The following is a 69,785-nucleotide window of genomic DNA, read 5'->3' on the forward strand; positions in this document are numbered from 1 at the left end:
TGCGCTTGGGAGGCTGAGACAGGAGGATCACACAGGTTCGAAGCCAGCCTCAGCTACTTAGTGAGGCTCTCAGCAACTTAGTGAGACCCTGTTTCCAAATAAAAAATATAAAATGGGTCTGGGAGTATAGCCCGGAAGTAGAAAGCCTCTGGGTTCCACAAAAAAAAAAAAAAAATATATATATATATATATATATATATATATATATATGATAATAGGGATGGGGGTGTAGCTCGGAGGTAGAATGCCCTTGGATTCAATCCTCAGCACTGAAAAAAAAAAGTAGGGCTGGGGGTGTTGCTCAGCAGTAGAATGTCCCTGAGTTCAATCCCCAGTTGAAAACACACACACACACACACACACACACACACACACACACACAGTATCCCCCCAAAAAATTCTATGGAGAAAAACTTAGCAACCTTGGAGAAAAAATTGTAAGAAAAAGTTAGGAATGTAGGGCAAGATGGAGAAGTCAAGTCAGAGGAAGCTTTATTTCAAGGAAGGTGACATTTTAGCAAGGATTCAAAGGAGGTATGGGAAGGAATGAGCCCTGTGGATCACTGAAGAACAAGCATTGTAGGCAACGGGAACAGCAGGGCAGAGGCCCTGAGACAGGAGCTTGCTCAGTCAGAGAAAGGCCAGGAGGCCAGTGCGCTGGCGCAGAGCCTGAGAGGGGTGCTGTGGATGGGATGAGAGGGGCTCTTAGGACCAAGGCGGGGACAAGGTCAGAGCTTGGGATATTTTGAAGGTGCAGGTAGCCAAGACGAAGATGCTGACCACTGGACGTGAGAAAGAAAGAAAGAAGCCAGGCCTGGTGGCACACAATTGTGATCCCAGTACTTGAGAGGCTGAGTGAGACAGGAGGATCGCAGGCTTGAGGCCAGACTCAGTAACTGAGCAAGGCCCTGCACAACTTAGTGAGACCCTGTTTCAAAATAAAAGATTGAAAAATATGGCTGGGAGCTGGGCATGGTGGTGCATACTTGTAATCTCAGCATTTGGGAGGCTGAGACAGGAAGATTGCAGTTCAAGGACAGCCTCAGCTACTTAGTGAGGCCCTTTGCAACAGTTCATTGAGACCCTGTTTCAAAATAAAGAATTAAAAAAGGACTGGTGGTATAGCTCAGAGGTAGAGGAATTATTATTATTCTTTTTTTTTTTTTTTGGTACTGGGGATGGCTATATATATATATATATATATATATATATATATATTTTTTTTTTTTTTTTTTTTTTTTTTTTGCGGGTCTGGGGCTGGAAACTTCGAGCTACAACCCCTGCCCAATTTTTTATTCTTTATTTTGAAACAGGGTCTCACTGAGTTGAGAAGGGCCTAAGTAGCTGAGGCTGTCCATGAACCGTGATCCTCTGGTCTCAGCCTCCCGAATGCTGGGATTATAAGGGTGCGCCACCACGTCTGGCACTTATATTTTATTTGGAAAGAAGGTCTCACTAAGTTGCTGAGAGCCTCACTCAGTAGCTGAGGCTGGCTTCAAACCTGTGCGAGCCTCCTGTCTCAGCCTCCCAAGCGTGTTCCACCACGCCTGGCCTAGTTCAGAGGTAAATATGGCTGGGGATGTAGTTCAAAGGTAAAATGCCCCAGTAATGCCCCCATACACACACACACACACACACACACACACACACACACACACACACACGAGAGAGAGAGAGAGAGAGAGAGAGAGAGAGAGAGAGAGAGAGAGTGCAGAGCCTCTGCCAGGCATGATGGCACATGTCTGTAACGGCAGCAGATATAGCTCTGGAGGTAGAGGGCTCCTAAATTCAGTCTCCAGTACAGAAAGAAGAAAGAAATAAGGGAAAGAAAGAAAGAAAAGGAAAGGAAAGGAAAAAAAGAAAGAAGGAAGGAAGGAAAGAAAGAAAGCTGAGACAAAAGGATCCAGGTTTTCGTGGCCAGCCTCAGCTACTCAGTGAGGCTTTCCACAACTTGAGCCTCTGTTTCAAAATAAAGAATAAAAAATTGAGCTGGTAGCCGGGCGTGGTGGCGCACGCTTGTAATCCCTGCTCTTGGGAGGCAGAGACAGGAGGATCGCGCAGGTTCAAAGCCAGCCGAGCGCGCTGGCTTAGGAGACCCTGTTTCCAAATAAAAATGTAAAAATAGGTCTGGGAGTGTAGCCCGGAGGTAGAAGGGCTTCCAGGAACCCCAGTACCACAAAAAAAAAAAAAAAAAAAATTGAGCTGGGGATGTAACACAGAGATAGAATGCCCCTGGGTTTAATCCCCAGAATCATACCAAAATAAAAAATTTAAAAAAACGAAAGGAAGGGTTATGGTTTAAGTGGTGCAGAAGGCTCTTTTTCTTGTTCAACTAGAGTTTGTTGAATAGAAAAAATAAAACTAATAGGCAGCTCCGTGCAGCTTTAATAAATCTTGATTACAGAATCAGTAGGAAGTAGAGAAGGGAAGAAGCAGCCTGCTGACCCGCATGCTGGAGAGCCCGAAAACGGAACTCTGGCCCCTTTTAGGGACCCCAGCCTTTAAATAGATTTTGTATTGGTATCTTCTGATCAGCGTTACCAAGGCAATGGGCTAGGAACTTATTCCTTAGGCAGGTGGTGCCTCTTTGTCTCCCGACAGTGTACTTACTAAGTGCAGGGGTCAAGAGCCAGGGGCCTTTGCCTCTATTGTACTGGGCAGTATTGGCTGCTCATCAACTATGGGTGTTCAAAGCAGCACATGGAGTTTACCTTTCCTGCACCCAGGCCAGGTCACAGAGGAGAGGAGGTAAACAGAGGCACTGACTGCCTCTATACATTTTTAGGGCTAAAGGCTTTTACTATAGGTTAATCCTTAGAACAAAGGGCAAAGAGAGAGAGGGGGACTCTGCTTTGTAACACCTGCCTCCCCTCCCTGCCTGAGCGCCTGCGAAGCACCCAGGCACTGACTACTTTTTACATTTTTGAAATTAATATTAAAGCAATTTTTCAATACTGGCACAGAAGGAAGGAGGGTAGAAAGATAGACAGATAGACAGACAGATGCCAGGCATGGTTGCACATACTTGAAATCTCAGTATTTGGGAGGCTGAGACAGGATCACAGGTTTGGCCAACCTCAGCTACTTTGCGAGACCCTTTTGAACTCAGTGAAACCCTGTTTCAAAATAAAGAATAAAAAATAGGGCTGAGGGTATTCCAACCCCAGTACTGAAAAAAAAAGGGGGGGTGGCTGAGGGTATATCTTGGAGATAGAATGCCCTGCTTTCAATCTCCAGGACTGAAGAAAAAAAAAAGAGAAAAGAAGAAGAGGAGGAGGAGGAGGAGGAGGAGGAGGAGGAGGAGGAGGAGGAGGAGGAGGAAGAGGAGAAGGAATGAAGGCCCCAGCATTAGGATAAATTGCCCTCCACAAGGAGTTCTCTGGCTCAGTGAGGAAGTCAAATTCCTTTCTTTCTTTTTTTTTTTTTTTTTTTTTTTGTACTGGGGATTGAACCTAGGGGTATTCATTCTACCTCTGAATTCTACCTCCAGACCTTTTTAATTTTGATAGGTTGATAAGAGTCTCTCACTATTACTAAGACTGGCCATGAACCTGTAATCCTCCTGCCTCAGCCTCACAAGTACTAAGATTACAAGGCTGTGCCACCACGCCACCACGCCCAGCTAAGAAGCCAAACTTCTTTCTCTCCCTCCCTTCCTTCCTTCCTTCCTTCCTTCCTTCCTTCCTTCCTTCCTTCCTTCCTTCCTTCCTCTTTCTTTTCCGTATTGGAGATTGAACCCAGGGGCATTCTACCTCTGAGATACACCCAGCCCTATTTATTTTTTTAAACAGGGTTTCACTAAATGGCAGAGGTCCTTACTGAGGCTGTCTGTGAACCCATAATCCTCCTGTCTCAGCCTCCCAAATACTGGGATTACGAGAGTGTGCACCATGCCTGGCTAGGAAGGAAGATTTCAACATCTCCAACTCAGGCTCCTCACTGGTTGAGCCTCCATGTGGCTCTTTTCAGGAAAGGAAGAAGCTAGGGCTGAGCCCTTGCCCTGGCTGCCGCTTCCAGCGGGTCCAGCCTCCCCCTCATCCTCGGGAGTTGGTCAACTTGCCTAGGTTAGTCTCTAGACCCTGGGAACCCTGAATTCAGCCCATGCTCCCCCTTCCCACGCCCATGCCCACATCTGCTGCCAGGACTCCAAAGGGCAGCTCTTTCCATGCAAGTGTGAACTTCAAACAAATCAGTCTGGATACAAACTTCCTCACAGGAGCCTCAGTTCCGTGCTGAACAAACAGCCAGCCAGAGCCCCCACCCCACTCTTGGACCCCCAGAGGGTGGGCAGCCAAGCCCAGTTCCTGCACCTGGCCTGGGAGATGAGGTTTCCCAGGACTTCCGGTGCCCTTCCCCCACTGACACTCTTCTAACCTGCTCCTGGTGGACTCCCCAGGCCCAAGCCTTAGGGGTGATGGCAAAGGCTTAGGGACAGCTCCCAAAGCCCACTTGTAGAAGTGCCCCCAAAGGAACTGGGAGTGGTGGCACCTGTATTCCCAGTACTTGGGAGGAGGCAGGAGCTCCACAGGTTCGAGACCAGCCTCAGACCCTGTTTCAAACTAAAAAAATAAAATAAAATAGGGCTGGGAGTGTAGCTCAGAGGTAGAATGCCCCTAGATTCCATCCTCAGTAACTAACACACACACACACACACACACACACACACACACACACACACAGAGCCCCAGAAGGTTACAAGGATAGCTGGGTGCAGTGGCACACACCTGTAATCTTAGTACTTGAGAGGCTGAGACAGGAGGATCACAGGTTCAAGGACAGCCTCAGTGAGTAGCGAGAGTCTCATTAACCTAGGAAGACCTTGTTCCAAAATAAAAATAAAATAGGGCTGGGGTGTAGCTTGGAGGTAGAATGCCTCTGGATTCAATTTAAAAAAGTCACAGGGGCCATGACAAGTCTGTGAGTCCATCCTATTCCTCTGCCTGGCCCCACCTGCTATCTAGGCACACTTAGTACCATCTCCCCACCAGCACCAGCATCTCTGCTTCTCTCCTCTGAGCAGACACTTCTGTCCACTCCTCTCTCTGACCTCATCTGCTTACAAAACACTTGGAGCGTCACACATATCCTAACCCAGCTTTCTCTGTGTCTGTCCATTTCAACACTGCCCCTGACCCACAGGTTTGAATGGTAAAGCTACGATAGGCGACCTATCATATGATAGGCTGGGGATGTGTCAGCGGTAGGATGCTTGCCCAGCAGGCACAGGCCCATGGGAAGACAGGTGGTGACAAAGAGCTCAAGGACTGAAGGACTTTGCAGCACAGGGTGAACAAAATTAAGAAAATAAAAATTAAAAAGAAAGCCAGTGTGTGCCTGCAATCCAATGCTTGGGAGGCTGAGAGAGGAAGACCACAGATTCCAGACCAGCCTCAACAACTTAGTGAAACTCTCAGCAACCTAGTGAGAACCTGCTTAAAAAAAAAAAAAAAAGCCAGGTGTGGTGGCACACACTTGTAATCCCAGTACCTGGGAGGCTGAGACAGGAGGATTGCAGGTTTGAGGACAGCCTCAGCAAGTAGCGAAACTCTCATCAACTTAGTGAGAATTAGTTTCAAAATAAAAATAAACCAGGAAATCAGGTGTAGTGGCGCACCGCTTGTAATCCCAGCATTCGGGAGGCTGACACTGGAGGATCACGGTTCGAGGACAGCCTTAGCTACTTAGTGAGGCTCCTTGGACCTCAGTGAGATCCTGTTTCAAAATAAACACTAAAAAATAGGGCAGGGGGTGTAGCTCGGAGGTAGGATGCCCCTGGGTTCCATCCCCAGACCCGCAAAAAATTAAAATAAAATAAACCAGGAGCCAGGCATGGTGGTATATGTTTGTGATCCCAGTACTTGGAAGGCTGAGACAGGAGGATCTTGGGCTCACAGACAGCCTCAGCTACTTGCTGAGGTCTCTGCAACTTAATGAGACCTTGTTTAAAAAAAAAAAAAAAGATAAAAAATATGGTTGGGGATGTAGCTCAGAGGCAGAATGTTCCTGGGTTCCATCCTTAGCACTGCAATAAATAAATAAATAAATAAATAGCCGGACGTGGTGGTGCATGCTTGTAATCCCAGCATTTGGGAGGCTGAGACAGGAAGATCGCAGTTTGCAGACAGCCTCAGTTAGTAAGACCTTTTGCAACTCAGTGAAACCCTGTTTCAAAATAAAGGATCAAAAACAGGGCTGGGTAGCTGGGCATGGTGGCTCAAGCTTATAATCCCTGTGCTTGGGAGGCTGAGACAGAAGCCAGCCTCAGCTACTTAGGCTCTCAGCAACTTAGTGATACCCTGTTTCCAAATAAATTATTAAAAAAAAAAAAATAGGGCTGGGGCTGTAGCCCGGAGGTAGAAAGCTCCTGGGTTCCACCCACAAGTACCACAAAATAAATAAATAAATAAATAAATATATAAATAAATAAATAAATAAATAAATAAATAAATAGGGCTGGGAGCCGGGCATGGAGGTGCAAGCTTGTAATCCCAGCATTCAAGAGACAGAGACCGAAGGATTGTGGTTCGTGGCCAGCCTCAGCTATACAGTGAGGCCCTCTGCAACTCAGTGAGACCCTGTTTCAAAATAAATAATAATAAATAGAGCCGGGCGTGGTGGCGCACACTTGTAATCCCTGCGCTTGGGAGGCTGAGACAGGAGGATCGCACAGGTTCAAAGCCAGCCTCAGCTACTTAGTGAGGCTCTCAGCAACTTAGTGAGACCCTGTTTCCAAATAAAATATAAAATAGGTCTGGGAGTGTAGCCCGGAAGTAGAAAGCCTCTGGGCTCCACCCCCAGTACCATAAATAAATAAATAAATAAATAAATAAATAATAGGGCAGAGGGTGTAGCTCAGAGGTAGAATGCTCCTGGGCTCCATTTCTAGTACCACAAAAACATAAATAAATAAAAATAGGCTGGGGGTGTAGGTCAGAGGTAGAATGCTCCTGGGCTCAATCCTTAGTACCAATAAATAAACAAACAAACAGTAAGGATGGGGGTGTAGCTTGGAGGTAGAATGCCTTTGGGTTCAATCCCCAGTAACAAAAAAAAGAGGTCAGGTGGCGTAGGTCAGAGGTAGAATTCCACCCATAGAGTCTGTCCCTTTGGGCACTTGCATTGGTTTGTTGTGGGTGCGTCTCTCTGTCCTTTTCCACACCTCTGCCATGAAACTGTGAGCTCCATTTGGCAGGAGTTGTATTCTTCATTACTCTTTGCACCCCTCATAAAACCCAACACAGAGAATAGGCTTCAAACAAATACATGTTTGTTGACTTCGGTCTAATTAAAGAGCACAGGGTTTCAGAAAGAGAGTCTTAAAAGCAGCATACATGAGAAAAAGTACGAAAACACTAGGTAACTGCAAAGTGCAATGTGTGTTAGCACACACAGCGCCTCCTCTGTCACTGTGCATTCCGGGAGGGAGGAACAAACAAGCTTGTTTGCTCTTGGCCTGGCAGGTGCAGGGCCTGCTAGAGGGCTGGGCAGGAGGAGTAGTGGGCTGCAGCAGAGACAGCCTTGGGCAGGAGGAGCAGGTGCCGGGCTTCACCAAGGTAGCCCGGTCAAGGCTTGACTTGAGGCTTGATGTGTGGGTCCTCCATCTCGGCCCCAAAGAACCTCTCTCATCCGGATGGAAAAGACTCCCCTCGGGGAGATGGAGAGGCATGGAGGGCGGGGATACTTGGCAAAAAAGACAGTAAAAGAGAGAAGGAATAAGGATCCATGGAGTTGTTGGGAGAGAGAATGGCAAAGGTCCCAGTGCATTTGCCCCAACTTCCTAGTTCTCTGTGATCTCACCTAGGGCTGAAATGTCTACATCTGGCTTTATCCCTCTACCCAGAAGAAACTCCTGCTGTACTTGCGTGAGATGCCCAGTGCAAAGCTCAGGTGGTCTTAAATATTATCAGTTATTATTATGACTTTCCCCTCCTCCTTTCTACCCACTTCACCTGCATATTAGGGTGTTCAGACAGCCTTAGTGTGGAAAGAGGATTGGAGAGGAGGGGGGGATTAAGGACAGCTAGAAAGCTCCTACACAAGTCCTTCCTTCCTCCCTTCCTTCCTTCCTTCCTTCCTTCCTTCCTTCCTTTCTTTTCTTTCTTTTTTTCTGATCTACACTCAGACACCCCCACCTTTTTTTGGCACTGGAGATTGAGCCCAGGGAGGGGCTTTCTACCTCTAAGCTACACCCCTATCTCTCTTATTTATTTATTTGTTTGTTTATTTTTGTGGTACTGGGGATGAAACCCAGGGGCATTCTATCTCTGAGCTACACCCCAGCCCTATTTTTTATTTTGAAACAGGGTCTCACTGAGTTGCAAAGGGCGTAAGTAGTATCTGAGGCTGTGAATCATGATCCTCCTGTCTCAGCCCCCTGAATGCTGGGGTTATAAGCGGATGTCACCATGCCTGGCGGCTACACCCCTATCTCTATTTTATTTATTTCTTTTTTTTTTTTTTTTTCAGTACTGGGGATTGAACCCAAGGGTATTCTACCTCTGAGCTATACCCCCAGTCCTATTTTTATTCTTTCTTTCTTTCTTTCTTTCTTTTTTGTAGTATTGGGGATGGAACCAAGGGGCACTCTATCTCAGAGGTACACCCCCAGATCTATTTTTATTCTTTATTTTGAAACAGGATCTCACTGAGTTGCAAGAGCCTCACTAAGTAGCTGAGGCTGTCCTTGAACCATGATCCTCCTGTCTCAGCCTCCCAAATGCTGGGATTACAAGCGTGCACCACCATGTCCCGCTTTTGATTCTTTATTTTTGGAACAAGGTTTCACTAAGTTGGGGAGAGCTTCACTAAGTAGCTGAGGCTGGCTGCGAGCCTGCAATCCTCCTGTCTCAGTTCCCCAAGTACTGGAATTACAAGCATGTGCCACCATGCCCCGCTTTATTTTTATTTATTTATTTATTTGTGTGTGGTACTGGGGATGGAATCCAGGGGCCTTCTACCTCCAAGCTATACTCCCAGACTTGTTTTATATTTTATTTGGAAACAGGGTCTCACTAAGTTGCTGAGAGCCTCACTAGTAGTTGAGGCTGGCTTTGAACCTGTGCGATCCTCCTGTCTCAGCCTCCCAGGTACTGGGATTACAAGCCTGCGCCACCACGCCCAGCTAGTTTTTATTTTGGAACAGTGTCTGACTAGGTTGATGAGAATCTCACTACTTGTCGAGGCTGTCCTAGAACTTGTGATCTTTTTGTCTCAGACTTTCAATTACTGGAATTGCATATTCCACCATATTTGGCCTATTTATTTGTCTGTCTATCTATTTATTTATTTTCCAGTACTGAGGATTGAGCCCAAGGGCATTCTATCTCCAAGCTACACCACAGCCCTATTATTTATTTATTTTTTATTTATTTATTTTTATTTATTTATTTATTTTTTGCAGTACTGGGGATTGAACCCAGGGGCATTGTACCTTCAAACTATACTACACCCCCAGCCCTATTTTTTTTCTTTTTTAGTCTTTTAAATTTTGAAACAGGGTCTCAATGAGTTGCAAAGGACCTCACTAAGTAGCTGAGGCTATCTGCAAACTGTGATCCTCCTCTGGCCTCAGCCTCCCGAATGCTGGGATTACAAGCGTGTGCCACCATGCCTAGCTTTATTATTTTTTTTCTCTTTATTTTAAAACAAAGTCTCACGCTGGGCGTGGTGGCACAAGCTTTTAATCCCAGCATTCGGGAGGCTGAAACCAGAGGATCGTGGTTCGCGGACGGCCTCAGCTACTTAATGAGGCCCTCTTTAACTCAGTGAGACCCTGTTTCAAAATAAAGAATAAAAATAGGGCAAGGTATGTGGCTCGGAGGTCAAATGCCCCTGGGTTCCATCCCCAGACCCACAATAAATAAATAAATAAATAAATAAATAAATAAATATTATAAAACAAAGTCTCAGTAAGTTGCCAAGGGCCTCACTAAGTAGCTGAAGCTGGCCATGATTGTGTGATCCTCCTGTCTCAGCCTCCCAAGTACTGGAATTACAAGTGTGCGCCATTACGCCCGGCTTGGCATAGTTCAAACTGTGGTTCCATCCCCAGACCCGCAAAAATAAATATAAATAAATAAATACTTATCCTATAACTGGGCGTGGAAGCTGAACATGGTGGCCCACACTTATGATCCCAGTACTTGGAAGGCTGAGACAGGAAGATGGCGCAGGTTCAAAGCCAGCCTCAGCTACTTAGTGAGGCTCTTAGCAACTTTGTGAGACCCTATTTCCAAATAAAATATAAAAATAGGCCTGGGAGAGCCATGCGTGGTGGTGCACACTTGTAATCTTAGCATTCAGGAGGCTGAGACCAAGAAATTGAAGTTCATAGACAGCCTCAGCTACTAAGCAAGGACCTTCGCAACTGAGTGAGACCCGTTTCAAAATTAGAAAGAATAAAAAAGTAGGGGCTGGGGGTGTCGCTCGAAGGTAGAATGCCCCTGGGTTCCATCCCCAGCACCACAAAACAAAACAAAACAAAACTGGGCGTGGAGATGCACACCTGTAATTCCAGTACTTGGGAGGCTGAAGACAGGTGGATTGTAGGTTCAAGACCAGCCTCATCAGCCAGATGTGGTGGCACACAATTATAATTCTTTTACTTGGGAGGCTGAGACAAGAAGATCATATATTTTTTTTATTTTGTGATACAGGGCATTCTATTTCCATGCTATACATCCAGTCCTATTTTTACATCCAGTACTATTTTTTTTTTTTTTTTTTTGCAGGTCTGGGGATGGAACTCAGGGGAATTTGACCTCCAAGCTACATCCCCAGCCCTATTTTTTTATTTTTTATTTTGAAACTGGGTCTCACTGAGTTGCAGAGAGCCTCACTAAGTAACTGAGGCTGTCAGCAAATTGCGATCCTCCTGTCTCAGCCTCCCAAATACTGGGATTACAAGAGTGAGCCACCACACCCAGCTATTTATTATTTATTCATTTGTGTGTGAGTGTTACTGGGGATGGAACCCAGAGACATTCTACCTCTGAGCTATATCCCAATCCCTATTTTATTTTTTATTTTGAAATAGGTTCTCAATAAATTGCTGCAGCTGGCCTCGAACCTGCAATCTCCTTGTCTCAGCCTCCTAAGTACTCGAAGTACTAAAATTACAAGAGTGTACCCCCATGCCTGGCTGGGTGGACTTTTTTTTTTTTTTTTTTTGTACTGGGGATTGGACCCAGGGTTATTCTTCTTTGAGCTACACCTCCAGCCCTATTTTTTATTCTTTATTTTGAAACAGGGTCTCACTAAGTTGTAGAGGGCCTCGCTAAGTAGCTGAGGCTGTTTGCAAACCAGTAATTCTCCTGTGTCAACCTCCCAAGTACTGAGATTACAAGCACGCGCCACCACTTCTGGCTCCAGTGGGCAATTTTAAACAAGGAGGGAGGGAGAGAGCACAGTCCTTTTCGCACCTGGGCCACCTTACATAGACCCTGATAAGATGCAGCCTGGGGCGTGCAGGAATTGAGGAAGTCTTGCTTGGACCAAGGAAAAAAAAGACAGCTCCCTGCCCCGCCCTGTCCCGCCCGCCAAGTTTAAGAGTCCTTCCCACAGTTGGGACTCTTTTCCCTAAGTTGAGTCTCCTTGTTTCCCTACGTAGGGTCTCCCCTCTCCCCTCTTTCGCGCCCACACAGCCTCAGAGGCCTCCTGGGACGCCCTGGGCTAGTGCCCCAGCAAGGGTCGCGCCATGTCCAGCCCAGGGTCGCAGGGCTCCCAGCCGCCCGTTCTCCCGGGCGCTCAGACCCATCCCCTGACCTTCCACCGCCCTTGGATGCCTACGGTCCCGGAGCTCCAGCCTCGCGCGCAGGGGCCGGGCATGCCCCGCGCTCCTGGGAGCTTCCAGTCCTCGTTCTCGGTGGAGTCCATCCTGGCGAGACCCGACCCCTGCGCGCGGGTCTGCTCCCGACTGCCAGTCTCCCACAGCGCTGCCCCGCACTTCTGGACCGCTCTGTCCGCACCTCCCGCCCGGGCGTCACCCTGGGTGTGCCCGGCGACCTGGCCGCCCGCCTGCCTGAGCTTGGGTGTCTACCCGCTATGTCCACAGCCCTCCGTGCCGAGGCTGCAAGTGTCTTACCTTTGCAGCCCCCAGGGCCCCAGTGTCACAGGTAACGGGCTGGGATGGAGCGTGGAGGCTGCGGCCACCTGCGCCAACTGGGTTTGAGAAGCACACAAGGTTCGAGTGGGCAGGGGCAGGGATCTTGCAGTTGAAATCAAGGACCCAGACAGTCGTGCTGGGAAAGTCCTGGCTTCCCCGGCAGGCAGCAAGGTGCGAGCCTTGCTTGGTGGTGAGGGCAAGTGGGGGTGGGGGGTGGGGAACTTGGCTCGCTGTGGGTGCAAGGGGACCCATTCCTGCTCCAGGTCTCTGCCTGGATCCATTCCACCAAGAAAATCAAAACCACTTTCGAGTAATGCTCCCCAAAAGTGGCTCAGACACTTCTCAAAAGATGCTTTCTGGCAGGCAAGGTGGGGAAGAAAGACAGGTCCCTAACTCCCAGTATTTAGGAGGCTTGAGACAAAAGGACCGAAGGAGGTTTGAGACCAGCGCGGGAAAGTTAGTGAGACACTTTTTCAAAATAAAACAAGAGCTGAGGCCGGGCGTGGTGGCGCAGGTTTGTAATCCCCGCGCTTGGGAGGCTGAGACAGGAGGATCGTGCAGGTTTGAAGCCAGCCTCAGCTACTTAGTGAGGCTCTCAGCAACTTAGTGAGACCCTGTCTCCAAATAAAGTATAAAATAGGTCTGGGAGTATAGCCCGGAGGTAGAAAGCCTCTGAGTTCCACCCCCAGTACCACCAAAAATTAAAAAAAATAAATAAATAAAACAAGAACTAGTGTGGTGGTGCACACTTGTAATCCCAGTATTTGGGAGGTTGGGACAAGAGGATTTGCAGGTTTTTAGTGAAGCCTCAGGTATTTATTAAAGGCCCCTGAAATTTTTTTTTTTTCAGTACTGGGGATGAAATCCGGGGGCCTTCTTCCTCGTGGCTACACTCCCAGACCTATTATTTTATATTTTATTTGGAAACAGGGTCTCTTAAGCCAGCTGAGGCTGGCTTCGAACCTGCGTGATCCTCCTGTATCCGCCTCCCAAGTGCGGGGATTACAAGTGTGCGCTACCACGCCCGGCTCTAAGCCCCCTGAAATTTAGTGAGACCATGTTTCAAAAGAAAGAATAAGCCAGGCGTGGTGGCACACACTTGTTGAGGTTTCCACGCTTCATAGTCTAGACATGGCTATTTTGGAAGAGCAATTGGTCAAGTCTTACCAGCCATCCAAGATCACTAGCATGCAGCCTCTGGGGTCCCTATGACTGCAGACATGACATGCACCCCTTTCTGCATGCATGAGCTCCTGGACTCCCAATCCCATACAGACTCACACTTTAGCTGGGAGCCCGCCCAGCCCTCCAAGTCACCCATCCCTGAGCTCTCCATACCTGAGGGCTGAATTGCAGTTTACTAATCTATGTTCCATATGGATCATTTTGTGTGTGTGTGCAGTACTGGAGAGGGAACCCAGGAGCATTTTACCTCCAAGCTACACTCCCAGCCCTATTTTATTATTATTATTATTTTTTTTTATTGGTGGCATGGGGGGGTGGGATCCAGGGGCTATACTCTCAGACCTATTTTATACTGTATTTGGAGGGAGAATACCCCTGGGTTCAATCCCTAGTACTGCAAAAATAAAACTCTTACTATGTTGCTGAAGCTGTCCTTGAACTTGCAATCTTCCTCTCTCAGCCTCCCAAGTACTGGGATTACAGGCATGTACCACCATGCCCAGATAGAAGCTTTCTTATATATTTTTTGTGGTACTAGGGATTGAACCCAGGGGCATTCTACCTCCCAGCTACATTTTTTGGTGGTACTGGGGTTCCTGGAAACCCTTCTACCTCTGGGCTACACTCCCAGACACCTAGTTTTTATATTTTTATTTGGAAACAGGGTCTCTTAAGCCAGCAAGGCTGGCTTCAAACCTACGTAATCCTCCTGTCTCCACCGCATGGGGATTACAAGTGTGCGCCACCACGCCCGGCTTATTCTTTATTTTGAGATGTGTGTGTGTGTGTGTGTGTGTGTGTGTGTGTGTGTGTGTGGTACTGGGGTTTGGAACTTAAGAGCATTCTTCCTCCGAGCTATACCCCCAGCCCTACTTTTTATTCTTTATTTTGAAACAGGGTCTCACTGAATTGCAAAGAGCCTCACTAAGTAGCTGAGGCTGTCTGTGAATTGCGATCCTCCTGTCTCAGCCTCCCAAATGCTGGGATTACAAGTGTGTACCACCACACCCAGCCTCTTATTCTTTATTTTATTTATTTATTTATTTGTACTTGGGGTGGAACCCAGGGGTTTTTCTACCTCTGGGCTACACTCCCAGACCTATTTTTGATATTTTATTTGGAAAAAGAGTCTCACTAAGTTACTGAGAGCCTCACTAAGGAGCTGAGGCTGGCTTCGAACCTGTGTGGTCCTCCTGTCTCAGCCTCCCAAATGCTGGGATTACAAGTGTGTGCCACCATTTCCGGCATTATTTTTTTATTTTAAAACAGGGTTTCACTAAGTGTTTGAAAGCCTCGCTTACTTGCCAAGGCTGGTTTTCAACCTGAGATCCTCTTGTCTCAGCCTCCCAAGTACTAGAATTACAAGCATGTACCACCAGGCCTGGCTCCAATTTTATTTTTTATTTATTTTTCTAAAAAAGTAAAGTTTAATTAAAAAACATATACAAAGCTAGGCATGGTGGCGCAAGCATTTGGGAGCCTGAGACAGGAGGATCCCGGTTTGTGGCCAGCCTCAGCTACTTTGTGAGGCCCTCTGCAACTCAGTGAGACTCTGTTTCAAAATAAAGAATAAAAAAAAAATAGGACTGGAAAAATAGGGCTGGGGATGTAGCTCAGAGATAGAATGCCCCTGGGTTTCATCCCCAGTTCCAAAACAAACAAACAAACAAACAAACAAAAAATACACACACACACACACACACACAAAATTTCTGATTCTCTTTTTTTTTTTTTTTGCGGTACCAGAAATGGACCCAGGGGCATGGTACCTCCGAGCAACATCTCCAGCCCTATTTTTTTTCTCTTTCTTTCTCTCTCTCTCTCTTTTTTTTTTTTTTTTTTTTTGGTGGTACTGGGTTGTGGAACCCAGGGGGCTTTCTACCTCCAGGCTATACTCCCAGATCTATTTTATATTTTATTTGGAAACAGAGTCTCACTAAGTTGCTGAGAGCCTCACTAAGTAGCTGAGGCTGGCTTTGAACCTGTGCAATCCTCCTGTCTCAGCCTCCCAAGCCGCGGGGATTACAAGCGTGCGCCACCCCGCTTGGCTTTCTGATTCATTTTAAGCTCTTCCACTGGGTTTTCACCAGTAGTTCAGTTTCCCACTGAGTTCAGACTATCGATGTGCCCACGGCGGACAGAAAGCTGTTTCCTCTTTAACGTGAAATATAGCAGCTTCTACTCAGGCTTGAATGATACCTGTGACCTGAATGGCCAAGTAGAAAGGTGGCCCCTGTCAGGTTCAGAAGGCCAGCTTCTTCATCAGGAGATAAACTCTGGGCTCCATCTCGAATCCATGCAGGTTGCTGGCATCACCCTGCACCTCGAGAGTGGACCCCCGTAGGATATGTAGGCAGAGAGGCATGTTGCTGCTTCAGTCGAGGTTTCGTGCCCCTCAGTTCGGTACACTTTCCTATACGTTACATACTCAAACTGGTCAGCCCTGAAAGGTCTGTCCTCTGTGGGTTGTATTCACCACCATCCAGGGTGTCACCTTCATATAAAGTAATAGCTATGACCAATCGGAATTTGTCACCCAAGTCCACAGGGTAAATCTGAATATTTACATCTAAGACGAGTTTCATCTTGAAGGATTCACTTTCACAATGCAGTCAAGACACTTGGTCAGACTTCTTACCCTCCGGAGCAATGTCTTTCACATCAAATATATTCTCAAACAGGATGCCTGCCATCGGGAGGGACCACGGGAGCAGAAGAGGCGCTAAATGCGCGGCCATGACTGGGGTTCACATGCCCCCCTTGATTTTAATTTTTATGTTGAAACAGGGTCACACTAAATTGCAGAGCTGGTCTCAAACCTGCAATGCTCCTGTCCCAGCCTCCCTAGGACTGGGATTACAAGTGTACAAGAACATGCTCAGCTGTTTTTTGTTTTGCTTTTTGCGGGTCTGAGGATGGAACCCAGAGGCATTTGACCTCTGAGCTACATCCCCTGCCCTATTTTTTAAATTCTTTATTTTTATTTTTTACTTTTTCTGTGGTACTAGGAATGAACTCAGGGGTGTTCTAACTTTGAGATACACTCCAGTCCAATTTTTTTTTTTTGTGCTACTGGGGTTCCTGGAAGCCCTTCTACCTCCGGGATACACTCCCAGACCTATTTTTATATTTTTGAAACAGGGTCTCTTACGCCAGCGCGGCTGGCTTTGAACCTGCGTGATCCTCCTGTCTCCGCCTCCCAAGTGCATGGATTACAAGCGTGCGCCACCACGCCCGGCTTTTTTTTTTTTTTTTTTAACAGGGTCTGGCTAAGTTGTTGAGGCTGTTCTCCAACCTGAGATCTTTCTGTCTCAGCTTCCAAGTACTAGGATTACAAGTGTGCACCACCATGCTCGGCTATTTATTTATCGTAGTACTGTGAATTGTACTCAGGGGCATTCTACCTCTGAGCTACATCCCTAGACCAGTGTTTCTCATATAGAAGACATTCAAGAAATATTTGTTAGCCGGGCGTGGTGGCGCACGCTTGTAATCCCAGCATTTGGGAGGCTGAGACCAGAGGATCATGGTTCGCAGACAGCCTCAGCTACTTAGTGAGGCCCTCCACAACTAAGTGAGACCCTGTTTCAAAATAAAGAATAAGCCAAGCATGGTGTCACAGCTTGTAATCCTCACTCTTGGGAGGTGGAGACGGGAGGATCGGGCAGGTTCGAAGCCAGCATCTCTGGATTAAGAGACTCTGTTTCGAAATAAAAAAAAAAAATAGGTCTGGGAGTGTAGCCTGGAGGTAGAAGGGTTTCCAGGAACCCCAGTACCACCAAAATAATAATAATAATAATAATAATAATAATAATAATAGTAATAATAGTAATAATAATAATAATAATAATAATAAAGAATAAAAAATAGGGCAGGGGGTGTAGTTCGGATAGGGCAGGGGGTGTAGTTCGGAGGTTGAATGCCCCTGGGTTCCATCCCCAGACCAGCAAGAAAAAGAAAAAAAAAAGTATTTGTTGAGCCAGGCATGGTGGCGCACACTTGTAATCCCAGAACTTGGAAGGCTGAGACAGCAGGAGGATCGCACAGGTTCGAAGCCAGCCTCAGCTACTTAGTGAGGCTCTCAGCTACTTAGTGAGACCCTGTTTCCAAATGAAGTATAAAGTATAAAATAGGTCTAGGAGTATATCCCAGAAGTAGAAATGCCCCTGGGTTCCACCCCCAGTGACACACACACACACACACACACACACACACACACACACGTATTTGTTGAGCCAAGTGTGGTAGCATGCACTGTAATCCCAGTACTTGGGAGGCTGAGAAAGGAAGATCATCCCAGACTCAGCAATTTAAAGCGACCCTCGGCAAAACTAGCAAGACCCTATAAAAAATAAAAAATAAGCTGGGCATGGTTGTGCTTGCTTCTGATCCTAGTACTTAGGAGGCTGAGACAGGAGGATCACAGGCTGGCAGCCAGCCTCAGCAATTTAGTGAGGCCCATCAAAACTTAATGAGACCCTGTTTCAAAGAGTAAAAAGGTAAAATAAGGGTGGAAGTGTAGCTTACAGGGGAAAGCCCTGTTTGCAAGCCCCAGCGCATGCATGCGTGCACACACACGTATTTGTTGAATGGGTGAAAAGGGTGAAACCCTAGAGGTCCCTTCTCTGCCCATGGGGTTTCCCAAAGCAGTCAGGGAAAGAGGAGGGTGAGGAGGAAGGAGGTTTGGCGACTCCCAGGCCGGGTCTCTTCCCACTGTACCTGTTCACTCTGTTGCAGGGCTGGAGCCATTCCCGTGGTGTCTCCTGCGAGGGCGGGCGGGCGGCTGCTGGCTGACCTCTTTTGCTGTTGGTTGCTCTTTAGGCTCGGAGCTGGCTCGCTGGTCAGGTTTCCCAGACCCGGCTCCTAGGAAGGGCCTTAAGGATACCACCGAGAAACACCAAAAGCGAGTTCGAACCATGTTTAACCTGGAGCAGCTTGAAAAGTTGGAGAAAACGTTTGCGGAACAGCACAACGTAGTAGGAAAGAAGAGAGCCCAGCTGGCAGCCCAGCTCCACCTTACGGAGACCCAGGTGGGAGCGGGAACTGCACCGGGGCTGGGCTGCACCTGGGACCAACACTGCCTCAGGAAGGCCCTGCGTGGGGTGAGGGGAAAACATGGGCCTCCTGCCTCTGTGCCAGTCTTTTGGGGGAAAGCTCTGTTATCCCTTTTTTTTTTTTTTTTTTTTTGTAGTACTAAGGATGCACCCCCAACTCTTATTTTTATTTTGAAACAGTCTCTCCAGATTGCTGAGAGTTTCACTACTTGCTGAGGCCATCCTCAGACCTGCAACCCTCCTGTCTCAGCCTCCCAAGTACTAGGATTGCAGGTGTGCGCCATCACACTAGGCAAACAGTCCCATTTGAAACCACATTATGGGAACAGTAGATTAATCTAAATTTTTTTTTTCTGGTGGTACTGAGGTTCCTGGAAACCCCCACACCCGACCACTCCCAGCTCTTTCTATTTTTTGTTTCAAAACAGGGTCTTGAGCTGGGCGTGGTGGCGCATGCTTATAATCCCAGCACTGGGGAGGCTGAGACCAGAAGATCATGGTTTGCGGACAGCCTCAGCTACTTAGTGAGGCTCTCCGCAACTCAGTGAGACCCTGTTTCAAAATAAAGAATAAAAAATAAGGCAGGGCATGTAGCTCGGAGGTTGAATGCCCCTGGGTTCCATCCCCAGACCCATAAAAAACAAAACAAAACAAAAACAGGGTCTTGCTATGTTTTTGAGAGTCTCACTAAATTGCTGAGGCTAGTCTTGAACTTGTGATCCTCCTGTCCCAGCCTCCCAAGTACTGGGATTACTGGCATGCACCACCATGTCCAACTTACTCTAGAAATTTGGTAAAGTAATTCTATGCTAAGTAAGAAGGAGGCCTTCCTCAATACGATTCTGTTTCAAAATAAAAAAAAAATGAAATAGGGCTGGGGATACTGCTCAGAGGTAGAATCCCCCTGGGTTCAATCCCCAGTACTGGAAAACAAAAAAAGCATCCAAGAGACTCAATATTGAGAGATAACTGTCCCTTTGGCCCCCATTTTTGTCTCCCACTGTTGTGCCACTTTTCTGCCTCCTTCACAGCCAAACTTCTCAAGAACTTGCTACATTCGCTGACTCCACATCCTCGCCTCCATTCACTCCTTACCTCATTCCAATATAACTATTTCCCTCCAACCCCATCAGAACTTCTCAGCAAGGTCTCTGATGACTTTCCTGTTGCCAACACCACAGACACTTTCCTTTCTTCAGCTGCCTCCACAGCTCAGCAGCCCAAAGCACAGCTGACCGCTCCTTCCCTTACTCACCACCCCCCTCCCCCCGTCTCTTGCTTTTCCTCCCAGTCCTCTGGTCACTTCTCTCTCTTTGCAGGCTGGTCTTCTCTTTGGTACCTCAAAACTTCTCCCCAGCTGGTCTCATCTATCCCCATAGTTTATTTATTTATTTATTTATTTATTTATTTATTTTTGCGGGTCTGGGGATGGAACCCAGGAGCATTTGACCTCCGAGCTACACCCCCTGCCCTATTTTTTATTCTTTATTTTGAAACCAGGTCTCGCTGAGTTGCAGAGGGCCTCACTAAGTAGCTGAGGCTGTCCGCGAACCGCGATCCTCCAGGTCTCAGCCTCCCAAATGCTGGGATTACAAGCGTGCGCCACCACGCCCGGCTCCCATAGTTTAAAACACCACTAAGCCCATGATGCTCAGATTTGTATCCTCAGTCCAATCTTCTCTTCTGACTTTTACATCTCACTATCTTCTTGCCATCTTCACTCAGATGTTTCATGAGCAGGTATTGCAAACTTTACCAGTCGAAACCTCAATTCTTGATTTTCCCCCCCCCCAGATCTGCTTCTTTTCCCATACACAGCCCCACCATCCATCCAGTTGCTCAAAACACTAAGTCATCTTAGATTCCATCTTTCCCCCCCACTTCCAACCATCAGCAAGCCTTATCACCTCTGCCTCCAAATTGCAGATGGAATTGTTTCATTCTTCTCCATTGCCCCAAGTTCACACTCTAGCTGGATTCCTCCAGTAGCCTCCAAGCTGTCTCCCTGTGTCTCTCTCTATCCATCCTTCACACTGCAGCCCGCTGATGTGTGACTCACTTAAGATGTAAACAGGACCATGTCATTCATGTCCCAGTTAACAGCCTCAAAGGTGACCCTCCCTGTGGTCCCCCAAGTTCCTGAGTGTTCTAGCCCCTGCTGACATCTCCCTCTCTCTCTCTCTCTCTCTCTCTCTCTCTCTCTCTCTCTCTCTGGTACTGGGGATGGAACCCCGGGGCATTCTACCTCCGAGCTACATATATCCCCAGCCCTACTTTTTATTCTTTATTTTGAAACAGGGTTTCAAAGGGCCTCACTAAGTAGCTGAGGCTGTCTGCAAACTGTGATCCTCCTGTCTCAGCCTCCTGAATGCTGGGATTACAAGCGTGCACTCCCACGCCCAGCTTCTGACTTCTCTTATTTACAGCCACATTCTTCTTTTTGGTCTTCAAACACATCAAGCTTGTTGCCTACTCATCCTTCCAGCTCTCCACCTGGCCTGTTCCTCTGTTCCATGAAGCTGGTGTCTCTGGTCCTCAGAGCCTTGGTACTGAGCCTTCAGGGAAATTCTCCCAACCTAAGGATTTGTGTTTATATATTTCTTGTTTGTTTTCATTTATTACCAGCCTTCCTGTACTAGATGGTGAACTCCACAGGAGCAGGGACCAGGCCTCTATTGCTCAAAACTGTATTACCATCACCTAGGATGGTGCCCTGCACTTCATAGGAGCTCAATAAGTTCTGGCCCAGATGAAAGAATAGTGACTGGTATTAGAGAAATGGGCATTTTGGAGGCAGAAGAGCAAATCTGGGCCAGAGAGCAAGGGGTGGGCCCCTTGGGACTGGGGGAGCAGCAGGACCTTCTGCTCACATTCTGATGTCTGCCCGCTGCTCACACTTACAGGTAAGGATCTGGTTCCAAAACCGCAGGGTCAAGTACCAGAAGCAGCAAAAGCAGAATCTGCCAGCCACATCGGCCATGGCTGTCTCCCTGGATGAGCCCTCCAGCAGCTCCGACCCAAGCATTCAGGATGAAGATGCTGAGTCAGGAGCAGAGAGCTGAAGACTGGGGAGGAGGCCCTACCTACGCTGTGTGGGCTAGTGCTTCCTAGGAGAACCCACCCGCCGCCGGCCTTCCCTTCTCTAAGTCTCGGTGAAGAGCCTCCGCAGTGTGAAAGGGCTGGGAGCAGTAATAATGTAACGGTCAGAGGCACGGACTTTGATCATCGACCATACCTTTGACCAAATTCCTGAACTTCTGAGCCTTTTCTCTTCGTGTGTGTAATTGGTGTATACAGGGGTGATGTCTTTAAGGCACTCACCAGGTGGCGGGCCCAGCCGTGTGTGGCAAGTGACGGCTGCCCCTTTCCCGCACCAGCTCTGGCTTCCCAGGACCAGATCAGTCTTTCCCTGGCCTGGCTGTAGAGAAAGGGCCTCCTTGAATCCGTGTCTGGGTGTGGAAGACTTCCCTACCAGAGATGGTGGAGTTGAGCGTGAAGAGGAGGGAATGGTCGCTGCTTAGTGCACTTTGCTCACAGTTTCCCAAAGGTTTCTTGTTTGGTCTGAGCCATGACCACTTTCAGAAGAGTTCAGGCCCAGCTGAACTCAGATGAATTGTCCTCTTTTCCTCTCTAGCTACTTGTTTCCTTCCTTGCCTCCCTCTCTTCCTTCTTTGGGATTGAACCCAGAGGCATTCTACCTCCAAGCTATACCATCAGCCCATTTTATTTATTTATTTATTTATTTAAAAAAATTTTTGAGCCGGCCGTGGTGGCACACGCTTGTAAACCCAGCATTCAGGAGGCTGAGACCGGAGGATCACGGTTCGCAGACAGCCTCAGCTACTTAGGTCCTCTGCAACATAGTGAGACCTGGTTTCAAAATAAAGAATTAAAAAACAAAATAGGGTAAGGGCTGTAGCTTGGAGGTAAAATGCCCCTGGGTTCCATCCCTAGACCTGCAAAAAAAAAAAAAAAAAAAAAAAAAATTTTTTTGGTGGTACCAATCCCCAGTACCTCAAAGGAAAAAAAAAAAGAAAAAGAAACTTATCTGTCCCTATCTTCAGAGAAATTCTTCCTAATGCTGGAGGTGGAACCCAGAGGCTTTCTACCTCCGGGCTATACTCCCAGACCTTTTTTTAAATATATATATTTTATTTGGAAACAGGGTCTTGCTAAGTTGCTGAAAGCCTCACTAGGTAACTGAGGCTGGCTCCGAACCTGCACAATCCTCCTGTCTCAGCCTCCCAAGCACGGGGATTACAAGCGTGCGCCACCACGCCCGGCTCCATCAGCCCATTTTATATATATAAAAAAAATTTTTTTTTTTTTTTGCGGGTTTGGGGTTGGAACCCAGGGGTATTTGACCTCTGAGCTACACCCTCTGCCCTATTTTTTATTATTTTTATGTTTGAAACAGGGTCTAACTAAGCTGCGGAGGGCCGAGGCTGTCCACGAACTGCAATCCTCCAGTCTCAGCCTCCCAAATGCTGGGATTACAAGCGTGCGCCACCATGCCCAGCTCCCCATTATATTTTTTAAAACAGAATCTCACCAAGTTGCTGAGGTTCTTGCTAAATTGCTGATGCTGGCCTTGGACCTGCCATCCTCCTGTCTCAGCCCCCCAAGTTATCTGGGATTAGAGATGTCTGCCACCCTTCCTGCTGTATTTTCATAAGATGGCTTCTGTGTTCCCCCTTCAAGCTCCTGCCTCATAGCTCCCTTTCCTTCCCAAGAATCTCCTCTGTTTCTCTCTAGGAAGCCCGCTGAAAGGCCACACCTGTGAGTTGCATTTTTCAGAGCTGGTTTCTATAACACACACCCTTCATTCTAGAATGGCTCCCAGCGCTGAGGGAGAGATGCCTGTCCTGCCACCTTGTGGCGAGAGGGCACAGTCCCGAGCTGCTCTCAGGCCCGATTTTCTGAAGGATAGGGAGGAAAGGCAAGGAGCTGAGCTGACCTTGGGAAACAACCAGCATACACCCACCCACTGGCCTGGAAACCACATGGCAGGCTTGAGGGGAGCCAAGGTACAGCTTCAAGAACCTCTGTGTCAGCTGGGCATGGTGGCATACTTGCAATCCCATTACTTGGGAGGCTGAGACAAGAGAATCACTTAGTGAGGCCCTCCGCAATTTAGTAATTCCCTGTTTCAAAATAGAAGAACGAAAGATAGGCATGGGGGTGTATCTTGGAGGTAGAATGCTCCTGGGTTCAATCCCCAGTACCTCAAAGGAAAAAAAAGAAAAAGAAACTTATCTGTCCCTATCTTCAGAGAAATTCTTCCTAATGCTGGCTCAAGGTCAGTTCTATTAATCAAAAGAATTTAAGCTACATCTCCCTATTTCAGGAACTGGCTCACTTTTTTCTTTTAATCAATAGGCCATTTACCTATTAAACAGCTAGTGGGCCCTGCCCGGTCCCCAAATGTCACCATGAGGCCCTAGCAGATGCAAACACAGGTTCTTTTTCCCAGAAGGCAAAGCCAACTGGGGGACAAGGAGGCAAGGTGTGGAGGTCAGGCCTAGCTGTGGGGATAAGGTGCAGTAGGTCAGTGGTGGACAGCTTTTCGGGGTCCTGAACAAGGATGTGTCCCCTCTCCGGTTCTCCAGAACAGTGCATATGTACCCTCACTTTTGCATCCAATTTAAGGGATCCTCTGACTGAGGTCTACTTTGGACTGCTCCATCATCCCGGGCTGCAAGAACCTAATGGCCCTGGAGTATCTGAAAGAGGCACAAGTCCAGCTTGATCTGTGTAGGGAGGTGTGCCCCCACTGCCAGAGGGCTTATGGAAAAAGGGAATCTTGTGTCAGGTTGAAGAGTGTATAGGTGTGGTGAGTGAACCCCAGGGTGTATAAGCTAGTTCAAGATGAAGGTCAGAAAGGCAGCCTTCCCCTGCTCCCCATCCAAAAAGCACTTTTCTCAAGACTAGCCACTGTGCAGAGATACACAACAGATACATAAAATGAACTCAGACTTAGATACCTCAAACCTATGTAAGTATACATCGACTCCGATTGAAGCCACGAAGACACAGACACAACCGGCACAGATGTAAAAGCACAAAGACAGGCCCAGCTACCCTCAAAAGGCACCCAACCTCCGACGCTCTAGGGCGCGGGGAGGGCCGGGGGCGGGGCCGCGGAGGGGGCGGGGCCGCGGGGCCGGGGCGGGGCCAAGGGTCAAAAGGCGGAGGCGCGCCCAAGATGGCGGCCTCCATGTGCGACGTGTTCTCCTTCTGCGTGGGCGTGGCGGGCCGGGCCCGGGTCGCCGTGGAAGTCCGTTTCGTGAGCAGCGCCAAGGTGAGGTCAAGGCGGACCCTGCCGGGAGCCCCCACCCCGTCGGGCCTGGGAGACGGCCGCGGAGACCCATGCCCAGAGACTAGAGGCTCTTACACTGCTCGGATGCTGCGGTCCGGCCCCTGCTAGTGGACCGGGGCTCCCTGTCTGCTCGCGTGCCGGGGCTCCTGGAGCGGTCACGCGGCGCCCTCGGCCCCCGGGCTCCGGCGCGTGCCCCCTCCCAGCTGACCCCGGCCTGCCAGCCAGCGGATCTGGTACCGCTGCACTGGGTGGGATCTGGGGGGCCCTGGCCCTGCTGGCCTAGTCTGGGGTCATGCTGCTGGGTCGCGGGAGTGATGGGTGCGGGCATGCTGGGCCGAGGAAGCCGGAATATAAAAAAGCATGGAGATATGGGTGGGAGACTGAGGAGAGAGAGGCCAGGGCCCTTCATGCAGGGTCTTGGAGTGCTAAGGAACTTGGACCAGAACCCCAACGCTGGAAGAGCGTTTGAGATGTTTGATTGCTAGAGTGACGTGATTTCGTCGTTCTTATTATTGTTTTTAAGGTTCGTTGCAGAAGAAAATAGAAAATGCATGTGAGAGCCCGGCGTGGTGGCGCACGCTTGTAATCCCTGAGCTTGGGAGGCTGAGACAGGAGGATCGCACAGGTTTGAAGCCAGCCTCAGCTACTTAGTGAGGCTTTCAGCAACTTAGTGAGACCGTGTTTCCAAATAAAGAATAAAACAGGTCTGGGAGTATAGCACGGAAGTAGAAAGCTTCTGGGTTCCACCCCTAGTACCACCAAAAAAAAAAAAAAAAAAAGTATAAAATAGGTCTGGGAGTATAGCCTGGAGGTAGAAGAGCCCCTGGGTTCCACCCTCAGTACCACCAAAAAAAAAAAAAAAAAAAGAAAAAGAAAAAGAAAAGAAAAAAAAAAGGAAATGCATGTGAGAAAAATAAAGATAAAAATAATTCACAATCCTGTACTTGTGTAAGTATGTGTATATTAAAATCGCTTTTTTAGATACTACGTCTTTGGTGCAGCAGCGAGTCCTTCAATATTAATAAACTTGTTTTTATGTATTAATTTTTGAGATCTGGATAATCACCTACTTCATGGGAGGGCCACAGTTCACTCAACCAAACCCTTATTTACGGGCCTTTTCTGTTGTGTCTGTGCATACATCCTTCTGTTCTTTCCAGCACTATGTTCTTTACTAGTTATCTTTGCCAGTTGACATGTGCAAAATGGTATTGCTTTGTTCTCATTTACATTTCTTTGGGTAATGGTGAGGTTGAATAATTTATAATGTGTAGTGACTGTGTGTATCCTTGGTCCTTGCCCAAGACGTTAGCCCTCTAGTCATCTGTCTCTGCTGTCAGCATCTTCATATTGATCCAGTTTCCCAGCCCAAGCTTCCCGTGCTCTCTTTTTGCTCCAGAGGCATCTGGAGCACTCTTCTCCCAGGGGAAAATAGCTCCTCCCCCCCCCTCTCTCTCTCCCCCCTCTCTCTCTCTCCTCTCTCTCTCTCTCTCTCTCTCTCCCTCTCCCCCTCTCTCTCTTCTCTCTCTTCTCTCTCTCTCTCTCTCTCTCTCTCTCTCTCTCTCTCTCTCTCTCTTTCCCAGGGGCATTCTACCACTGAACTATACCCCCAGTGTTATTTTTTAATTAATTAATTAATTAATTAATTTATTTATTTTGCAGTACTGGGATTGAACCCAGGAGTATTCTATCTCTGAGCTATACCCCCAACCCTATTTTATTTTTTATTTTTTATTTTTATTTTTATTTTTTTGGTGGTGGTACTGGGGGTGGAACCCAGAGGCTTTCTACCTCCAGACTATACTCCCAAACCCATTTTATATTTTATTTGGAAACAGGGTCTCACTAAGTTGCTGAGAGCCTCACTAAGTAGCTGAGGCTGGCTTCCAACCTGCGCGATCCTCCTGTCTCCGCCTCCCAAGCATGGGGATTACAAGCGTGCGCCACCACGCCCGGCTCTTATTTTGAAAAAGTATTTCACACACCAGGCGTGGTGGCGCAGGCTTGTAATCCCCTTGCTTGGGAGGCGGAGACGCTGGTTCCAAGCCAGCCCCGTTGGCTTAAGAGACCCTGTTTCCAAAAATAAAAAAGTATAAAATAGGTCTGGGAGCATATCCCAGAGGTAGAAGGGCTTCCAGCAACCCCAGTACCACCCCCTCCAAAAAAAAAGAAAAGAAAAGAAAAAGTATCTAAATTGCAGAAGGCCTCATTAAATAGCTGAGGCTGGCTATGCACCTCCTGTCTCAGCCTCCCAAGTACTAGGATTATAAACTGAGCCATCACACCTGTTCCTATTTTTATTTATTTCAAAACAGTGTCTCACAAGTTGCAGAGTGTCTCACTTAAGTAGCTGAGGCTGGCTGTGAACCTGTGATCCTCCTTTCTCAGTCTCCTAAGTACTGGGATTACAAGCAAGTGCCACCACGCCTGGCCTTGCCCTCTCTTCTTGTGCTCCTAGTTGCTAACATCTAGAGCCTTTAGTGCTCCTGGGTGGCCCCTAGTTTGATGATGTCTCAGTTCTTCACTCCTAGGGAGTGATACTCACTTTTATCTTCCTTAGCCTTGTCCCTATCTCTCCATACCCTCACCGCCCCGCCTTTTTGGGTCCTTGGGTTGGAATGCAGGGGCATTCTACCTCCAAACTACACCCCCAGCTCTATTTTTTTATTCTTTATTTTGAAAGAGTCTCACTGAGTTCCAAAGGACCTCACTAAGTAGCTGAGGCTGTACACCGATCCTCCTGTCTCAGCCTCCCAAATCCTGGCGTTTGTTCTCTCCCTTTTTGTGGTACTTGGCACTGAACCTAGGGGCATTCTACCCCTGAGCTATACCCCCAATCCTATTTTATTTTTTATTTTGAAACAGGCTCTTACTTAAGTTGCAGAGGCCCTCGCTAAGTAGCTGAGGCTGGCTGTGAACCTGTGATCCTCCTGTCTCAACCTCTCAGTACTGGAATTACAAGCATGCCCCACCAAATCACTTCTCTTTTCATCACTTCAACTCTTCTCCTTGCCTAGCTGTCTGGTCCCAGCCTTTTATCAAGACCCCAGCGGGTCACCTTTTCTATGCTTATACCTAATCTGCTGCTGGACAGAATCACATACACATCTGGACTTGAGAGCGAGATGAATTGTCATCAAGTGAGATTGGTATATGATTTTTTTTTTGTCTTTGTGCTGTCTTCCTCAGGTTACCACATGAGGGTTATGCTTGGTTTAGAGTAAAATTAGAATTATGTATTCTTTGAAAGTCTGAGAGAACTGTCTCACAGTATTGTGGGGGTAGTTTTCGATCACTTTTTATTGCTTTTCTAGATATTGGCAGGAGTGTTTTTTTTGTGTGTGTGTGTGTGTGTTTGGAGATGGAACCCAGGGGCATTTGACCTCCGAGCTACACCCCCTGCCCTATTTTTTATTCTTTATTTTGAAACAGGGTTTCACTAAGTTGCAGAGGGCCTCACTAAGGAGCTGAAGCTGTCTGTGAACCCTGGTCTCAGCCTCCTGAATGCTGGGATTACAAGCGTGCACCACCACTCCCGGCTGGCAGGAGTGGTTTTCAAAAATTTATCAACTCAGCCCGGTGTGGTGGCTCACGCTTGTAATCCCAGCATTTGGGAGGCTTGAGACAGGACGATCCAGGTTTGCAGCCAGCCTCAGCTACTTAATGAGGCCCTTTGCAACTCAGTGAGACCCTGTTTCAGAACAAAAAATAATAATAAAAAAATAGGTCTGTGGGTGTAGCTCAGAGGTAGAATGCCCTGGGTTCTATCCCCAATACCACAAAAGGAAAAAAAAAATTATCAACTGGCCAGGCACGATGGTGTACATTTGTAATCCCAGTATTTCGTAGGTTGAGACAGGAGGATCTCAGATTCAAGACCAGCCTTGTCAACTTAGCAAGACCCTTTCTTTTGGTGGTACTGGGGTTCCTGGAAGCCCTCCTACCTCCAGGGTACACTCCCAGACCTATTTTATACTTTTTTTTTTTGAAACAGGGTCTCCTAAGCCAGTGCGGCTGGCTTCAAACCTGAGCTATCCTCCTGTCACTGCCTCCCAAGTGCGGGGATTACAAGCTTGCACCACCACGCCCAGCTGCAAGATCCTTTTCTAATTAAAAAATAAAATAGGAAGCCAGCATGGTGGTGCATGATTGTAATCCCAGCATTCAGGAGGTGGAGACAGGAAGATCATAGTTCCATAGTTCACGGACAGCCTCAGCTAATTAGTGAGGCCTTTTGCAACTCAGTGAGACCCTGTTTCAAAAATAAGGAATAGCCAGGGGTGGTGGCCCATGTAATCCCCGCGCTTGGGAGGCTGAGACAGGAGGATTGCATAGGTTCGAAGCCAGCCTCAGCTACGTAGTGAGGCTCTCAGCAACTTAGTGGGACCCTATTTCCAAGTAAAATATAAAATAGGTCTGGGAATATAACCCAGAGGTAGAAAGCCTCTGGGTTCTACCCCCAGTACCTCCAAAAAAAAAAAAAAAAAAGAATAAAAAATAGGGCTTAGGGTGTAGCTTGGAGATAGAATGCCCTTGGTTCCCATCCCCAGTAACGCAATAAATAGACAAATAGGGCTGGGCTGGGAGTGTAGCTCGGAGACAGAATACCCTTGAGGTCAATCCCCAGTACCACCAAAAACCATTTTTTTTTAATTAGTCACTATGCTAGGGATGTGACCAGTTGGGACAGAAACCCGACCAGGTGCAGTGGAAGCTAGCTGAAACGCCATAATGGTGTACACTAGCCAGAGCTCAGCATGGCTTACACCAGACCAACTAATTTTGTTTTCTATTTGGATAGAGGGTCTTACTAAGTTGCTGAGAGCTTGCTAAGTTGCATGGGCTGGCTTTGAACCTGCAGTCCTTTGTCTCAGCCTCCCAAGTACTGGGATTAGAGGCATTATAGGCATGCACCACCATGCCAGGCTGGGCTTTCTTCCCTTTTTTTTTTTTTTTTTTTTTTTTTTTTGGTGGTACTGGGAATTAAACCCAGGGGCATTCTACCTCTGAGTTACTCTCCCAGCCCTATTTTATTCTTAATTTTGAACAGAGTCTCACTAAATTGCGGAAGACCTCAAGAGTTGTTGAGGCTGGCCACAAACCAGCAATTCTCCTGTCTCAGTCTCCTAAGTACTGGGATTACAAGTGTGTGTCACCACATCTGGCTAGAAAACATCTTTTAATAAAAATTTAAAATTTACAAATGGTCATAGAGTTTTGCCTAGTCTTAAGACTTCTTTTTCAGCCAAATGTGGTGGTACATACTTGTAATACCAGTATTTAGGAGGCTGAGATAGGAGGATCACAGGTTTGAGGCCAGCCTTAACAATTTAGTATGACCCTATTTCCAAATAAGATAATAAAAAGGGTGGGGAAGCTGGATGTGGTGGCGCACGCTTGTAATCCCCACACCTGGGAGGCTGAGACAGGAGGATCACAGGTTCAAAGCCAGCCTCTGCTACTTAGTGAGGCTCTCAGCAACTTAGTGAGACCCTGTTTCCAAATAAAATATAAAATAGGTCTGGGAGTATAGCCCGGAGGTAGAAGAGCCCCTGGGTTCCACCCCCAGTACCACAAAATAAAAAGAAAATAATTTTTTTATTAGGTTGTTTCAAGATTAAAGGCTTGGGGGTGAGGCTTCAGGAACAGTCATGGGTGTCCGTGGCTTTGTTCCTACTGTGTTTCACCTGTCCTGTTCTACCATTAAGTGGCTCCAAGAGTTGTTCACGGGGTTGAGATTTGTGGCCCACGGGTTGCCGTGGGTCCTGGGCGGGCCTGTTCATTTTTGTTGTTCTGAGTTTGGCAGAGGAGCTATCCTGCCAGAATGCCTGTGCTAAAAAGAAACAGGAACGCCGGGCGTGGTGGCGCACGCCTGTAATCCCCGCGCTTGGGAGGCGGAGACAGGAGGATCGCGCAGGTTCGAAGTCAGCCGCGCTGGCTTAAGAGACCCTGTTTCCAAATAAAAATATAAAAAATAGGTCTGGGAGTGTAGCCCAGAGGTAGAAGGGCTTCCAGGAACCCCAGTACCACCAAAAAAAAAAAAAAAAAGAAAAAAAAAAAAAAAGAAACAGGAGCACTCAAGAGGCCGCAGGGGCAGGCTGCTGTGCTGGCTCCCTCCCCAGCCAGGCCTCCCGCTTGCTGCAAGAGGCAGGCGCAGCCAGAAGTGGGTTAGAGCCGCCTCTGCAGAGGAGGCTGTTGTGGAGGCTGCTGACCGCCCTCCCTGAACCCTCAGAGACAGCGGCCTCTGCTCGAGGGAGGCATGTGGCTGAGGTATGAATTATGTCCCTTCCTAGAGCCATCCTGCTCTTCTCTGTCCTCTTAGGGAAAGGGGCTGTTTGCCACACAGCTGATCCGAAAAGGAGAGACCATCTTCATAGAAAAGCCCTTGGTGGCGGCGCAGTTTCTTTGGAATGCACTTTATCGCTACCGAGGTGAGCGCATCCTGCCTATTCCTCATGGCTGCTAGGCCCAGTCACTTTTGTGCGTGGAAGAGAGCCACATACACGTCTACTGGCTGATGTCTCTAGGACTCTGGGTGTTGGGAGGAAGTGCTGTCTTTCTCTGGAGAGCTGTATCTGAGAAGTACACCTGTGGCCACTCAGACTTTGGGGCCGTGCTCCTCTGACGTGCTCCTGGAGAGGTCTGTCACTCAGGCAGAACTCAGAGTTGGCCTCAGAATAGGCATCTAGATGTTATGCTGAAGGGCAATCTGCCAGTGTGTCCCCCTCAGATGTGACTCTGTGACCCTTACTCAAAGAAGCCTAAGGTAGGAGTTAGAGTAAGTAGGATTGTTGGCCACATGCCTTTTTCACACTTCGTAAGCTAGAGACAAACCATAGAGGGAGGACCAGTTTGCTCTGGAGAGTGGAGAGAGCCTCGTTTGTGGCTGGTGGGGGAGCACGCAGACTGAGTCTGAATGAGAAGCAAGGGGGCAGAAAGAAGGGCCAGGGGTTCTAGAGAGGGATGAGGGGATCATCCACTTTTGGATGCATAGAAGATCCACTCATTCATTCACTCCATCATTAATGTCATTCATTCACTTCCCAAACTTCTGTGGAGGGCCTACTGTGTGTCGGGGACACTGGGGACACTGCTATGCAAAGGACAGGTGTGCCTGCTGCCTTGGGACACTTACATTGCCATGTCTGGCTTCACCCCAGCCTGTGACCACTGCCTCCGGGCACTGGAGAAGGCAGAGGAGAATGCCCAGAGGCTGACTGGGAAGCCGGGCCAGGTCCTACCTCACCCGGAGCTGTGCAGTGTGCGCAAGGAGCTGCACCAGATCTGTCCCCACTGCCAGGTGAGCATCCCTGGGAGGCTCCTGGAATAGAGTGGGCGAGGGAGGCCTTAGCGGATTCCACACTGGGAAGACAGGAGCCCAGACAGACCTGGTCAGGGCCCCCGAGAGCCAAGAGGTAGGGCAAGACATTGAAAGGGCCTAGAAGAGCCGGGCATGGTGGCACACACTTGTAATCCCAGCATTCGGGAGGCTGAGACTGGAGGATCTCAGTTCAGGGACAGCCTCAGCTACTTAGAAAAGCCCTCTGCAACTCAGTGAGACTCTGTTTCAAAATAAAGAATAAAGCCGGGCATGGTGGTTTTATGCTTATAATCCCAGCATTTGGGAGGCTGAGACTGGAGGATCTCAGTTTAGGGACAGCTTCAGCTACTTAGTGAGGCCCTCTGCAACTTAGTAAGACCCTGTCTCAAAATAAAGAATAAGCCGGGTGTGGTGGCGCACGCTTGTGATCCCCGCGCTTGGGAGGCAGAGACAGGAGGATCGCATAGGTTTGAAGCCAGCCGCGCACGCTGGCTTAGGAGACCCTGTTTCCAAATAAAAAAATGTAAAAATAGGTCTGGGAGTGTAGCCCGGAGGTAGAAGGGCTTCCAGGAACCCCAGTACCACCAAAAAAAAAAAAAAAAAAAAGAATAAAAAATAGGGCAGGGGGTATAGCTTGGAGATCGAATGCCCCTGGGTTCCATCCCCAGACCCACAAAAAATAAAATAAAATAAAAAATAGGGCTAAGGGTGTAGCTTGGAGGTAGAATGCCCCTGGGTTCCATCACCAGTACTGAAAAGAAAGAGAGAGAGAGAGAAAGAGAAAGAAAATAGAAAATGGTGGTGAGAGTTTGCTGCCTTCTGGGGGGCCTGGCAAGGACTCTCCCTTCTCACTAAAAAACTTCCCTATGCTGTGGCTTTATAAGCCAGAGTTAGGTGCCCTCCCTTGCGCGCCAGAGCACCCTCTGCTTTCTCGTCTCACAGCACCTCTGAGCTCCTGCTCAGGGCAGTTTGTGGAAAGAAGAGGTGAGTACACCCTGGGCTACTTGGGCTTGCAGCCTCCGCCCCATGGCCAGGTCCCAAGGTGCTGACTTTTGCCCCACCCAACAGGTGATGTACTGCAGTGCAGAATGTCAGCTGGCGGCCGCAGAGCAGTACCACCGCGTGCTGTGCCCAGGTCCCTCCCAGGATGACCCCCTGCATCCTCTCAATAAGCTGCAGGAGGCATGGCGGTAGGTCTTTTCCTTTCTTTCCTTTGTCCTTGCCTCCCTGCCTGGGTTCAGCAGATGTTGCCAGTTTTCTTTAGTAACCACCTCCTAGATTTTCTGTTAAAAAAATCTTAGAATTTAAAAGAAGACTTGTGTTAAATTCTAAGATTTAACAGAAGTCATGCCACACACATACCTTTAATCTGGGCTGCCAGTCCACCATCTTCAGCACTTGACACACACCCAGAAAGAGTCCTGTTAATCCCATGGGGGCACAAAATCTGCCCAAGTCTCACCAGGCCTTTCTCTTTTTGGTAATTGATGGAATTAGTAGGAAAGTTTCTCTGTAGCAGCCAGACTGGGCTTCTCAGGGCTTAGCCACTGGGGAAGGAATTTCTAGGCCAAACTCATTTTCTCTTCCCAGGAGTGTTCACTACCCTCCTGAGACCGCGAGCATCATGCTGATGGCCCGGATGGTGGCCACAGTGAAGCAGGTGAGCCCATCTGACCCCTCGCCACTCAGCCCTGGGTCTCAGTCTCCTCCTTGCCTCAAGGCCTGAGCTCAGATAGTCACTTCTGGGCTTCCCAACGGAGAGCTGCTTGCTGTGGAAAGCTTTTGGAGTATGCTGGACATGAATCAAGTGTAGGGAGTCAGGGCTTGTTTTGCTTCTATGCTTTGATCTATGAGATGTCTCATGCAGTAGCAATTCATGCATTTTATTTATTTACTTATTTATTTATTTTTATTTTTTGCGGTACTGGGGATCGAACCCAAGGTCATTCTACCTCCAAGTTATACCCCCAGTCTTATTTTGTTAATTCATTATTATGAAACAGGGGCTCACTAAGTTGTAGAGGACCTCACTAAGTAGCTAAGGTTGGTTGCAAACCTGTGATCCTCCTATCTCAGACTCCCAAGTACTATGATTACAAGCATATGCCACCACACCTGGATTTTTTTTTTTTTTTTTTTTTTTGGGTGGTACTAGGGGTGGAAGCCAGAGGCTTTCTACCTCTGGGCTATACTCCCAGACCTTTTTTATATTTTATTTGGAAACAGGGTCTCACTAAGTTGCTGAAAGCCTCACTAAGTAGCTGAGGCTGGCTTCGAACCTGTGTGATCCTCCTGTCTCAGCCTCCCAAGCGTGGGGATTACAAGCGTGCGCCACCACGCCCGGCAATTTTTTTGGCAGTACTGGGGATGGAACCCAGGGGCATTCTACCTCCAGACTACACCCCCAGCCCTATTTTTTATTCTTTATTTTGAAACAGGGTCTCACTGAGCTGCAAAGGGCCTCACTAAGTAGTTGAGGCTGTCTGCAAACCACAATCCTCCTGTCTCAGTCCCCTGAATGCTGGGATTACAAGCATGCACCACCACACCCGGCTCACCCCTGACTATTTACTTATTTATTTTTTGTGGTACTGAAGATTGAGCCTATGGTCATTCTACCTTCAAGCTACATCCAAGCCCTATTTTATTATTTTTTTTGAAACAGGAGTCTTACTATTTGCTGAGGCTGTCCTTAAACCTGAGATCCTTTTGTCTCAGCCTCCCAAATACTAGGATTATAGGCATGCACCACCATGACAGACTCGTACATTTGATTTATAAAGCACTGCTTTTTGCCCCCCCCTCGGGGATGGTATTTTTAACATTAAGTGAAAGAAGCCACTTTAGCCCCCTTTTATCAATATTGTCATTCCTCAGCTTCTCTCCCCTGTTTTCTGAGTTTTTGAATTGACTGGCCTGGCTCCTGCTGGGAAAATGCCTGTGTGGGCAGTGGGGAACAGGGGAGTCTCAGGCAGAGGCAAGGACCCTAGAAACTCAAGTGTGGGGTCGTTCCCTGATGGCAGGGGCTGTGTAAACACGCTGCCTGTCCCATGTGAGTAGGATTGGCACTAAGGACATGGGTGTCACAGTGACCCTTAGGTATGCGTATCTACTACAGGCTAAGGATAAGGACCGTTGGATCAGGCTCTTCTCCCAGTTCTGTAACAAAACGGCCAATGAGGAGGAGGAAATTGTCCACAAACTTCTGGGGGACAAGTTCAAGGTTAGTCTCCTCCAGACCTACTCTTACCCCTTCCCCTCCCACATAGCCTGGGATGTCTGTGGCTACCTGTGGGGAACTCTACCTTTGGTCTCTTTCTAGCTACGGGAGGGGGTTAGAACCTAGGCCCTAAAATCAATTTGGAGGACTTATATTCTTGTCACTATCGAACTTTGTGTCCTAAGGTGACACAGGAAGGGATGGTGACAGGAAGGAGGGTTGGACGCCTTGCCTTGGAGGGATCTTTACACGGTATAGGAAGGCGAGCCCTTGTCAGCAGGTAGCAGTGGGCAGATCAGGTACAGTGGAGAATGGAGAGCTGGGGGTTCACAGAGTCGGGGAGGGTGTGAAACTGCCAGTCAAGTCCAGATGCCCACCGAGGACAGCACATCTTCACGCACAGCTCCCGAGGGCAGGGCGTCTGCGTGGAGGGCACGTGTCTGGGTGAGCCCCTGCAATGAGTTGGAAGAAGGCAGAATGGAGCTGAACTGGAGGCCAGTTCTGAGGAGCCCCAGGGGAGGTGGTGAGGAGAGGCCATCTGTGTCAGGTTACTTCAGCCACGCGGGTACAAGCGCTGCTAAATGGAGAAAGTTTGGGTTCACCACCTTGGGTTGGAGCAGGCCAAACAACTGCCAGAACTCTCTGGAGATGAGGACTCTGGCCTTCCTTTGCCCCCAGGAAAAGCTCAGTCTATAGAGTTAGTCCTTTCCCTTCCCTCGCCTGACCTGGGCTCCGCCTGGGGGCCAAAGGCAGATCCCCAGGCACGCAAGTTCTCTCCCTGCTTCCCTAAACCAGGGCCAACTGGAACTCCTGCGCGGGCTCTTCACAGAGGCCCTTTATGAGGAAGCTCTGAGCCAGGTGAGTGTGGGGAGGTGGGACTAGTGGCCTCCTGGTCACTACAGTTTTCCAGGAGCAACTGGATCTGCATCTCCTCCTGGGACAGCTGAGCCAAAGCCAGCTTGGTCTTTTAGAGTTGGGATGGAACGTTAAAAGTCTTCCAGAATAGAGTTGATTAGGAAGTGGCTATAACAATATAGATAATATGTGTATAACTATAAACTATATATATAGTTATCTTTATCTTTTTTTTTTTTTTGGTGGTACTGGGGGTGGAACCCAGAGGCTTTCTACCTCCGGGCTATACTCCCAGACCTTTTTTATATTTTATTTGGAAACAGGGTCTCACTAAACAGCTGAGGCTGGCTTTGAACCCGTGCGATCCTCCTGTCTCTGCCTCCCAAGCGCGGGGATTACAAGCGTGCGTGACCACACCCAGCTCTATATATAGTTTTATATATATATATATATATATATATATATATATATATATATATAAAGCAACATAGCAGGTGGCTCTAATCTGAGTGTCATCCCTTTTTCTCTCCCACAGTGGTTCACTCCAGATGGATTCCGGTCTCTCTTTGCTCTTGTTGGGACCAATGGTCAAGGAATTGGGACCAGGTTAGGAGGGAATATTTCAGAGCTGTCAGCTGATCCCTCCGGGCCAGGGCGGTAGGAGTTGGTTGAGGAAGTTAGCTACAGCTTTTTTCAAGCCTGGGGTGGACTAGGATGTGACTGGCCAGAATGCTAACCACGTGGTGGTGGGGAGCTGGAGAGAATGAGGCCATGCAGCCTGCTCCTGGGAGCCTTGGGGTTGGGAAAGAAGGGTCTCCTGCCCTGGATGGAGAAATGGGTGGCAGTGGGGGACCCTTCTGCCCGAGCTTAACTTGCCTGGAGGTGGAGAGCCCTATGACCTGGGCCTTCTCCTTTCCAACCACTGTCTGCCTGGACACCAGCTCCCTGAGCCAGTGGGTCCACGCCTGCGACGCTCTGGAGCTGAAGCCTCAGGACCGTGAGCAGCTAGATGCCTTCATTGATCAGCTGTACAAGGACATCGAGGCAGGTTGGTGAGATGGGTGATGGCCTCACCCAGCCTGGGGGACACCTCCCCGGTTAGATGGTGGACACAGTCATCCCCCAGGGAGCTCAGAGGTGATGGCAGGGGAGGCAGTCCCGTGTGTCTGCAGGAGCTTCAGATTTGTCCACAGGACACGCTGAGGAGGAATGGCCCTGAGGTCCACCCAGAGGCTCAATGTGGGAGGAGGGGGAGTGCCAGACAAATAGGGTCATGTTTTAGACAGAAGAGCCAGGCTTGTGCCTCAGAGCAGCAAGTTTAAGTAAAATGTGGGGCCTGGGTGCATTAGTGTGGTGGGGTGGCAGGACAGTGGAGCTGGTGCCTGTCCTTGTAAACCTAGTTTTCTTCTCCCACTTGTAAAATGGGTAGGACAACGTCTGCATCTTACTGTATTACAGCAACCGGCGAGTTCCTTAACTGTGAAGGGTCTGGCCTCTTTGTGCTTCAGAGCTGCTGTGAGTCCTGTGTGGAGGGATGGGCCCGTCCTTTCTGCTCTTGCCATCTGGCCACCCAGAAACAGTTCATCTTTGGTCTTCTTAGGCTGGCAGGGTTGAGTTTGGGAGAGGGCTTAGGGCTGAGCTTCCTTGGGGATTCTTATGGGCCTTTATGATGCATTATTTCTTCATTCATCTATTTATCCAACTGCTAGTGTTTTTTTTTTGTTGTTGTTGTTGTTAGTGCTTTTTGTTTGTTTGTTTTTGCAGAACCCAGGGCCTCATGCATGGTAGGCAAATGCTCTACCACTGAGCTATACCCACAGCCTCCTACCTGTGCTTTAATAGATGCTTATGTATAAAACCTCCAAGTGAGCTAGGCCCTATCTAACGCAGGCACAGAGCGCTGCTTCTTGCAGAGGGAACCGTGGGCTTTGTGCCTTGTGGGATACAGTAGGAGAGCATTGGGAGAGTCCAGGCAGCCTGTAGGATCCTAGGTGGAGGGAGCTCAGCTAGAAGGCGCGTGTCCTCGGCACGTGACAGGGAGAACCAGGAGCAGCTCCGACAGCTGTCTTTTCCAGATCTCACCCTCCTGCACCCTGGTTTTCTCACTGCACACAGGGCCACTCTGTGCCTCCCAAGCTAGGTACCCCGACAGCCACATCAGCTGTTACCTGATGTCTGACAGCAGCAGCTGAGTTCAGTGGTCTGCTGTGGGCATCCTTTCAGAGCCCTGGCCTTCCTGCAGTGAAATGTTGGGAACACATCAGAGAACAAAGTTGCCTAGTCTCAGGAGCTTAGAGTGCGGAGTGATGTGGCAGTGGGTTGTGCTGTGCACTGGGGTCTTCAGGAGAGAGCATGGGTGGGGAGGCAGGAAAGTCGGGGCTGAGTACCTCTGCTAAACCCCTGCCAGGTTCAGGGAGCAAGAAAGGGAGGGACCCAGTGCTCCGTAGAGTTGAGACCTTTTTTTTTTTTTTGCCAGTAATCCTCATTATCTGCTTCTTGTGATCCAGGCAACCACAGCTGTGTCCCCAATGCAGAGACCTCCTTCCCAGAAAACAACTTTCTTTTGCATGTCACCGCTTTGGAGGATATTAAGCCAGGAGAGGTAAGGGTCAGGGCCATGGGGGTTGGAGGAGGCCTAGCAAGTTCTCTCCAGGCATCAGGAGCAGCAGTGACTGCAGCCTCTTAAAGTTCAGGCTGGAGTCAGATCCCTACTTGTCCCAGGCCTTGGCCTTTATGCCCATGGGCATGTACTAACCCCACCATACTTCTTCAAAGGTAACTTCAGAAAGCCTCAGAACAGTGTTTGAGGGTCAGCTGTGTGCCCAGTTTCCTGCCTGCAGCCACCTTTTGATCAACAGATGTGTAGCTCCTGAGAAAACGAGAAGTAGTTCGTTGTGGCTTGGGCCACACAGGGCTAGTGTGGGTCCTGGCTGCGAGCACAGTGCACAGAGCTTGGTTGAATCTTCTTGCCAGGCATGTAGCATTGCACCAAGACAACCTCTGATCCCAGCCACAGCCTGTGGCTGTTGACTGGCTTTCTCCATGGCCCTAAGCTAACTTCTGTCTCCTCGGCCGCAAACAGGGGTTGTGGAAACCTCATAGTGCTGGTGTGCTGAAGGCATGTGGGAATGGATCAGGGTAGTGCATGCCTTCCCTGAGGGATAGTGGTTGAAGACTGGGCATGGGGAGGCCCTTATCCTATCTAAACAGGGCACAGACCATCTGATCCCCTCTCTCCCCTGCCCCACAGGAAATCTGTATCAGCTACTTAGACTGCTGTCAGCGGGAGCGCAGCCGCCACAGCCGCCACAAGATCCTCAGGTGCCCTGGGATGCGGTCGGGCAGCTGGTTTCTGGGGCCCTCCATCCCAGTGGTGCCCAACATCCACCCTCACCACCCCCCATCCCTGCAGGGAGAACTATCTGTTTGTCTGTTCCTGCCCCAAATGCCTGGCAGAGGCTGACGAACCCAACGTGACCTCAGAGGAGGAGGAGGAGGAGGAGGAAGAGGAAGGAGAGCCGGAAGATGCAGAGCTAGGAGATGAGATGACTGACATGTGATGCTGCCCTGCCCAGATGGGCCCTGCTAGGAAAGGAGCTGTTCCCCCAGAGAAGAGGCGTGGCAGGCACTCCCTGTCCCATCGCCTGCTCCCCTCTCCAGCACTCTGCCGGAGGGCCAACAGGCTGGACTCTGGCCCCGCGTCCCCACTGACCTCATGCCCTGACACTGCTGCTGAATTGGCTCAGGCCCTGCTGCCACCGAGCCTTGCAGAACTGGCCTCCCCGCGGCTACTCCGCGGTAGACATGAGGGGCGGGGCCCAACAGTGTTTCTTCCCTTTGACCAACACTGGTCCTTCTGCCTGAGGCTTCTCCCCTCCCAGCTGGCTGTTGATTTATTTTGAGGGGGTAACGAAGTTGCAAATCTGAGTACAGACTTTTATTACTGAGTGGAGAGGGGAGGTGTTGTGGCGCCTCAACTTCCTGGCCTTTCCCTGCCCCAGCTGCAGCTGATAAGCCAGTGGCCTGCCTGCTAGCCCATCAGGGAGGGGTGAGGAGGAGGGCCTGGGACCTGCTCTCCGCTCTGAGGCTGGGCTGGGGGATCATCTCCCGTGGAGATTAACCCCTTGTCAGACCCCAGAATCTGCCCATCGTGCCTTGCCTCTCAGGCCCTGGCACAGTGGCTGGCCCGTGGAGTATGGAGGAAGCCTCTGCCTTCCTCAGGAGGGGTGCTTGGGGGAGCACCACCCTTTCTCACACCCTCTGCCACTGAGGACTCCAGCAGAACGGCTGAGACCTGGGGGATGACGACCCTGTGCTCCTTAATTTAGAATTCTCTATTCTTCCCTGGGGCCAGTTAAAATGAGTCAGTGAAGGGCTCTCCTGCTCTCAGACTCCATCTTTAGGGCCTCTATAGAGGAACATTGAAGTCTTCCAGAAAGCCACAGGAGCTGGATTAAATACTCAAAGATTCACCATGACTGTCCCTCCTTGTCCCAGATGAGCACCTCTCACTCTTGGGTTGAGTGTTATGTGAATTACGACCGTCACTCCTGATTGCTTCCTGCCTGTAATACACAAGGGCATCACATCCCCCTGCTGAGGAACGCCAGGGAGGACGGGAGCCACCCACAGGCCCTTTCCTGGATCTTGGAGCCAGTGGAAGCTGCCTGTGTGGCCCCTCTCTTATCAGGCGTGTGCTCCTTCACAGCAGCCGGCAGCCCTCTCCCACCTTGCCTGCCCACTGTTCTCAATAAAACGTGAGTGGTGACAGGTCTTTGCGGGAATGCTTTGTGAAGAACAGCTGGGCAGGATGCCCCAGATTCACAGCAGCCATGCAGGGGTTACAAGGACACAAGTTAGATCAGGCAGTGGTGGCAGATGGGAACTCCAGGCTCCCCAGCTTGGGCTCATCTCTGGTCTCAGCAATATTCCGTTGTATAAATGTTCTCAAGCCAGAACAAGGTCCTCAGATGTCCAGTTTTGATCCCCAGTACTAAGCTACAAGATGAGTGTTCCCTCCAGAGGCTTGAACTACAGTTCCCTGGGGCTTCCTCAGCAGAAGGCTGTGCTTGGATGCAAGGCTAGCAGTCTGAGCACTAGTCCTAAAAGAACTTTGGCCAGTCATTGTCTTCTCTGGGCCTCAGCTGCCTTCCTTCAGAGTGACTATATGAGACTGGAGGAGTGACTGGAGGTCCCTCCTAACCCTGTGTGTTTTTATTCTAGGACACAGTTGCAGTCCTGATAAAAAGCTTTATTGCTAAAAAGTCAGTGAGGGTTTATTGAGTCCCCAAACACCAGTTCTTAAATGACTCCACAACTGCCATGAAGTCATTGTGAGACGACCCTAGTGGGGAGGCCGAGCCAGGTGGGATGTGATGGCTCACAGATGGTTCTCAGGCTGCCTGCCTTTAGCTCCTTTTGTTCCAGATTCTAGCCAGAAGCCCGGGACCTGGCTCTTTCCTCTTCCTGTAGCATAAGTCATACTTGGAGGACCTGGGGAAGGGACAGCCAGCAGTGTGGCTTCCTTCCCTTGGTGTCCAAGGCCCAAGCCCTTTTTCTCTGCCTGGCTCCACTTGTCCCCAGATGCTACCCCCAATTCCAAGTAGCAGAATTCCTGGGTTTCCCTTTCCCAGCCCAGAGTCACTTATGGCTGGATTGTGGGACCAGTTCTTCTACCAGAATGTCCAGGGAGGTTGCAGCAGCTCAAAGGTGGGGATGCTGGTGACATTGACTGGGATGGAAATGATGGCCCATGGCAGCCCATGCTGTTCCAGGGAGCGACGGATCATGTAGCTGGGAGGGCATGAAGAGAGGTGGCGATGGTCAATTTCTCAACACCCCAACATGCCCCACTTTCCCCACCACTCTGGGAGCTCCAGAGCCTGGCAACATTTTTTGCCCTCCAACCATGGTACCCCCAAGATGAGGCTTGTAGAAAGGGGCTGGTGATTACCCTGGACCTCCCCAAGTCATGGCACCAAGCTTGGTGCTGGTACAGCCAGAGACAAGGAACCCTCACCCATCTCGGCCGAGCAGGAAGAGAGCGGGGATGTCAGCTGTGCGCTGGGTACTGTCTTGGATCATCTCCACATAGAAGCTGTCATTGTCAACCGCGTTGTCAGAGATGATCACGGCCCGCCCACCATGCTCCTGTACCACACGAGTCTTAGAGAGGAAGGAGCAGCCCCTGGAAGAGGTGGTGACGAGACTTGCTTTAAAGGGTCATAAATACATAGCCAAAAGCATAGATAATTTTGTGTGTATGTGTGTGGTATAAGAATTGAACCCAGGGCATTCTACTACATTCATATATTTGTATGTGTATGTGTGCGTGGTGTAAGGAGCCCACAACTTAGTGAGATCCTGTCTTAAAATAAAGAAAAAAATAGGGTTGCGGGTGTAGCTTTGAGGTATAATTCCCCTGGGTTCAATCTCCAGTACCACAAAACAAAACACCACTACCACCCATGATCTCAGATCTGCCCTCTCTGCCGCACCTGCCCACTCCTTACCCCCTTTCCACCAGAGCGATCTGATCCTGGATGAAGAAACCGTTGCTGAGTTCCCCACAGGCCTCTGGAGGTTCAGCAGGGACCAGGTGAATCTGTTCATACCTTGTGTGCTGAAAAGTGTTCAGATATGTGGACAGGTGAGAGTAAGGAGATGCATCTTCTTTGTGACTAGATTGATGATCCCATCTCTTGTATATATGTGTGGTATTGGGGATTCAACCCGGGGCATTCTACTACTGAATTATACCCCCAGCCCTATTTTACTATTTTGATTTTGAAATAGGGTCTCACTAAGTTAATACATGCTGGCTTAAAAACTGCAGTCCTCATGTCAGCCTCCCAAGTACTGGGATTATGTGTGTGTTACTGTGCCTAGCTTGATAATCCAGTTTTACTGGCACCTATCATAAAAGGTGAAGAAAATGTGGTTTCTCTGTTGCTGGATACTTGAGCCTTAATTCTCATGAAGGCTTGTCTAATTGTTAACCCCTCCCTGCCTTTCTGTGAGATAGGTGAGTGGGTCAGACCCAAGGTGGGGGGGGGGCAGGTACCAAAGGTAGAACTAGCAGGGCAATCTGGTACCCTTGCTTTTTCTTTATTTCATGTCCCCAAAGAAGACAGCTTGTCTTAGTATGATCAGGGGAGCAGCTGGAAATGCTTCCTGTCTGTACTGCAGCTCCTGGAAGTCAGAGATGAACTCTGGTCCCTGTCCCAGCACTCAGATGGGATGGAGAGAGTCACTACCTCACTGAGGCAAGGGGGGGGGGGCTAAGGATCAGAGATCAGGGGTGTCCTCAAACTTACAAAGATGCCACCGAAGTCCTTGGCAGGTGTGGCAGTGAAGATGTATCGAATATCCCCAGGACTTAGCACTTGGAAGTACAAATAATCATGGATTCGTAAGCCTGAAGGATAAAGAGTACAGATGAAAAGCCTCCCAGAAACAAGCTGGTTCTGGTTCAGATCACAGACCGTATGTTCTTGATTGGGCTGGCTATAGTCTGGGCCCAGGGGTCCAGCTTCGGCTGAATGGGTCCTCTGTGGGGATGATGGATGGTTTCTGCCTTGGAGAAGAGAGCTGATGCAGAGTTAATAGCCTCAGAGATTTATATCTGCTGCTGCTGCTGCTGCTGCTGCTGCTGCTGCTGCTGCTGCTGCTGCTGCTGCTGCTGCTGCTGCTGCTTTTAAGGGTGAGCCAGGAGGACTGAGCACTCTGAGGTCATCTTTGCTCTAAAGTGGACCTGAGAATTTCACAATGGAGATGTAGTAGCCCGGGCTAAGGGTGAGCCAGGAGGACTGAGCACTCTGAGGTTATCTTTGCTCTAAAGTGGACCTGAGAATTTCACAATGGAGATGTAGTAGCCCGGGCTAAGGGTGAGCCAGGAGGACTGAGCACTCTGAGGTCATCTTTGCTCTAAAGTGGACCTGAGAATTTCACAATGGAGATGTAGTAGCCCGGGCTAAGGGTGAGCCAGGAGGACTGAGCACTCTGAGGTTATCTTTGCTCTAAAGTGGACCTGAGAATTTCACAATGGAGATGTAGTAGCCCGGGCTAAGGGTGAGCCAGGAGGACTGAGCACTCTGAGGTTATCTTTGCTCTAAAGTGGACCTGAGAATTTCACAATGGAGATGTAGTAGCCCGGGCTAAGGGTGAGCCAGGAGGACTGAGCACTCTGAGGTTATCTGAGAATTTCACAATGGAGATGTAGTAGCCCGGGCACACAAAATTCTCAGTGAAACTCAGAAGCTGACTCTGGTCCCACTGCCATCTCTCTAGTTTCAGCTTCCTAAGTGGTTTACCTGCCTCCATTGGCATTTCCCTCCCTCCCTCCTTTTTTTATTTTTTATTTTTTATTTTTTGAGAAAAGGTCTCAAAGGATCCTGCTGTCTGCCTCCATTCTTGCTCCCTAAAGTCCATCCCCAAACAAACACCAGGAATCTTAGCAGTCGTGACCTTATCACCACTCCCAGGGCTTCAGTACCCTTCAATGAGTTCACTTTGCACTTAAGGTCTACACTACTCCCTGTGGCCTACAAGACCCTGTCTCTGACACCCGGCCACTACAGCATCATCCCCTGTGGTCAAGCTACACCAGCCTCCTTTCAGTTTTCAGTTTCTTCACTTATTTGGGACTTCCTGCAAGTTGTTTCCTCTACCTGGAAGGCTTTCTACTCCCACACCACTTCCTCTTTTTTTTTTTTTTTTTTTTTCTCCAGTACTGAGGATTGAACCCAGGGGCATTCTACATCTGAGCTACACCACCGGCCCTATTTTTTATTCTTTATTTTGTAACAGGGTTTCACTGAGTTGTGGAGGGCCTAAGTAGCTGAGGCTGGCCACAAATCCCACCCCACTTGTTTACCTGGCTCACATCTAGTTAACTTTCAGGTCATAGCTAAAGGATCTCTTTCTCAGAGAAAGCTTCAGCTTCATAACTGCTCACTCCTTTGCTTACTCAAAATGTCCTTTTTCCAGTTGATTTGTTTTTGTGTGTGGTACTGGGGATGGAACCCAGGGGCATTCTTCCTCCGAGCTACACCCCTAGCCCTATTTTTTATTTTGAAACAGGGTCTCACTGAGTTGCAAAGGGCCTCACTAAGTAGCTGAGGCTGTTCGCGAACCGCAGTCCTCCTGTCTCAGCCTCCCAAATGCTGGGATTACAAGTGTGTGCTACCATGTCTGGCTTTCCAGTTGATATTTTATTTTATTTATTTTTTGGTGGTGGTACTGGGGGTGGAACCCAGGGGCTTTCTACCTCCAGGCTATACTCCCAGACCCATTTTATATTTTATTTGGAAACAGGGTCTCACTAAGTTGCTGAGAGCCTCACTAAGTAGCTGAGGCTGGCTTTGAACCTGCCTGATCCTCCTGTCTCAGCCTCCCAAGCGCGGGGATTACAAGCATGCGCCACCATGCCCGGCTCCAGTTGTTATTTTAAAGATAATTTTTATTTACAGTATTCATAATTTTAATGTCTGCCTTCTCCGTCAGGGCAGAGGTTTTTGTTTGTGGCTTCATTCAGTGAGGAATTTCTGATGCCTAGCACAGTAACTAGGATATGGCGGGTGCTCAGTAAATGTTATTGAACTGCCAATCATTTTGGGGCATAGAGACTTCTTAACAGCATCAAAGTCTAATGGTTTGCTGGCCCTGAGTCCCTGGATTCCTCAGCATGGAGATTTGATAAATACTGAAGGATGGAAGCTGCTGCCACAGGTTCTTTAGTCCATAAGCTACTAGCCACGACTGTGCCAGGGTTGGGACTGATAGTGACCCTACCTCTCCTTGTCTCCTGCCACCTAGAAGTGCTGTATGAGCTTGGCCTTTTTGTTCTGGGAGATTCCCCATCAGATACAGATGCATTCCCAGGAAGCCCTGGTGGATTCACATGAACACCTCCTCCTCACACACACACACATGCCAGCATGGCCTTTGCACGTGCTTGTCTGTGTAAGTTATAGATGTACAGGTGTATATGTTCCTGTGCTCGTGTAGGTGTAAGCGGATTGTGTACGTGGGTGCTTGTGGATGTGAATGTGCGTATAGGAATGTTTGCTTCTGTATATGTATATGAATGCTAACATACATGTCTCCAGCTTGTGTCTCCAGCTGCCCCCTGGGCCTCCCCCGGGTCGCACCTCACGTCCCCCGGGGTTGGCCTTAGTGTGTGTGGCGGCGGTTCGGGATGACCTGCTTCGACGTGGGGAGCTGAGGATTCAGAGCCCGGCCTCGGTCTGCGCCCAACTCATATCCCTAGGGAATAGCATCCCCTCACTCTAGCCTCCCTTCTCTGGACCTAGCTACCCTCGGGACGCGGGGTCCCCAAGGTGACCCGCGGCCCCCAGCCCGACACGCGCGCCAGCTAGACGGCCAAGCCCGCCCCGCCCCGCCCGTGGCCGCTCACCGTGAGCCGCGATGCACGCGGGGAGCCACAGCACGAGACACCACCAGCCCGCGGCGCCGGGGACCATCTCCAGGGCCCGGCCCGGCTCCGCGTCTCCTGCCGTCCAGCCGCGCGTAGCTCACCGGACTTTAGCCTGACAGCTGCTCCGGCCTCCCGCCCACAGACCCGCTTCTCCCGCTGGTTGGCGGACAGGAACGAGGTCCACGGCTGATTGGCTCCGACGCCTGCCCATGTAGCCGCACTTTCCGCCTCTGCGCCCTAGCCCACTTCCTATTGGCGGAGACAAGTGGGGCCGAGGGCTGATTGGCCTAAACTCTTTTAACAGCAACTGCTGGCCCTCACCCCAGCCCTGCCCCCGCGTTTCTTGGTATAGATTCGACTTCCAGACCTCGCTGGCAGTGGGAGCGCCTGGAGGATGGGAAAGTGGTGGGCGGCCCGCAGCGATCTCTTCAGCTGCAGAAAGTTCCGTCCTAGGCTCTTGGGATATTGGTCAGATCCTCCCCGCAGCCGCCTCGCCCGACGACCCTTTGCCTTCTCCCAGCTGTGTTTTCCTCCTCCCCATCCGCTCCTGGGGAAGGCATTCGTGCAGTGCCCGGGTAGTTTCCCGCCCAGTTCCATCCCCTGGAGCGCTCACGGTGGGTAGGCTTGATGCACCCCACCCACAAGGAGGCTCTGGCCAGGGCAGAACCAGACGACAGTCTTTGGGGCCAGTTTCCTACGTCCACTTCGCTCTCACTCGCTATGCATCTTTGACTGCTTTCTCTTTTTTGGTGGTACTATACTAGGGATTGAGCCCAGGGGCATTCAGCCTCGGAGTTACACTCCCAGCCCTATTTATTATTATCATTATTATTATAATGATAATATTATTTTGCACTACTGGGGATGGAACCCAGGGGTATTCTACCTCCATGCCACACCCCCAGCCCTATTTTTTATTCTTTATTTTTGAAACGATCTCACTGAGTAGCAAAGGGCCTCACTAAGTAGCTGAGGCTGTCTGTGAACCGAGATCCTCCTGTCTCAGCCTCCCAAATACTTGGAGTGTGCTCCACCACGCCCGGCCCTAGCCGTTTTCTTCCTTTCGTTTTGAGGATTGAACCGAGAGGCATTCTACCTCCAAGCTACACTTTCAGCCCGGTTTTATTCTTATTTGGAAACAGGGTCTCACTAGGTTGCTGAGAACCTCGCTAAATTGCCGAGGCTGGCTTTGAACCTGTGATCCTCCTGTCTCAGCCTCCCAAGTACTGGGATAGGATCACAAGTGTGCACCACCACACCTGGCTTGCGTGTGTGTGTGTGTGTGTGTGTGTGTGTGTGTGTGTGTGTCACTGGAGATCGAAACCCAGGGGCATTCGACCTCTGAGCTACACTCCCAGGCCTATTTTATTTTTATTTTGAAATAGGGTCTCACTACTTGCTGAGACTGCCTTTGAACTTGCAATCCTCCTGTCTTAGCCTCCCAAGTACTAGGATTACAGGGCATGTTCCACGACGCTTTTTGTTTTTAATCAAAGTCTCGCTATGGCCGGGCGTGGTGGCGCACGCTTGTAATCCCCACGCTTGGGAGGCGGAGACAGGAGGATCACGCAGGTTCGAAGCCAGCCGAGCTGGCTTAAGAGACCCTGTTTCCAAATTAAAAAGTATAAAAAATAGGTCTGGGAGTGTAACCCGAGGCAGAAGGGTTTCCAGGAACCCCAGTACCACCAAAAAATAAAACAACAACAACACATACAAAGTCTCGCTATGTTACCTAGGTTGTCGTGGAACCTGTAATCCTCCTGTTTCAGCCTCCCAAGAACTGAGATTACAGGCATGTGACACCATGCCTGGCATTTTCGTTGTTGTCTGTTTTGAAACAGGGTCTCACTAGATTGCTAAGAGTCTCGCTAAATCGCTGAGGCTGGCCTCAAACCTGTGATCCTCGGGTCTCCGCTTCCCAAATACTGGAATTACAGGTGTGCGCTACCACGCCCGGCTGGACACCTTTCTTAACCTCTCAACCTCATCTATAAAGTGGGAACAACAATAGTAACCAATGCAATAGGGTTGTGAAGGTTAAATGAAATCACGTAAGATGCTTACTTAGCATAAACCCGTCCCGCAGTTGGCTTTAATAAATGTTTGCATTTTCTGCATTCCTTGGTCTGGTGTCTGGGGATAGAGAGAGATGGAATCGAGGTTAGCAGGTGATACCAGCCATGCGAGGATCCTACAGACTCAAAAAGACAATCCTCTGATCCGCAGCGCCCCCGGCGGCCGGGCCTCCGGACTCTCTAGCCGCACCGACTCTGTGGTTGCGAACCATAGAGTGGCGGAAGTGGCCGGCCCGCTTCCTTTCCGGCTCCGGCGGCTGGGCGAAGCTTCTGGGGAGTTCTCTGGCGCGGGGCATTGTGGGCTTGCTGGGCGGCCCGGACGCCGGGAGCGGTCGACTGGCGGGCCATTGAACAAGCCTCCAAAATGATGGTGAGTGGCGAGCCGCGCATCCGTCGCCATCCGCTGCCTTGTGTCGGGTAGCCGGCGCCGCCCAGCCGGGGTCCGCCCCGTAGGACCCTCCCTAGCCTCCGCCTCTGGCTTCGTCCCGTCTCCCTCCCTCTGGGCGACCCCGGGCCCGCCGCGGCCTGGCCCGGGCGGTTGGCGAGGGCTGTGTGGGGCTCGTTGCTTTGGTCGGGCTGGAGACTAGGGAGTCCATTGTGCTTCGGGGCCGCACCCACTTCAGGGACCCCGTTTTCGAGGCCCCCAGCAATTGGGACTTGTATAAAGAGAATGAGGTCGAGCGTGCGAACGCGGTCGGCAGCTAGACCTGAGAGCCCCGGCTGCCCTGAGCAGTACAAGTTGTAAAGGCGTGTGCTTCTGCGCGAGGGGCTTTTGTTGGGCGGAGCCCAAGGTCTCTCTCTGCGGCCCCCTATAGCCTGGACGCATGGACACCTTAACTCCGCTCCCTCTTGAATCCGTTCTCTCACGACAGCTGATGCATATGTAGTGCCCGCTGTGTATCTGGCCCATCCTGTTCCTGGGATGCAACCTCTCAGCTAAGAAAAATGGGCCAGGCAGGTGATGGGTACGCAGCCCAGAGGTGGGATGACCTGAACTGACTCTGGTGACATTAGACAGGATTTTCTAGTTGGTTTCCCACCTCTGGGTCTTGTTTTCGTTGGGAGTCTTCCTCCCAAAGGTGTCCTGGTAGTGAAATCCCCTCCTGCTCAGCTTCAGATACCTTCCCTGGGTCTCTCCCTCAGTGGTACGCCTGGATTGCTTGGAGCAGGGCTAGTCTCTGAAGAGAGGTGTGATGGCAAAACCCTGAGCCCTTTGCAGTTCACTCATTCATTTTGGTTTATCGGTCCTCTGTCTCCCGACTTCTGCAGCTTCCCCATTTTGGTAGATGTCAAACCTGTGAGGTGTTCCTTCAGCTACCACATGCTTTTTTTTTTTTTTTTTAAATCTTTTTTGTGGTACTGGAGATTGAACATGGTTGTTCTACCTCTAAGCTGTAAACTGTACCCCTAGCCCTATTTTATTTTATTTGTGTGTGTGTGTGTGTGTGTGTATAATTATTTTTTTCCTGTACTGGGGATGGAACTCAGGACATTCTACCTCAGCCTTTTTTTTTTTTTTTTTTTTTTGTGGTATTGGGGGTGGAACCCAGGGGCTTTCTACTTCTGGACTCTACTCCCATACCTATTTTATATTTATTTGGAAACAGGGTTTCACTGAGTTGCTGAGAGCCTCACTAAGTAGCTGAGGCTGGCTTCAAACCTCTGCCATCCTCCTGTCGCAGCCTCCCAAGCACTGGGATTACAAGTGTGCGCAGGAGCATTTTAACTCTGAGCTACACCTCAGCCCTTAACTTTTCTCTCTCTCCTCTTTCTTTCTTTCTTTCTTTTTCTTTCTTTCTCTCATACTGGGGTTGAAACCCAGGGTCTTATTGCTGAAAGCCTCACTAAACTGCTGAGGCTCGCTTTGAACCTGTGATCTTCCTGTCTCAGCCTCCCAAATACTGTGATTACAAGTGTGTGCCGCCATGTCCAGCTAGCTTGCTGCTGCTGCTGCCGCCACCGCCTCCTCTTCTTTTTGTGGTACTGGGGACTGAATCCAGAGGCATTCCCCCTTCTGAGCCACATCCCCATTCCTATATTTTATTCTTTATTTTGAAACAGGTCTCACTAAATTGCAGAAGGCCTCACTAAGTAGCCAAGGCTGGCCTTGAACCTTCAATCCTCCTGTCTCAGCCTCTTAAGTACTGGGATTGCAAGTGTATGCCACCATTACTGGCTTTTTATTTTATTTATTATTATTATTATTATTATTTATTTTGGTGGTGCTGGGGATAAAACCCAGGGGCTTTCCACCTCCGGGCTATACTCCTAAACCTTTTTTTAAATATTTTATTTGGAAACAGGGTCTCACTAAATTGCTGAGAGCCTCACTCAGTAGCTGAGGCTGGCTTCGAACCTGTGCGATCCTCCTGTCTCAGCCTCCCAAGCAGTGATTACAAGCGTGCGCCACCATACCCGGCTTATTTTGTATTTTGAAACAAGGTCTCATTAAGTTGCATAGAGCCTTACTAAGTTGCTGAGGCTGTTAGGGGACCTACAATCCTCCTGTGTCAGTTTCCCAGATACTGGGATTATAGGCATGCACCACCACTCCTGGCTGTGTGTGTGTGTGTGTGTGTGTGTGTATTTCCAGGTTTCTGGTACTAGGGATGGAACCCATGGGCATTCTACCGCCAAGCTATACCCCAGCCCTAAGTTTTTGTTTTGTTTTAATTTTGTTTTTTGGTATGATTTTCTACCTCTGGGCTATACTCCCAGACCTATTGTATACTTTATTTGGAAATAGGGTCTCACTAAGTAGCAGAGGCTGGCTTCGAACCTGTGTTATCCTCCTGTCTCAGCATCCCTAGCGCTGGGATTACAAGTGTGCGTCACCATGACTCTTTCCCAGCCCTATTTTTTATTCTTTATTTTGAAAGAATCTCACTGAGTTGCAAAGGGCCTCACTAAGTGCTGAGGCTGTCCACGAACCAGGATCCTCCCACCTCAGCCACCCAAATGCTAGAATTAAAAGCTTGGGCCACCATGCCCAGCTTCTAAGCAGACCTTTAAAAAATAAGCAGTAAGCCGGTGTTGGTGGCACATGCTTGTATCCCAGCATTCGGGAGGCTGAGACCGGAGGATCGTGGTTCCTGGACAGCCTCAGCTACTTAACGAGACCTTCTGCAACTTATTAGTGAGACCCTGTTCAAAACAAAGAATAAGCCGGGCGTGGTGGCGCACGCTTGTAATCCCTGCACTTGGGAGGCTGAGACAGGAGGATCGCACAGGTTCGAAGCCAGCCTCAGCTACTTAGTGAGGCTCTCAGCAATTTAGTGAGACCCTGTTTCCAAATAAAATATAAAAAAAAGGTTTGGGAGTATAGCCCGGAGGTAGAAAGCCCCTGGGTTCTACCCCCAGTACCACCAAAAAAACAAAGAATAAAAAATAGGGCAGGGGGTGTAGCTCAGAGGTCAAATGCCTCTGAATTCAGTCCCCAGACCAGCAATAAATAAATAAATAAATAAATAAATAAATAAATAAATAAATGCAGTATAGCCAGGATTGCAGGTTCAATACCAGCCTCTGTAATTTAGCAATACTCTGAGCAACCTAATGAGACCCTGTTTCAACAACAAAACAGAATAAAGGGTTGAGGGTATAACTCGGAGATAGAATGCCTCTGGGTTCAATCCCTAGTACAATAAAATAAGGAATATCCTCATCTTCCCAGAGTTTCTGAAGCAGGTCCTCATGGGGATAGTGATTCTGGGAGCTAATGCAAAGAGAAAGAAACGCTTCTCTGGGATATCTGATTGGAGCTTTATGGAGCTATCATGAGAAATGGAAACATCACTGTATGAACTAGAAGTGTTGTCATTTTGTGAGGCAAGACAAAGGTGCTGTTTGTTTCTCTGCATGTTTTTCTATACTGTAGCTGAACGTTACTGTAAAGTTACTTGCCTGGGCATTTCCAGGACAGCTCAAGTGCTCAGTGCCTTACAATATTGCATTAGTGCCCTGCCTGCTTCTCTAGGGGTGAACCCTTAGCACAGCCTGCCTCTTTGTCCTGTGGGGTACGTGATCTAATGCTTCAAGACGGAATAAGGTCAGAAGTTTATAAAAGAACTTGCTTGTTCATCTGGGCACTGGTGAACACATGATTTCTTATTTTATACTAGATCAGTGCTTCTCAAATTATTTTCCTGTCTAGTACACCTGTGGGGTAAGCTCTAGTCCTGACAGTGCCTCTGGAGGGAGAGGCAACTGAGGAAAGGATAGTGGGAGAATATGGTTCAGGAAGGTCTGTAATAATTTTGTTATGGAGGAAGTGGGAGCATTTTTCTGTCCTGTCCTGCCTTGAGCCTCACTGCAATAGACCATTATTAAAAGCAACCTATTACTCTTTTTTTCCACAGCCCACACCAGTTATTCTCTTGAAAGAGGGAACTGATAGTTCCCAAGGCATCCCTCAGCTTGTGAGTAACATCAGTGCCTGCCAGGTGATTGCCGAGGCTGTCAGAACCACCCTGGGTCCCCGTGGCATGGACAAGCTTATCGTGGATGGCAGAGGTAAGTCAATTTGCAGGGGAGAAAGTGCCTGAGGAGTATATGGGACTAGCTGAGGTTGGCCTCAGAAATCCCACAGCTTGTAAGATCTCTAAGGGACTGCTCGTTGTGTGTGTGTGTGTGTGTGTGTGTGTGTTTTACTGGGGATGGAACCCAGGGGCTTTCTACCTCCGTGCTACATTCCTACACCTATTTTATGTTTTGTTTGGGAACAGGGTCTCACTAAGTTGCTGAGAGCCTCACTCAGTAGCCGAGGCTGGCTTCAGATCTGCCTGGTCCTCCTGTCCTGGGATCGCAAGCGTGCGCCGCCGCACCCAGCCGAGACTGCTGCTCTAATGTTCCATCTCATACATTGCCCTGAATGCTGAGCACTGGGAATGTGTGGTAGAACCTGAGCTCAGGAGCCTGTTGGCTTCCGGGAAAATGTGGTCTAAAAGCATGAAATCGAACCAGCTGGAGTTTTGGTGTACTCCCATTGTATCATGTTGCCAAGGCAAGAATATTGCTTTTTAGCCTTTAGTGTATTCATTGACCCATGAAATACTTGGGTGTAGTCATGTTAAGAATATAGTGAACAAGCCAGGTGTGGTGGCGCGCGCTTGTAATCCCAGCATTTGGAGGCTGAGACTGGAGGATCATAGTTTGAGGCCAGCCACGGCTACTACTTATACTTAGTGAAGTCCTTTACAACTCAGTGAGACCCTGTTTCAAAATTAAAAATAAAAATAGGGCTGGGGTGGGGTGTATTTTGGGGGTGTAGCTCAGGTAGAATGCCTCTAGGTTCTATCCCTAGTACTGCAAAAAAATAAAAAATAAAAGAACATAGTGAACAGCTGGGTGTGACAACACATGTCTGTAATCGCAATGCTTGAGAGACTAAAACAGGATTGCAGATGGCGGCCAGCCACATCAACTTGGTGTGACTTTCCATAGCTCAGTGAGACCCTGTTTAAAAAAAAATACATAGGGCTGGGGATATAGCTCAGAGGAAGAATGCTTTGGGTTCATTTATCAGTACCAAAAAGAAAAGGTATAATGAGTTGGGTGGGGTGTACATACCTGTAATCCCAGTACTTGGAAGATAAGAGGATCACAGGTTTGAAGCAGGCCTCAGCAACTTAGTGAGACCTTGTTTCAAAATAAAAATTAAGGGCTAGGGAGTATAGCTTAGAGATAAAATGCCCCTCTGGGTTGAATCCTCAGTACCCCCCCCCCAAAAAAAAAAAAGAGTATAGCGGCTATTCTCTCTCTCTCTCTCTCTTTTTTTTTTTTTTTTTTTTTTTTTTGCTGGTCTGGGGATGGAATCCAGGGTCATTGACCTCCGAGCTACACCCCCTGCCCTATTTTTTTTAATTCTTTATTTTTTTCCTTATTTTTTTTGAAGATTTAAAGAAGTTTATTAAAAAGATAGAAATACAGAAGATAGTTACAGCCCCATGCCAGAATGGCATGGAGGGGTGTTTCAAATGAATACCCCACCCTTTGATTCTTTATTTTGAAATCAGGTCTCACTGAGTTGCAGAGGGCCTCACTATAAGTAGCTGAGGCTGTCGGTGAACCACGATCCTCTGGTCTCAGCCTCCCAAATGCTGGGATTACAAGCGTGCGCCACCATGCCCAGCAGTTATTCTCTTTAAAATACAAATTCTACGCCAGGCGTGGTGGTGCGCCAGGCGTGGTGGTGCGCCAGGCGTGGTGGTGCCGTGGTGCGGAGGCGGAGACAGGAGGATAGCGCTGGTTCGGAGCCAGCCTTGCTGGCTTAAGTGTAGCCTGGACGTAGAAGGGCTTCCAGGAACCCCAGTACCACCAAAAAAAAATATTACAAATTCTACATTAAATTGAACTATATTAATTGCTGTTCAAAGACGGTCAGGAGCTCATTGTCTTTAAAAGTTTGTTATTTTAGCTGGCTGCGGTGGCGCATGCTTGTAATCCCAGCATTTGGGAGGCTGAGACAGGAGGATCATGGTTTGCAGGAAGACTCAACTACTTAGTGAGGCCCTTTGCAACTCAGTGAGACTTGGTGTCAAAATAAAAAATAAAAAATAGGGCTGGGGAAGCTGAGACAAGAGGATTGTGGTTCACAGATAGCCTCAGTTACTTAGGCCCCTTGCAACTTGCTGAGACCCTGTTTCCAAATAAAGAATAAATAGGGCTGAGGGTGTAGTTCGGAGGTAGAATGCCCCTGGATTCCATCCCCAGTACCAGGAAAAAAAAAAATAGGACTGGGGTGTAGCTCAGAGGAAGAATGCCCCTAGGTTCCATCCACAGTACTGAGAGCAAAAGCGAGAGGGGGGGAGGGAGATGGTTAGTTTGTGGTTTAAGTAGGGTGTGGTGATGCACTCCTATAATCCTAGTACTTGGGAGGCTGAGATCAAAACATTGCAGGTTTGAGGACTGCCTCAGCAATGTAAAGAGACATTCAGCAATCTAGTGGGACCCTGTTTCAAAACAAAAAATAAAAAGGAGCTTGGAGGTAGAATGTCTTTGAGTTCAATCCTCATTACCATAAACACAAAAAAAATCTTGGGATTTTCAATCTTTATGCACAGAGTGAACTATGAAAAGATCAAATTGGTATCCTTTCCTTTAATTCCTACCAATAAAAAGTATACATGGACTCCAGATCTAAACAGAAGGAAGAATTTAGAAAAGAAGATGTAAATTTTTATTTTTCTCTTAAGGCAAAGCAACAATTTCTAATGATGGGGCCACAATTCTGAAACTTCTTGATGTCGTCCATCCTGCAGCAAAGACTTTAGTGGACATTGCCAAATCCCAAGATGCTGAGGTAGGAAAATTCAGCCACATTATATATGTATGTATATGCATATTTATTTATTTATTTATTTATTTACTTATTTCCTAAGACAAATTAGAATAGGAAATATACATTCAAGGGAGAATGCAGTCCATCTTAAAAAGTGAGAGAAGCTAGTCATAGGTATTTAAATGGGGGTTTAAATATATGCCTGCTTGCTACCTCATTCTTCTCTAACATTTTTAAATTTTATGTCTAAACTTATAATTGTATACATGCTATACACTTGTAAAAATATTTAGAATAATCTTAAAAAATTAATACTATCCTATTTGATATTCATTAATACACTGTCAACAGAAGTGGTCTGTAGGTCTACACTCTGAAGACTAAATATAATCTTTTAGGACCAGGCCATGTACATGTGAGTTGCAAAGTAAATAATTTAACCTTTTATCTGTTAGTCACCTGATAAAATGGGGCTGGAAACTTGTAAGGTTTTCAGTTTGCCTTTTTTCCCCCCAGTACTAGGGGGAAACCTAGGGGCATTGTACCTTCGGGCTACACCCCCATTTTATTTTTGAAACAGGGTCTCAGTGATTTGCAAAGGGCCTTGCTAAGTAGCTGAGGCTGTCTGTGAACTGCAATCCTCTGGTCTCTGTCTCTTGAATGCTGGGATTATAAGCATGAGCCACCACGCCTGGTTTTGCCTTTTCTTTAGACAATAGTAAAATATATGTTACAATTTTATCTTTTTAACCATTTTTAAATGTATAATTCAGTGGCATTAGCTAGTCTGTCTGGTTTTTTTTTTTTTTTTTTTTTTTTTTTCTTTTATGGTACTGGGGGTGGAACCCAAGGGCTTTCTACCTCCGGGCTGTACTCCCAGACCTATTTTCTATTTTATTTGGAAACAGGGTCTCACTAAGTTACTGAGAGCCTCACTAAGTTAGTAGCTGAGGCTGGCTTCGAACCAGTACTGTTCTTCTTCGAATGTGTGCAATCCTCCTGTCTCAGTCTCCCAAGCGCAGGGGTGCCACCACACCCTGCTGGTGAGTCTGTTTTTAAAAATCAATTTTAGGGCGTGGTGATACACACTTGTAATCCCAGCATTTGGGAGGCTGAGACAGGAGGTTTGTGGTTCACAGATAGCCTCAGCCATTTAGTGGAGCCCTTTGCAGATCAGTGAGACCTGGTTTCAAACTGAGGAATAAAAAATAGGGATGGGGGTGTAGCTCAGAGGTAGAATGCCCCAGGTTCCAACCCCAGTACCACACACACAAACAAAAAAATTCTAACACTGGAGTCTTAATAATAACCATTGAGAAAGAGAGTTTGTTATTCTCTACAAGGGAATAATGATTTTCTGTATAGAAATCTAACAGTTTTAAGTCATTGTCTATAGAAGCACTTTTTCCCTCTTGAAAATTACTGTACAACAGACATAAATGAGTTAAAAATGAATTCCTAATACTAGTACTTAGGAGACAGAGACAGGAGGATCTCAAGAAAAAGGACAGTCGCAGCAACCTGGTGAGACCCTGTTTCAGAATAAAAAATAAACTGGGCATGGTGGCACATGCCTGTAATCCTCAGTACTTGGGAGGCTGAGATGGGAGGATAGCAGGTTTGAGGACAGCCTCAGCAAGTAGTGAGACTGTCACCAACATAGCAAGACCCTGTTTCAAGATAAAAAATAAAAATAGGGCCGGGCGTGGTGGCGCACACTTGTAATCCCAGCATTCGGGAGGCTGAGACCTGGAGGATCGCGGTTTGCGGACAGCCTTAGCTACTTAGTGAGGCCCTCTGCAACTCAGTGAGACCCGGTTTCAAAATAAAGAATAAAAAATAGGGCAGGGGGTGTAGCTTGGAGGTCAAATGCCCCTGGGTTCCATCCCCAGACCCGCAAAATAAAATAAAATAAAAATAGGGCTGGGTGTGTAGCTCAGAGGTAGGATGCCGCTGGGTTCAATCCCCAGTACCAATAAAATATAGCTGGAAATTTAGCTCAAAGATAGGATGTCCCTGGGTTTCATCCCAAGTACCACAATAACTAAATTTCTTACCAGTGAGAGGTTAATCACTTTTTTTCTCCTCCTTTTTTTTTTTATTTTTTATTTTTTTGCAGGTCTGGGGATGGAACCCAGAGACATTTGAGCTACAACCCTACCTATTTTTTATTCTTTATTTTGAAACAGGGTCTCACTGAGTTGCGGAGGGCCTCACTAAGTAGCTGAGGCTGTCCGCAAACCACGATCCTCTGATCTCAGCCTCCCGAATGCTGGGATTACAAGCGTGCGCCACCACGCCCGGCATTCGTTCATTGCCATGTTTGCAAGTACTTGTAATCCCTTACTCGGAAGGCTGACAGGAGGATTGTGGGCTCAAAGGCTCTGGGAAATTAATTTTGTAACCCAGGAACATTTAACAAGAGAGATAACTACCATCACCTTTTTATTTGTTGCAAAAGCCTGTGTTTTCAGGAAAGAAACTTTGACACTCATTTAAACAGTGTCCAATTTAATTAGGGAAGAGTCCCTAAAACTTGGGTTTCAGGACTTTCTTGAACATCAGATAATGTATTGCCTGTCCTCTCCAGGTTGGTGATGGCACCACCTCGGTGACCCTGCTGGCTGCAGAGTTTCTGAAGCAGGTGAAATCGTACGTGGAAGAAGGTTTGCACCCCCAGATCATCATCCGAGCTTTCCGCACAGCCACCCAGTTGGTATGGGAATGCTGGCTCACCAGGCTGTGGGCCTGGGCTCCTTCACATTTCTCTTAGTGACAGTAATACTTTCACTGGGGTGTAGACGGATTGTGAAACAGGTTTATTTGGGCATTTCCTGGCTCTGCCCTAGGAATCTCTATGTTTGTTACCTGTTTAGTTGAAGTAGGTTAATCCTCAAGTTGAGTCAGGTTGGTAGACTATGATGTAGACATGGGTTTTTAGTAAGTAAATAACGTGTGTGTGTGTGGGGGGGTGTTTTGCTCATGATAGGCTAGCCCTCTACCACTGAGCAACATTCCCATCTCAACCCTGTATTTTTTTTTCTTGCAGTACTGGGGATGGAACCCAGGGACATTCTATCTCTGAGCTACACCCAGCCCTATTTTTTATTCTTTACTCTGAAACAGGGTCTCACTAAGTTGCAGAGAGCCTCACTAAGTAGCTGAAGCTGTCCATGAGCCACGATCCTTCTGCCTTAGCCTTTCAAGTACTGGGATTACAAGTGTGAGCCACCATGCTTGGCTCCTATTTTTGTCTTTATTGAGTTCCTCATGACACATCTAACCTTCATTTTGTGACCTGGAACAAGTCACTTAAACTCTTTAGGCCCTACTTTATCCTTTACTGTCTGTTTCAGATGGTGATATTAAAATGCAATTATATGTGTGGAAGACTTTGGAAAAGCTAAAATAACATTTAATACCTACTGATGTGCATATGTTAAATTAATACACATATAATATACACATATGTGTGTATTAATAAATACATTTTCTGTTTAACTAATACATAAGTGTTAGAAGTTGTGGATATTTTTAGTAAACCAGAAGTTTTAGCTTAGCATCATGGCTTGTTTTTTGTTTTTGTTTGTTTTTGGTGGTGCTGGAGATTGAACTCAGGGGTGTTCTGCCTCCGAGCTACAACAATCCCAGCCCGATTTTTATTTTTTACTTTGAAACAGGGTATCACTAAGTTGCTGAGACTGGTCTCGAACCTTCCATTCTCCTGTCTCAGGCCTCCTGAGTACTGAGATTACAAGGGTGTGCCGCCATGCCAGGCTCATGGCTTGTTTTCACACATTTGTTTTAGTATATTACCTGATCCGGAGCTCAGTCCTGGTAGTACCCTGAAGATTCTTCAGTACTATAAACTCTACAGTTCTAGCTTTGGGAATTTTCTAAATCAGAGAGTTATATTTTCATAGGCAGCTACAGGACCTAGGAATGTTGTTTCAGTTGCAGAGTAGAAATGCTTAAGATTAGGATTAATACTAGGGACTGACAGAGATTGTCTACTTTATCAGTTTGTCTTTGTGAGATTCACTTCGTGAGATTCACTTCTGTTCTTCTGTTCTTGGCAGGCAGTTAACAAGATCAAAGAGATTGCTGTTACTGTGAAGAAGCAAGATAAAGTGTAAGTCTGCAGTGGACTTTGTCAGAACCTTGACTTCCTGGGACCAGATTGGTTGGTATAGAGAAGCATGTTGCGATCCCTAGACAGCTGGAGCAGTTGGGCTCTTGTCAGGTCCTTAGCTATGCCCAGCCAGCACAGCACAAGAGGCTATAGACTGTAGTTTAAAAGCTGTCACATGTGAAGCCTTTGACCCCAGCTGTCATCTGTCACTGGCAATTTGTCCTAAAGTGATAGGTTTAAGTTCTTCCTTCTTTTATTCATTTCTTCTTTTTTTTTTTTTTGATAGATAATACATATTGTAAGCTGTTCAAAAGGGCCTAAAATAAATAGTAAATGTCTCATAAACCACCCCAGTCCCACATGCAGCCGCATTTACCAGTTTTATCTGTGTGTATGTCTTCTTACAGAATAGAAAGTGGAATTGAAGAGGGCTGAGTTTAGAGGCTAGAAGGAAACCCCCTCCTTATTGAAATAGAGTAGGTAAGAGGGATTTGGTTTTCAAGAATTGCTACAGGTTCTACCTTTGTGTCCTAGGGAGCAGAGAAACCTGCTGGAGAAGTGTGCCATGACAGCTCTGAGCTCCAAGCTGATCTCCCAGCAGAAAGCCTTCTTCGCCAATATGGTGGTTGATGCCGTGATGATGCTCGATGACTTACTGCAGCTTAAAATGATTGGAATCAAGAAGGTTCAGGGGGGAGCCCTAGAGGTAAGCCCTCTGGTCTCCCTCCACGGCTCCTGCTTTCACTTTGCCCTTTAGTCAGCTTCATGTCTGCGTAGGTGCTGGGCACAGATGGAGAGGGAATGCATGCTGACAAATTGCTTACCCTCTCCATGCTGCCTCTATAGCTGTGATTGTATATATTTTGTAACAGCTGTAAATATTTGCTAGTAGCAGAGTAGAAAATTGGACTGGTTGATTTTCAGAATCTTGGTCCTCCATAGCAGCTTTAGGGCACATGGTAGGGCTAGTTCACAAATTATGACCCTCTCAATTAAATCCAAGAGCCGGATGTGGTGGCACACGCTTGTAATCCCATCATTTGTGAGGCTGAGACTGGAGGATCGCAGTTCACATACAGCCTCAACTACTTCGTGAGGCCCTTTGTAACTCAGTGAGACCCTATTTCAAAATAAAGAATAAAAATAGGGCCGGGGGTATAGCCCAGAGGTAGAATGACAGTGGGTTCAATCCCCAGTACCGCCAAAAAAAAAAAAAAGCACAAGAGAAACCCAGTGTGGTTGGTTTAGTCCCCAATACCAAAATAAATAAGCTGGACATGGTAATGCACGCTTGTAATCCCAGTACTTAGGAGGCTGAGACAGGAGGATCATAGGTTGTCAGCCAGCCTCAGCTACTTTGTGAGGACCTCTGCAACTTAGACCCTGTTTCAAAATAAAGAATAAAATAGGGTTGGAGGTGTAGCTCAGAGGTAGAATGCCCCTGGGTTCAGTCCCCAGTACTGATATATAAGTAAAGAAATAAGTAAACAAACAGACCCAAGAGATAATTTTTCATCTGTTCTTCATCCCCAAATATTATGTTAAGTTCTTCCTTCTTTTACTCATTTGTCTTGAATAGACAATACATAGTTCAAACTGTATAAAAGGACCTAAAATAAAAGGTGCATGCATGTCTTATTAACCACCCCTGTCCTCTCTGCAGCCACAATTGTCAGGTTATCTGTGTGTATGTGTTCTTCCAGAATCACATTATGCATATATAAGCACATTGGTAAAGACTTTTTTTTGTATGTGTGTGGTGGTACTGGGGTTTCTGGAAGCCCTTCTACCTCCAGGCTACACTCCCAGACCTATTTTCTACTTTTTTATTTGGAAACAGGGTCTCTTAAGCCAGCGCGGCTGGCTTCAAACCTGTGCGATCCTCCTGTCTCTGCCTCCCAAGCGCGTGGATTACAAGCGTGCACCACCCACACCCGGCTGTAAAGACCTTTTATGTGTGTGATGCTGGGGATTGAACTGAAGGGCATCCTACCTCCCAAGATATACCCCAGCACAATTTTATTTTTATTTGGAAACAGGATTTCACTAAGTTGTGGCTTTGAACCTGTGATTCTGCTATCTCAATTTTCCAAGCGCTGGAATTACAGGCACGTACCACCACATCCAGCTCTGTAGATGCTATTTTTAAACACAAATGATTGCTTATAAAACATAGTATTGCCATTTGATTTTATTTATTTAACACCATATTTAGGCAATTGATCCATATCAGCATGGGTAGCATATAATTTTGTGCTGATAGGACTTTTGTGTTACCCATATGCTGACCTATCTACGCATGACATCTGAGCACCTGAAATAGTTAATGCAACCAAAGAGCTGAATTTCATTGCATGCTGGGTCTGTTTCTCTTCCCATCCCCCACTGTCCTTTTTAACTGATAGGGATCAAACCAGGGACTAGTGCATGCTGGGCAAGTGTTCTACTACTGTGCTACATCCTCAGCCCCAGGGAGCTGAACTTTAAACCTGTTTTCCCATTAAATGGCAACATGTGGCTGGTACCTACTGTATTAGCACAACTGTAACTCATTTTTTAATATAGTAGCATCTGTCTAGAAACATCTGTGCCACTTTTTTTTTTCTTTTTTCTTTTTTGCATGTCTGGGGATGGAACCCAGGGGCATTCTACCTCTGAGCTACACCCCCTGCCCTATTTTTTATTTTTTTTTTTAAACCGGGTCTCACTGGGTTGCAGAGGGCCTCACTAAGCTGAGGCTGTCCATGAACCGCGATCCTCTGGTCTCAGCCTCCCGAATGCTGGGATTACAAGCGTGCGCCACCACACCTGGCTTCTGTGCCACTTTTGACCTTATTTCCTTCCTCAGTGACCTCAGTCTGAAGCCATTTGTACAGGGGCCCTTCTTACCTCTTCCAGTCCTTCCTCTTCTGTAAATCCTTAAAGTTAAGTTGGCTCTACCAAACAAGGATTCAGAACTAATAATCTTATCTGTCATAAAAGTCAAGAACTCTAAACCACATTTTTATTTTCCCAGACTGTCTGATATTAATTAATGAATTAATTAAATGCATTAAAACTCTTGACAAAACCTGGCCCAGAATTCAGTGAATTGTGGTAGTGACTACTTCTAAGGTTTAACAGAACCTTCTGATCTTTAGTCCTCATCTCTTCTCTTATGCTTCATGTTCCAATGTTAACTGAATTGTTTGCTCTTCCAAATGGTAGCATTTTTTATATTCCTTTTGATGAGTTAAGTCAAACTAGAAATCTAGGGTCATCCTTAAAAATTTTTCTGAGTCCCCACAACCTGTTAATCACTGCTTTACCTACTAATTTATTAGTTTATTTTGTCTGTTATTCCTTAGACCATTGTCACCCTGCATCTAAATCCATTCTTTCTGCAAAGTGAAGGTCCCTACTTTATTCCTCTTTGTAAAGCCTTATGGGTCCACATTGCCTGTAGGAGTAGAACAAGGCTTTAGCAAGGCCTGAAAGGCCTTCCTGAGCTGGCCCCGCCCGGCTTCCCTCATGCTTCCTCTTCCCATACTCCTCACTGGCTAGTCCCTGCTGTCTTTTATATTCCAGCGGTCTCCAGAGGCTTTTTGTTCTTTGAGTTTACAACACTGTCCTCTGCCTCTCAGGAATACCGCTTTCTTTTCAGCTTAGGCATCACCCTCTTTTAGTAGGCTGTGACTTTACTTATTTATTTTGTTACTAGGGTTTGAACCCAGAGACATTCTACCTCTGAGCTACAACTCCAGTCCTTTTTATTTTTAATTTTGAAACAGGGTAGTGCTAAGTTGCTCAGGCTAGTCTTGAGCCTGCTCTCCTCCTGACTAAGCCTCCCAAGTACTGGCATTATAGGTATGTGCCACTAGGCCTAGCAGGAAGCTGTCATTTTGAATGATGTACGTAACTAGGGACAGATAGTTCACTAATAGGCTAAAGTATTGTAGGTTAGCACTGGCAGAGAACCTAAAAGTCATGGAATAGTAAATGACTTAGTCATGTAGTAAGAGCTGAGATTTGAACCCAAACCTTGTGATAATGCTAAAGTCCATCCTGAATGCAAAGTGCCTTGTGTTATGCCCTGCCATTAAATCCAACCCACAGGAAGTTCTGTTATGGACACCTAGTAGAAGTTCACATATGGAGGGGAATTACTTTTGTCTTTTGCCTTTGGCATCTAAGCTATAGCATGTATGCTGTAAGGTGTGTGTGTGTGTGTGTGCGCATGTGCATGCCTGCACGCACGTGCACTCTCTTGTGTACACATAGTTGGGGTAGGAGGAGGAAGCATTACACAGCTTCTGCTTTATTCATAACAGCCTGGCTCCTTCCCTGGCACTGTATGTGAATATAATGTTATCCATTGGCAGATGCTTTCAAGAACAGCCCAGGCAGGCCTTTACCATGCCTTGTCTCTGCGAACTGACTTTCCTCCTAATGAAGGGTCAATGAAATACATTTTTTGTTATTATTTTTATTTTTTGTGGTGCTAGGGATGAAACCTAGTTACACCTCCAAAACCTTTTTTTTGGGGGGGAGGGGGGAAACAGGGTCTCAGTAGGTTGCTGAGGCTGGCCACGAGAATGAGATCCTCTTGCCGCAGTGTCCCAAGTACTGGGATATTTTTGGGGGGAGTATGGCACTGGGGTTTGAATCCAGAGGCGTTTTACCTCTGAGCTAAACCCCCAGCCTGATTTTATTTTTTATTTGGAAATAGGGTCTCACTAAGTTATAGAGGGCCTCACTAAATTGTCGAGGCTGGCTTCGAACCTGTGCTCCTCCTGTCTCAGCCTCCCAAATACTGGGATTACAAGCATGTGCCACAATGCCTGGTCTCCTGTGTTATTTTTTTTATTATTTATTTATTTATTTTGGTGGTACTGGGGTTCCTGGAAGCCCTTCTACCTCCGGGCTACACTCCCACGGGCTACACTCCCAGACCTATTTTTTAACTTTATGTGAAAACAGGGTCTCTTAAGCCAGCAAGGCTGGCTCCGAACCAGCGCGATCCTCCTGTCTCAGCCTCCCAAGCGCGGGGATTACAAGCGTGCGCCACCACGCCCGGCTGTGTTACTTTTTAAAAAGTTGTTTTGTCCCAAATTTTGTGATAATGAGAAGGTTTATTAAGAGCAGTGAAATAAATGCTAACTCTTTCAGGTTCGTGGGATAGATGATAAGCACAGCCTAGAAATGGACCAGCTTTATTTCATGTTGATACCAAACCATTGAACTGTATGTTTCTTTCTTTAACCAGGAGTCTCAGCTGGTGGCTGGTGTGGCATTCAAGAAGACATTCTCTTATGCTGGCTTTGAAATGCAACCTAAAAAGTATTACAACCCTAGGATTGCCCTTTTAAATGTTGAGCTTGAGCTGAAAGCTGAAAAAGATAATGCTGAAGTCAGAGTCCACACTGTGGAGGTAGGCCCTGTGAGCTGTGGTGGCCTGGGAACAGGCAGGTTTCTGGCTTAGAGCCTTGGGTCTGTCTGTCTCAGGAGTGGCTCTGCTTTTCAGCTTTTTGTGGGCCCCTTCTCCTGCCTCCCGAGTATTGATATCTAAATACCAGGCCCACTACTTTTCTCTCTGCTCTCCCTGGGTGACTTCAGGCTGAGGTGATTTGGATATAGGGGGCTCATTGAAATACTGTGCTCTGTCCCTGGGGCCAGCACTAGCAGGGGCTCCAGCTCTGCAGTCTGCCTGGAATTTTGGTTTTCCTGGTGGACTCCTCCCTCCTCTGGCCTGGGTCTCATCCACTCCTGTGCTCCTATCGTTGCTGTTAGCTGGGCTGCCTCTGGAGGCGAGGTCTCACCTGGTTCAGCATGGCCTTTGGGCGCAGCACCTCAGAGGAGGGTAGGACTTGCCAGGTGAAAGTTTTTTACACTTTGGCAGTGCTGGCTCTGGCATAGCTCTCTGCCCCGGGGACACATTGTGCTTTTGTATTTGAAAGTATTAGGTTCTTTTTGTTATTTGTAGGGTTCCTTGTTTGTTTCAACTAAGGAGTGACTGTACTCTTTACCCTTGTTAATTCTCAGATACATCAGCTTGTTTTATTTTAGGGAGTATATATCTTAGCCTGCCATATAGGCCAACAGTCACAAAGCATTTTCATCCTTTTCTGGATCTTTTCAGGATTATCAGGCGATTGTTGATGCTGAGTGGAACATTCTCTATGACAAGTTAGAGAAGATCCATCATTCTGGAGCCAAAGTCATCTTGTCCAAACTCCCCATTGGGGATGTGGCCACCCAGTACTTTGCGGACAGGGACATGTTCTGTGCTGGCCGTGTACCTGAGGAGGATCTAAAGAGGACGATGATGGTAACCTAACTTTCCACAGCCTGCCTCTTGGCTGTTGTGGGCCTGAAGGGCTTTCTATCCCTAGGGTAATGGACTACTATTTTTACCAGGAATCACTCCATTCCCACTGTGCCTAGTAATAGAAGCTGATTTAAAGTTGGTCTAACCATAACAGGCCAGGAAGTGAAAGTTTGTGAGGAAATCTTGCAGTAGCTCTGTGATCAACTGGACAAGTTGAGAATGGTGCTTACAGCCAGTTGATTCCCTTTCTGAAGCACCTCACAAAAGATGCTTTTCAGTCTAAATCTACCCCGGTTCAGTTGCTGGGCCCAAAGCATTCTAATTTGGGGGGGAGACTGGGATAAAGGGAAGGGTCCCCCTCTCCTTTTCACTAGGCCTACTTGACCTTCATGTTTGTGTTCTGTTTTGTTTTCTACTCTACACAAGGAGGGTAAGGGTCACCTGGAGGTCAGGGGTGGGTTCTCCAGTGAGGAGGGCTGTGGGATGCCGTGGCCAGAGTCCAGCATGGGAACTGAGGTGGAGCCCACTGGCCTCGTGAGCCTTGACCACTCGATGATCTGCCTCCCTTGCTCCTCAGGCCTGCGGAGGCTCAATCCAGACCAGTGTGAATGCTCTGTCGGCAGATGTGCTCGGTTCCTGCCAGGTGTTTGAAGAGACACAGATTGGAAGCGAGAGGTGAGCAGGTGTGGGTGTGTAGGTATACGGTTTGTTCTGTTCCCTTTTTGGGGTCTTACAGTTTGAGGCATGAAGAGTCAGGAAGGAAGAGGATGTAGTTGTGTCTTAAGCCAGACTCTGCAGTCTATGCCACCTCACAGTGGCACAGCCCAAACCTTCCCCAAAAAATGTCTTTAAGGTTGGGATTGAGCAGCCTGAATGAAAATAGAAGAGCAGGTGCTAACTATTGGGAGGGCGGGGCAGAGAACAGATAGCAAGACGCAGCGGAAAGGAGTTCACACAGCCGGGCGTGGTGGCGCACACCTGTAATGATGGTGGCGTCTTGGCCAGAGGACCTATTGAGTGGTCCAGCCCAGAGCTTGGACCAGGGCTTGCTTACATTGAGAGGTGGCCCGGTTTCTCCCAGTACTTGGGAGGCTGAGACCAGCCTCAGCAATTTATAAGACCCTGTTTCAAAATGAAGAAAAGGACTGGAGGTGTAGCCTGGAGGTAGAATGTCCCTGGGTCCAATCCCCTCCCCCCAAAAAAGTTCACACGTGTACAACTTCATCCCGGCGTAGGTACAATTTCTTCACTGGCTGCCCCAAGGCCAAGACTTGTACCTTCATCCTCCGTGGTGGTGCCGAGCAGTTTATGGAAGAGACAGAGCGGTCTCTACACGATGCCATTATGATCGTCAGGAGGGCCATCAAGGTATAGGGCAGAGAGCTTCCTGCTTGACAGCCCCCTTTGCCTTCCTAGCTGATCAGACCTTGGGTTTGTGTACCGATCCCTTCCCTGTATAACCTGCTTTTCTCTGGTGGCATGGTGGACCCTAATTTGCCCTACAAATCATAAACTGGGCCTCAGTCTAAAAGTAGGTCATGCTGTCTTAAAGGCTGGGGTGTTCTCGTTAGCAAACTGGGGAACTGTTGTAGTCAGCTATTCAGTGATTATTCCAGTGTCCTCAGGCTGTGTATGACATCGATCATTCATCAGGTTGGAGTTGGGATGTGCTGGATGGTCCAGTTTAGAGCTTGGACCATGGCTTGCTTACTGGGAAATGGTCTGGTTTTTACAGAATGATTCTGTGGTGGCCGGTGGTGGGGCCATTGAGATGGAGCTCTCCAAGTACCTGCGAGATTACTCAAGGACTATTCCAGGAAAACAGCAGTTGCTAATCGGGGCATATGCCAAGGCCTTGGAGATTATCCCGCGCCAGCTGTGTGACAATGCTGGCTTTGATGCCACAAACATCCTCAACAAGCTGCGAGCTCGGCATGCTCAGGTGGGTCTTTCAGAGGCCCAGGGGTGGGTGGCTGAAGCTAGACTCCCAGTGTGCTGGGCCTACTCAAGGTGTGTGCACTTGGCTCAGGTGGTGAGACAGAGCCAATGCAGTACAGCTGGGAACCTGCCTCCTTTGCAGGCAGAGGCAGTCATGCTGCCAGCACTGGTCACAGCAGCTTCCTGGGTGAGGGCCAGAGCTGTGTGCAAGAGAAATTTAGGAGTGGTGTCTTACCACCTCCCCCTTTTCTACTTTCAGGGGGGCATGTGGTACGGAGTAGACATCAACAATGAGGACATTGCTGACAACTTCGAGGCCTTTGTGTGGGAGCCGGCTATGGTGCGGATCAATGCCCTGACAGCAGCCTCTGAGGCTGCGTGCCTTATTGTGTCAGTGGATGAGACCATCAAGAATCCCCGCTCAACTGTGGACGCCCCCCCAGCAGCTGGCCGAGGCCGCGGGCGCCTCCAGTGAGAGCCCCGCACCCATCACTGACTGGCAGGCCTGCTGCAGGTGCGCTGACCTTCACCATTTTGGTTAACTGGTATTATAAGAAAGTGGTAGTAATTGGTTCACTCTTCTCACTGGAGGTTATTTAAATAAAACTTAAGACTTAGAATTCACTTTGTAAATTATTTGGACACAGTACTCATAAATGTCCTTCAGCTCAGAATTTGAACTTTGTACAGGTACACTCCAAAGGTAGAAAACAATTCTCTGCTGGCCTGGGTTAAGCTCCAGTAGGGTGACCCCTGCCTAGAAGTTCTGTGGTTGCATTCTTGGTTTCAGAAGTGGCTAGGAGGTACAGTCGCTTCCTTTTCTTCTGACATCTCACTGCTGTCCTAGGCTGGGTCTTCCAGAGTTTCTCTGGTTTGTGTACTCCTGAATCCATGTTCTCTAGGCTCAGACTTTTTCTTGAGGTTGAGGGCTCTAGGGTGGATGTTCAGGGAGGTCACATCCTCTGAACTGTACATGGAGAAGGTAGCTGAAAGAGCACCTGCCTGGTACTCTGTCCAGCCGTCAGTGATCTTGTAAGTTTGGCATGGCTGGCACAGATCCACTGAAAATGTAAGTAGAATCTAACGGCCACCTGGTCCTGAGAGCTGGCCTACGGCTAGAGCAATAGTCAGTGATTGTTGGAGCTGGAGGTAAGAATTGTGGCACCTTGAATTACTGAAGCTGCTTTGCTCCTTGAAGCTGGGAAGTGATTTTAGAAAAATTCCAGCCCAGCATTCAAGGTTAGATGGAATTGAAGCAGAATGGGGCAGTGGGCAGATAGGCTCATGCTTTGGAGTCTGCCATCCCTCTAACCTGGTGCTCTTTAGGTAATTTTTCTAAACCTCAGGTATTCTATCTGTACAACCAAGTAAGAAGAGCTGGTTCACCGAGATTGAATGTTCATTCTAGGTACAGTTCAAGTCTTTTTAACTATTTTAAGACCTTAGTAATCAAATTAGCACAGCAAGCCAATTTTGTCTCCTAGGCAGATGGCCAAGCCAGTGAGGGGCAGGACAGTCCCTGCTGCTCCTGCTGGGTCTGCCTTTGCAGCCGCTCCCAG

The 69,785-nt window shown here is 48.1% G+C and overlaps 4 protein-coding genes and 1 pseudogene across 6 annotated transcripts; 3 read left to right on the top strand and 2 right to left on the bottom strand.

Moving 5' to 3' along the window:
* Positions 1 to 11,695: 11,695 nt before the first annotated feature.
* On the top strand, positions 11,696 to 21,404 carry NOTO (notochord homeobox; the record flags this gene model as incomplete). Its single annotated transcript, XM_080711393.1, has 4 exons — positions 11,696 to 12,113; positions 12,367 to 12,471; positions 18,110 to 18,318; positions 21,246 to 21,404. 4 exons carry the CDS (start codon positions 11,696 to 11,698, stop codon positions 21,402 to 21,404), a joined length of 891 nt encoding a protein of 296 aa, XP_080567519.1.
* LOC308274242 (DNA-directed RNA polymerases I, II, and III subunit RPABC3-like) lies at positions 15,531 to 15,981 on the bottom strand (annotated as a pseudogene). The gene has a single exon. The product of its transcript is annotated as a DNA-directed RNA polymerases I, II, and III subunit RPABC3-like (transcript).
* A 3,143-nt stretch (positions 21,405 to 24,547) lies between the features above and the next one.
* Positions 24,548 to 39,617, top strand: SMYD5 (SMYD family member 5; the record flags this gene model as incomplete). Its single annotated transcript, XM_080711394.1, has 13 exons — positions 24,548 to 24,643; positions 30,984 to 31,092; positions 31,822 to 31,961; positions 33,051 to 33,172; positions 33,573 to 33,642; positions 35,101 to 35,205; positions 35,998 to 36,060; positions 36,593 to 36,663; positions 36,999 to 37,105; positions 37,516 to 37,572; positions 38,565 to 38,659; positions 39,308 to 39,378; positions 39,470 to 39,617. 13 exons carry the CDS (start codon positions 24,548 to 24,550, stop codon positions 39,615 to 39,617), a joined length of 1,254 nt encoding a protein of 417 aa, XP_080567520.1.
* Positions 39,618 to 41,729: 2,112 nt separating this feature from the next.
* PRADC1 (protease associated domain containing 1) lies at positions 41,730 to 46,541 on the bottom strand (the record flags this gene model as incomplete). Of its 2 annotated transcripts, XM_080711190.1 has the most annotated exons (5): positions 41,730 to 41,850; positions 42,077 to 42,244; positions 42,570 to 42,679; positions 43,374 to 43,474; positions 46,475 to 46,541. In XM_080711190.1, the coding sequence occupies 5 exons, from the start codon at positions 46,539 to 46,541 to the stop codon at positions 41,730 to 41,732; spliced, it is 567 nt and encodes a 188-aa protein (XP_080567316.1). The 2 variants fall into 2 exon arrangements, with proteins under 2 accessions (XP_080567316.1, XP_080567317.1); XM_080711191.1 differs by lacking the exon at positions 42,077 to 42,244.
* A 6,498-nt stretch (positions 46,542 to 53,039) lies between these two features.
* CCT7 (chaperonin containing TCP1 subunit 7) lies at positions 53,040 to 68,701 on the top strand (the record flags this gene model as incomplete). The annotated part of the gene is made up of 11 exons (XM_080711802.1): positions 53,040 to 53,082; positions 55,764 to 55,870; positions 58,440 to 58,565; positions 59,929 to 59,981; positions 60,516 to 60,687; positions 65,227 to 65,391; positions 66,100 to 66,288; positions 66,866 to 66,963; positions 67,524 to 67,656; positions 68,024 to 68,230; positions 68,486 to 68,701. The coding sequence occupies exons 1-11, from the start codon at positions 53,055 to 53,057 to the stop codon at positions 68,699 to 68,701; spliced, it is 1,494 nt and encodes a 497-aa protein (XP_080567928.1). The 5' UTR covers positions 53,040 to 53,054.
* Positions 68,702 to 69,785: the final 1,084 nt, after the last annotated feature.

The sequence above is a fragment of the Muscardinus avellanarius genome (assembly GCF_963383645.1).
Source record: "Muscardinus avellanarius genome assembly, chromosome: 15".
NCBI classification, from domain to species: domain Eukaryota; kingdom Metazoa; phylum Chordata; class Mammalia; order Rodentia; family Gliridae; genus Muscardinus; species Muscardinus avellanarius.